At 43.6% G+C, this 72,089-nt stretch overlaps 1 protein-coding gene across 2 annotated transcripts; it reads right to left on the bottom strand.

Annotated features, from left to right (window-relative positions):
- Positions 1 to 43,285: 43,285 nt before the first annotated feature.
- On the bottom strand, positions 43,286 to 67,548 carry YDJC (YdjC chitooligosaccharide deacetylase homolog). Of its 2 annotated transcripts, none has more exons than XM_077293426.1 (6): positions 67,373 to 67,548; positions 58,080 to 58,265; positions 57,060 to 57,219; positions 54,372 to 54,471; positions 52,963 to 53,140; positions 43,286 to 44,069 (listed from the first exon to the last, which is right to left on the bottom strand). In XM_077293426.1, the coding sequence occupies exons 2-6, from the start codon at positions 58,244 to 58,246 to the stop codon at positions 43,733 to 43,735; spliced, it is 942 nt and encodes a 313-aa protein (XP_077149541.1). In that variant the 5' UTR covers positions 58,247 to 58,265; positions 67,373 to 67,548; the 3' UTR covers positions 43,286 to 43,732. The 2 variants fall into 2 exon arrangements, with proteins under 2 accessions (XP_077149541.1, XP_077149542.1); XM_077293427.1 differs by lacking the exon at positions 67,373 to 67,548 and adding an exon at positions 59,449 to 59,600 and having other exon boundaries at positions 43,329 to 44,069.
- Positions 67,549 to 72,089: the final 4,541 nt, after the last annotated feature.

Genomic DNA, 72,089 nt, shown 5'->3' with positions numbered 1-72,089 from the left:
GGAGTATTTTTTTTTTTTACATTCAACACATTAGCCGGAAGATGGGACTACTAAGGTCCCATCATTGGCTAATGTGTCAATCACTGTCATTGTAGCAGGCATCGTCCGATGGGACTTGTAGTCCCATCGGACGATGCCTGCACAGACACAAAGACCCCCGGCAGGCCGCACAGACCCCCCGGCAGGCCGCACAGACCCCCCGGCAGGCCGTACAGACCCCCCGGCAGGCCGTACAGACCCCCCGGCAGGCCGTACAGACCCCGGAGAGGCCGCACAGACCCCCGGCAGGCCGTACAGACCCCGGAGAGGCCGCACAGACCCCCCCGGCAAGCCGCACAGATCCCCCGGCAGGCCGCACAGATCCCCCGGCAGGCCGCACAGACCCCGGAGAGGCCGTACAGACCACCCACGGTCCCTCACAGACCCCGCCCGCACAGAGACACGCAGTCTCCACCCACGCACCGCCCACACTCCATTATAGTGCATTTTTGCACTGTGGGAACTTCCGATTTCCAATATCGGAACTCGGTATCGGAATTCCGATACAGCGAATATCGGCCGATACCCGATATTTGCAGTATCGGAATGCTCAACACTAGTCACAATCATTCGCTACTACAAGACTATGGGAAAATGCAGGATCCTGCACATTTTTTTGCAGGATCCTGCACTCGCAATAAACGACGGATTGTGACAGATTAAAAAAAAACGCAAGTGTGAAAGTAGCCTTATACAACTCTGAGAAAAAAACGAATCTGGCGAATAAACCATCCGTTTTTTTTTCAAAGCTTGCCGGATTGTGCCTGACGGCAAAAACCTGATGTGCGAAAGTAGCCTAACTATCCATATATCTATCTACATCTATCTATCTCTCTCATTCCTTCTGTCTATCTATGTATCTATCTATCTATCCGTCTATCTATGTATGTAATGGAGTGTGGGTTGGACAAATGTAAAAGAGGAGGTTGAACAAGACATGACATCACAAATCTTTTTTTTTTGTTCAATAGATACATCTTTATTTAGCTTTCAAAAACGCATACAAAACTGCATAAAAAACGCACCTGCGTTTTCTGCCAAGACCTGCGGATTTAGTGCAGAAAAATCCGCAGGCAAATCTGCAACGTGTGCACATACCTTTAGTTTATCGCCGCAGCTGAATGATTTACATCTGTTAGCCAGCATAAGTACATGTGAGGATTCCCTAGCAACCAGGCAACCCCCACATGTACTCAGGCTGGCTGGCAGATGTAAATCATTCAGCTGCGGGGATAAACTAAATCTCCGAGCACTAAAAAATGCTCAGCGGTCACCCAAGCGTGCTTGGGAAATCTCGAGTAACGAGTATATTTGCTCATCACTAGTGTTTAACCCCTTTGATACCGCTGTTAATAGCGACCGTGGCATTGATCAACTTATGGATGGAGGGAGCTCCCTCTCTGGTCCGAACAGCACAATGCTATTGTGTAGTGCTGATAGTCTCCATTGTGACTCCCAAACCAAAAGGTCACGCTGGGTAGCTTGCAAGTTCCTGCTGAGAGACAGTACTGACACATCTGCCTCTGTGCCAGTGACAGATCTAATGCACTACAATGCAAAAGCATTGCATTGCAGGGTATAAGATCATGTCAGGGAAAGTGATGTTTCATCCTGGGACTAGGTTAAAAAAAAAATGAACAAAAAAAGTACCAATAAAATAATTTAAAAACAAAAATAAAGTAGACCTTTGGTACTGCTGTGTCTGGAAAGACTAGTCAACCCCTGTCACACTAATTTCATTGAAAACCATAAAAAAAAACCTCATGGCAAATAACTGCTTTTTCATCATACCGCCGAAGAAAAAGTGGAATAAAATGTTATCAAAAAGCCAAATGTAAATAAAAATGGCATTGCTGAAAACGTCATCTGGTCCCGCAAAAAAACAAGCAGTAATACAGCTCTGTCAGACAAGAAATAAAAAATCTATAGTACTCAATATAGCGAAAAGTAAACTTTTTTTAAATAAAAAAACTTGGTTTTGTATAAAACAGCAAAACATAAAAATAAGACATAAATGTGGTATTGCTGTAATTGTACTGACCCAAAAAATAAAGCTGTTCTATCACTTACCACACGGCGAACAGATTAAAATAAAAAAAGAACAATTCCTGAATTGCTGTTTTTTGTTCATTCTGCCTTCCAAAAGTCGGAATTGAGAGCGATCAAAAAATATTGTGCCGAAAAATGATCTTGCAAAAAATAAGCCCTCACATTGCTCTGTTGGCAGAAATATAGAAAAAGTATAGTTCCCAAAATTTGGCAATGCAAAACCTTTTTGGGGGGTAAAAACAGGTATTTTTTTCTGGTATCGCTGTAATTGCACTGACCCAAGAATAAAGTCTTCTAAACACTTAATCCGTTTCTTGTTTGGTATCAAAAATAAAACCAATTCTTGATGTGATGTTGATTTGTTAATACTGCCTCCCAAAGTTCACAGGCTCAGCTCACATTTATTCTTCACATGCGGATAGCTTGCATCAGGGTTTCAGTGTAAATCTCTATGTAAATTGTCTGTTCAGAGAGGAAGAGGACTAGAACTCTAATGCCATCTATTAGAAGTAGCAATCCTAAAAGTCAATATCGACACTAACGAGCCTGGCTACATAACTTGGGATAAAAGACAAACCAAAATCTACATTTGCAGACACCGTGTTTTGGGGTACTGCCCCTCGTCAGTGCAAGGTGTGAGATCTGATTTGGCTGGATGAGAGGCGTCTGACCGTGATCCAAGGGGTAACGTTTTTCCCTTGTGGAGAGTGACAAACCAAGCCTGTCGTGGATCCCGGTCAGACACCTCTTACCCAGCCAAACCAGATCTCACACTTTGCACTGATGAGGGGCAGTACCCTGAAGTGCAGTGTCTGGAAATTGAGATTCTGGTTTGGATTTTATCCCAAGTCGTGACAAGGCTCGTTAACTATATTGACTTTTAGGATTGCTACTTGTAATTGATGGCACTAAAATTCTAGTCCTCTTCCTCTCTGAAGAGATAATTTAAATATTTAATATCCCAGAGGAGCATTGCAAGGCTTAAGTCTCCTCACCTTGGCACGCCAGGCTTGGCTTGTCACTCAACAAAGAGAAATGTTTTGCCTTGGTTCCCGTGTAAATCTTTGAAATATATGATTCAGACAGAACCTCCGACGGAAGATTCCCTATAACGAGGTACTGTGGACTTTAGCCTTACCAACGGTGTCTGTTATTTTAAGTGTGCATAAAAGCGTGGTTGGCCACAGTTTTGTTAATTCTGAAAAGGACACCTCTGAACTGAGGTCAAATGAAGTCCAGAGTAACTACTGCCTCATAGTGAATGGATCCATCGGGGATTCATCTAAAGCACATCATTTGGAGATTTAGATGGAAACCCCAATGTAAGTGCCAAGCGTAGCGTTCACAATAAATGTGATGTAAAATGTTTCCAATAAAAGCGACTCAATCCACAAAAAAGAACAAGTCCCCATTCAGGTCCGTCATCTGTCAACGGAAATGTAAGGGACGTCAACGTCACAGGTAGCACAAAGGCTCTGGAAAAGTGCTATGGCTCCTCGCCTCCCCCCCCCCCCCCCAAATTCTAAGTGCCACCCCTTTCTTCTCAGCCACACAATGTACTTAAACTACGTTCAGCGTCCACATGTTTGCCACTACTGTAGCGATGAGAGCCCGCCTAATTTACAGGATTTGTGTCTGCAGAAGCATGAGCTGGAAACAATGTATGGGCACTACAATCGCAAATTTTCACTCAGTAACATCTATTGCTGTTTTTTTCTGAAAGACACCCATGGAGTCAAAATCATCACTACACCTGTAGATAAATTCCCAAAGGGGTATAATTTCTAAAATGGGGTCACTTGAGGGGCAATTCTGCTCTTCTGACATGTAACGGCTCTGCATATGGAGTCCGCAAACTATTCTAGGAAAATCTGTAAATTGTGGGACAAATTTTGGTGCCATTTTTTACCAATTTCACCTTATGAATATGTAAAATCTGGGGCTTGTGATAATTTTTTTTTTTTCACCACCCAATCATATAAGGTTCTGTGATACACTTGTACTGTCAAAATGATCAATGCACCTTTAGATGAATTAATTGAGGGGTGTAGTTTATACAATGGAGTCACTTACAGGGAATTCTGCTGTTCTGGCACCTCAGAGGCTCGGCCAATGTGACATGGCACCCGCAAACCAAAACAGCAACATCTGCACTATAATATGGTACCTTCCGGGCCCGAGTAGTTTTCCTCCACATTTTGGGTATCGTTGTACTCTGCAGAAATTGCACAACAAATTGTATGGTCCATTTTCTCCTGTTAACCCTGTGAACATTAACAATTTGGGGCTAAAGCAACATTTTTGTGGGAAAAATTTAAAAGTTTCATTTGCTTTTTTGTGCTTCAAGTCCTGTGAAGCACCTACAGGGTTATTAAACTTCTTGATTGTGGTTTTGAGCACTTAGAGGTGTGCAGTTTTTAAAATGGTGTCACTTTTGGTTATTTTCTGTCACATAGATTTTGTAAATTTTGTTGGAAAAATGAACAACTGCTGATACACTTTTAACCCTTTTAACTTCCTAAAAAAAAGTTTAAAAAAGATGTAAAGTAGACATGTGGGAAATATTATTTATTAACAATTTTGGCCGGTATAACTATCTAGTTTAATGGCATAAATGTTCAAAGTTTGAAAAATTGCAACATTTTCAAAAAAAGTTTTGTCAATTTTTGATAATATCTTCATAAATAAATGCATATATTATCGATCTAATTTTACCACTAACATGAAGTACATTGTGTGAAGAAAAAAAAAAACAGTATCAGAATCAGTGGGATCTGTTGACTCATTCCAGAGCTATTACCTCATAAATTTGCACTGGTCAAAATTGAAAAATTTGGCCTGGTCAGGAAGGAGAAAACAGGCTTTGGGGTGAAGGAGTTAAGCGATAGTTCAATATGTGGCTTTACAGATTTTGAGTAATGGCAGCGTGGGAATCCAGATAAAGTTACAATTAAGTTGTTTGGGTCATATAACTAACAGCAGAGATAATAGTAACTAAATAAAATGTTACTGAACTTTACATAAAGTATTAAAGTGTTAAGGGAAATCTGTCAGCAGGATTTAATCTTTTCTACTCCCCAAACTACACAGCTCTGGCAAAAATGAAGAGACCACCACCACATCAAAACCCTGTCATGGGCAGCCCAATCTCCAGACCTGAACCCCATTGAGACCTCTGGAATGTAATCAAGAGGATGATGGATAGTCACAAGCCATCAATCAAAGAAGAACTTCTTAAATTTTTGCACCAGGAGCAGTGTGAAAGACTGGTGGAAAGCATGTCAAGACGCATGAAAGCTGTGATTAAACATCATGGTTATTCCACAAAATATTAATTTCTGAACTCTTCCTCAGTTAAAACATTAGTATTGTTGTTTCTAAATGATTATGAGCTTGTTTTCTTTGAATTATTTGAGGTCTGAAAGCACTGGGTTGGTTTTTTTTTAAAGTTTGACCATTTTTCTTTGTCAGAAAAGGCTGGAAAAAGAGATAATTAATCCAAACATGTGAAGCTCATTGTTCTTTGTGCCTGAACTACTTCTTAATACTTTAGGGGAACCAAACAGAATTCTGGTGGGTTGAGGGGTTGAATAATAAAAAGACTTTTCACAATTTAAAAAAAAAAATAAACAAAGAAATAACATTCTTTTTTGCTGCAGTGCATTTCACACTTCCAGGCTGATCTACAGTCCAAATGTCACAATGCCAAGTTAATTCCAAATGTGTAAACCTGCTAAATCTGCAGGGGGTTGAATACTACTTGTAGGCACTGTATATTGTATATAGACGTGTTGTTACCCGTTATTGTAATCCTGACTAATGATAATGACCACTGCAAAGTGTACAAATTATTAATCTACTATTCGCCTTAATGTTCGGTGTCAAAGTTTGCAAGATTAGATTTATTTTAATATAAAACATATGGAAAATTAAAAAATATATATATATTAAACCTAAAAACCTGATGTAATTTTCTGATGACACATAAGTTAGAGGTGCGATTAGGAAGTGATTGTACAGTTGCTCATATTTAAAAGGAATAGTTATGAAAGTGCTTTGTCAGACCACCACAGTGTGGTGTTTTATGATTTCACATATAGATATGATTAATGTGTAGGAATGTGCACAATAATCTGTTTTCTAAACACATTGCACAGCAGGTTCTGTCTCTAAGTAGCAGCACAGACTTACAATTGTCTGTGCTGCTCACCTCTGAGATACAAAAGTGTATCCTGTTATTCAAGGTCTTTCACGATTCAGATCCACATGGCTTAAAAATGAGGGGTATAGACAGGATCCAGGGTGGCATTAGGGGGACAACATGAAACAAATCCTCTCCCAACATGAGTGTCGATGGATTGTTACCCTCGATATAATAGCTTCAACGAAAAGTTGAGTTTCGCCCCTTTTGTGACCTGATCCACACTGACATGTATCTGGAGGGCGTTTGAAAAACGCCGTGCGCACGTACTATGACGTCATTGCGTTAAAGTTTACCCGACATGTGCACGGCGTGACGATGGCCATTGAGGAAGTGATCATACAGGCATGGAGTCCGGAGCACTGGCACCTCATTATTTAACACCATCTGGCTTCGCACATATATACTTGAGGCAGGACACTTGACATGGCACTCCTTTCAGTAAGCAGCTATGCGAAACAAGTGTCAAGGGCTGCAAGGAGGGCATTTGCGGTGAAGGTACACTATGGGTAAGCAGCAGCTAGCTTCACTTTGGATTTGGTACTCACTTGATCTATGGTCAAGGAACCTTTCTTGGAACTTTTTTCCAGTTGCAGTTTTTCCATTTGTCACTTTTTGCAAAAATGTAATATTTTAGTAGACCATGTGACTTTTTGCACTAAAAAGTCACAAAAGAAGTTAAAAATTAAGAGCATTTATGATTTTGAGCCAAATACATGAACCACATGCACCATTTGGGAGAATTAGGCTTAAAAAAACACCAATCAATACCACAAAACAGACAAAAACTACTTAAAAAAACATAATAACCAGGGATCCGAATACATATTAAATAATCCAGGGAAAAGTACCAGTGTACCTATAATAGTAACCCGGATTTATAGAACCATTGCTCCAACTACTGAATATAAGAGAAAGGAGAACCAGGAGCCGGAAGTAGATAAACATGTAAAAAATCTTTATTATTACAACATTAAAAACAGGACATAAGTAATCATAACCGGTGTTCCACAACACCATATAAATGGGGGAAGAAAACCCCCTAGACCCCAAACACCCCCAATATTAGAAGCGGTGCAGATGTAGCTCATTGTGCATAGTGCATGCCATTAGGCAAATATAACAGGAGGAGATATCCTTAACAGGTAGGCACCGCAGCCCCCATGATTACGGGGCTAATAACAGCAAGGGAAGCAAAACAGGCTAATTGTTGCTCTATACATAGTAACAGAAAAGCTAAGATAAGTGCATACCGCTAGTCATCATAGGTAAATTCATATGTAACGGTGCAACAATGAACAAGAAGCTTACCCGTGCATGGGGGGAGAAGCGGAGAGGGGAATCCTGCCGGTAGATGGGCCCGACGCGCGTTTCGCAGCGTGTACACGCTGCTTCTTCAAGGGGAAGTAGTCTCAGGTGCTACAGGACCTGCCTATAACCCCCTGACCTGAGTCACGTGTGCAGCAGCCGCCAATCCCAGTGGCGCTATCGGCGCATGCGCATTGCGGCAGGCAGACCCCGCACAAGGACCCGGTGCCACCCCGAGCACGCATGTCAGGAAACAAAGTTCCGGACCTGCGCGCAGGGAGCAATAGACGCCCGCCCATGTGCGACAGCCGCCCGCAAGCAGGGCGATGCGCACGGCCACAAGGGGGCGTGCGCTGCAAATTAAATCTAAACCCAGGTAAACCCATGGATACATATAAGGGAAACATGAACTGAACATTGTGGCCATTGAATAATACATACATCAACCTAGCCCAATATGCCAAACAATAGTACCAATTTATAACAAACATAACGCCAATAGCTATCAAAATAGCTGTGGCACCAAGGGGAATGTTGGTATCTTCCAAGTGTTTGGCCAATCCAAATGTTCCAGCAATCCACAGATATGATGATTCCAGGGGAATGAATGGTAAAAATGAAAGGAGGAGGACCAAGGCAGGGCCCAAGGATTACTAATGACAAAAGAGAAAAGAAAAATTGCACAATTTAAAAACAAGTTAAAAACAAGAAAAAAACCCCCCGGAGGGAACATGATAACAATAAACGACGGAATATCCCGTAGAGAGAAACAGGATTAGGGCTAGATGGCAAAAAGTAAGTGGCAAGAAATAGGCGGCAGAAATAAATGAATAAATACATAGAACAGTACAAAGCTACAAAAAAGGGGCGAAACTAAGGGATTCATTGAGACCTTTAGGGGTCATGGTGTCAAGCAAGGTAATCCACTTAGTTTCAATTTGAGCTAACCTTTTCTTATTATCCCCACCCCTGATACCCAGATGGAGGACATCAATCCCCCTCACTTGTAGTAACTTCTCGTTACAGCGATGGTGAAGCTTAAAGTGACGGGGGATTGTTTTGAGTTCCACCCCAGGTGACGCCGTCCTGGCCGCACCAATGTCCCGCACATGCTCCCTAACGCGAACTCTCAGTTCACGCGTAGTGAGGCCAACGTATATCCTGGGGCATGGACAGGTGGCATAATATATCACATTGGTGGTCCCACAGGATATACGTTCTTTAATCTGGAATGTTTTTGCGCCATCACTAGAAATAAAATCGGAGCAGCGCAGGACATTGGTGCAGGCAAGACAGTGCCCACATGGGGTGCATCCCGGGCGAGGGCCACCAGTACCAAAAAAGTTTCTTACTGGAGCTGGCACGTAGTGGCTCCTCACCAACATATTACTAAGATTACTACCTCTTCTGGGAGTCATGAGGGGGGAAGTACCCAGGGTGGCACACAGGGAAGGCTCAGCCTGAAGGATCGGCCAATGCCTTTTCAATATAGACCGCATACTCTCCCATTCGTGATTGTAGGTGGAGATGAATCTGATATGTCCATCACCACCCACAGTACGACGTCGGGCCCTAGAGTGCAAAAGATCACCCCGTTGTGTTGAACGTGCCCGGTCGTATCCGGCTTTAATAGATCTGCGGCTGTATCCACGAGCCGCAAATCTATCCTTTAAATCAAGGGCCTGAGATTCAAACCTGGCATCACTGGAGCAAATCCGCCGCACCGTGAGGAACTGTCTGACCGGGACAGCCCTAATGGTGGCCGGGTAGTGGGCCGAGGATGCATGCAGTAAGGAATTAACAGCGGTCGGCTTCCTATAGACATCCGTCTGGATGCGCCGGTCCGAATCTACCTCCAGACGGATGTCCAGGAAGTCGACCACGACCTCACTACAATGATGTGTGAGCCGTATATTAACTGAATTATCATTGAGACACCTCATAAAATCCTCGAGCTGGCGGGCAGACCCCCCCCACAAAAACAGAATGTCGTCGATATAGCGATACCAGCACAGCACATGGGCAGCAAGCGGTGGGCCCCCGTCGCCAAAAATCTCCCTCTCCCAGGCGCCAAGGAAGAGGTTAGCGTACAAGGGCGCACACGCCGCGCCCATGGCTGTGCCGCGCTTCTGGAGGTAGAAACTGTCTTTGAAGACAAAGAAATTATGGGTGAGGATATACTCCACCAGCTCGAGGATTAGCCCACACATAGGGCCGCCCAGGTCGGAGGCCCCCAGGAAGCGGCGGACAGCTGCCAACCCATGGGAGTGATCTATGCACGTATAAAGGCTCTCGACATCGGCTGTAACAAAAATAGTGCCCGGGTCCACAAGGATGCCGTCGACCCTGGACAGGACGTCCGTCATGTCTTTTACAAAAGATGGCAAGGTCTCCACCAATGGTTTAAGGTAATAATCAATAAAGCGACAGACTGGGTCACATATACCATCAATACCCGACACGATAGGACGACCTGGAGGGTCGAGGGCATCCTTGTGGACCTTGGGCAATAAGTAGAAAGTCGGGACTCTTGGTGACCTCACCAGCAGCCCATCAAGGACCTGCTTGGTGATCACACCGTCATCAAGAGCCCCGATAAGGATGTTTTCCAGCTCCCGTAGGAAGGAGACTGTGGGGTTGGAGGATAACCTGAGGTAAGTATTGGGATCTCTGAGCTGACGGAAGACTTCCCGCTCGTACTTAACACACGGCCAGATCACCACGTTCCCCCCCTTGTCCGCTTGTTTAAAGACCACGTCTTTCAAAGATTTAAGTTGTTGTATAGCTTGGCGTTGTTTAAAGGTCAGATTGTCATATGTTCGCCGTGCTGACAACTTCTTGAAGTCCTCACCCACCAATTTGGTAAATACTTCTATTGCTGGGGACAGGGACAAGGGGGGAAACTTGGTCAATCTGGGACGGGTGAAGGAGGGAAATTTACTTACATCCAATGTCTGTTGTTCCTCAAGTAGATCCTCCAAATCACGAAGAGTCTCCCTCTCTAATTCACTCATCCCCACCGTACAATCTCTGTTGGCATGGAGCTTCCTTAGGATGAGTTTGCGCGAAAATAAATGTAAATCCTTCAACGCTGCAAAATAATTAAAAGAGTTAGTAGGGGAAAAGGTAAGGCCCCTACTAAGAACATAAATCTGATCCTCAGTGAGAGTGTGGGTAGAAAGATTGAGCACTTGTAAATGACCCTGTGTACCAACCTGGGCAGCCCTCCCTCCGGATATCTGGGATTTATTAGTTTGTCTTGTGACTATTCTTTTATCACTGGATCCCAGAGAAACAGTGCCACTAGAATGGGCAGAGGCGATGGAATCTTCCTCACAGGTAGATTTGTTGGATCGAATAGAGGTAGACCTTGATCTGGAGTAAAAACCATTTCTGGATCTATTACGGGAGCGACCCAACCGATTTTGCCACCTATACACTCTCGACTGTTGCTTATCTTGGATATCACGCTGGAATTTTTTAGCTTTGGTGGCCTGTATCTCTTTGGCCCACCTCTGAAGATCCGTATCAATTTCATCATTCAGTTTTTTTAAAGTGTCACCTGTCATGTCTTTATGTAGGGTGGCCTGTAGGCTATCGATCTCAGTCTCAATGAGATCCAGGGATTTTTGATTCATCTGTTTAAGTAGGGTCATGAACCCTAGAGAACAGGTGTTGCTAAGATCCTCCCATTTGCCCCTAAAATCTTCGTCATCAATCGGGAAAGAGGGGAACACTTGAATACGGAGTCCCCTAGGTATGAGGTCTCTTTGAATATATTTATCAAGGAATTCATAGTTCCACCAAATCCTCGTTCTTTTACGAAGGAGGTCTTTAAATCGTATAATGACTGTAACTCTCTGGTAGGTCCGTCGTTACCCCCTTCAATGCCGTCATGGAACACCTCGTTGAGCTGTGCGCGCCATGTACGGTCACGCGCACGAAAGTCCATTGTAAATACGGAAAAAGCTGTGAAACACACAGAAATAGTTAATAATAACCAGGGATCCGAATACATATTAAATAATCCAGGGAAAAGTACCAGTGTACCTATAATAGTAACCCGGATTTATAGAACCATTGCTCCAACTACTGAATATAAGAGAAAGGAGAACCGGGAGCCGGAAGTAGATAAACATGTAAAAAATCTTTATTATTACAACATTAAAAACAGCTCATGGCTTCTTCTTCAGGAAGTTTCCACACAAAGATATGGCACATCGTACTGTTGCCTCGCTTATATACATACAAAATTCAAAAAACGGCGCCAAACAGTCTTCTGACATGTGACAGACAATGTCAAAGTTCAAAAAAGCCATTTTACATTAGAATAAGCTGTTTTTAACATGATTGTAAATCGTTGATATCATGATTACAATTGATGCACAATTTAATACAGTTTCAATTATTTTTCAGAGTCCAAGATGGAAAAAAAATAAAAAATAAAATGTGTGCGAAATGACGGGACAAGAACTTGTTTGGGGGTATAAACAATCCCCATTCTGCTCCCTCCACTATACATCTCGCCACAAGAGAAGTTGTTCCTGACGAATGGAATCGGCCAACACCCTTCTATATAAAATTCATGTATATTTGCAATTATTTATTAAATGATTTTTAAAATGTAAATTTAATAAAATTAATAAAATATAACAATAAAATTCTCCTTTTGGGATTATTTTTTCTTTAACAACTTCTCTTGTGGCGAGATGTATAGTGGAGGGAGCAGAATGGGGATTGTTTATACCCCCAAACAAGTTCTTGTCCCGTCATTTCGCACACATTTTCTTTTTTATTTTTTTTCCATCTTGGACTCTGAAAAATAATTGAAACTGTATTAAATTGTGCATCAATTGTAATCATGATATCAACGATTTACAATCATGTTAAAAACAGCTTATTCTAATGTAAAATGGCTTTTTTGAACTTTGACATTGTCTGTCACATGTCAGAAGACTGTTTGGCGCCGTTTTTTGAATTTTGTATGTATATAAGCGAGGCAACAGTACGATGTGCCATATCTTTGTGTGGAAACTTCCTGAAGAAGAAGCCATGAGCTTCGAAACGCGTTGAATAAACCACCTGAACACCTTACAACTATATCTGGATTCATTATTTGTCACAGCAGCGCAGATTTTATCCACATTCATCTATTATAACGTCTCTAAGAGGTCGCAGCGCCGACCTGTGGATCTGCAGCAGCTGACAAATTACACGTCTTTACTTTGCACCATCAGGTGAGCAGTTCTCTCATAATTCTTTAAGAGCAGTCCTGAGGATAAGACCCTATATGCGCTTTTTTGTCTCCTATTCTTCTATACTAACATTAAAAACAGGACATAGGAAGCGGACCGCTGTTAATTCCTTACTGCATGCATCCTCGGCCCACTACCCGGCCACCATTAGGGCTGTCCCGGTCGGACAGTTCCTCAGGGTGCGGCGGATTTGCTCCAGTGATGCCAGGTTTGAATCTCAGGCCCTTGATTTAAAGGATAGATTTGCGGCTCGTGGATACAGCCGCAGATCTATTAAAGCCGGATACGACCGGGCACGTTCAACACAACGGGGTGATCTTTTGCACTCTAGGGCCCGACGTCGTACTGTGGGTGGTGATGGACATATCAGATTCATCTCCACCTACAATCACGAATGGGAGAGTATGCGGTCTATATTGAAAAGGCATTGGCCGATCCTTCAGGCTGAGCCTTCCCTATGTGCCACCCTGGGTACTTCCCCCCTCATGACTCCCAGAAGAGGTAGTAATCTTAGTAATATGTTGGTGAGGAGCCACTACGTGCCAGCTCCAGTAAGAAACTTTTTTGGTACTGGTGGCCCTCGCCCGGGATGCACCCCATGTGGGCACTGTCTTGCCTGCACCAATGTCCTGCGCTGCTCCGATTTTATTTCTAGTGATGGCGCAAAAACATTCCAGATTAAAGAACATATATCCTGTGGGACCACCAATGTGATATATTATGCCACCTGTCCATGCCCCAGGATATACGTTGGCCTCACCACGCGTGAACTGAGAGTTCGCGTTAGGGAGCATGTGCGGGACATTGGTGCGGCCAGGACGGCGTCACCTGGGGTGGAACTCAAAACAATCCCCCGTCACTTTAAGCTTCACCATCGCTGTAACGAGAAGTTACTACAAGTGAGGGGGATTGATGTCCTCCATCTGGGTATCAGGGGTGGGGATAATAAGAAAAGGTTAGCTCAAATTGAAACTAAGTGGATTACCTTGCTTGACACCATGACCCCTAAAGGTCTCAATGAATCCCTTAGTTTCGCCCCTTTTTTGTAGCTTTGTACTGTTCTATGTATTTATTCATTTATTTCTGCCGCCTATTTCTTGCCACTTACTTTTTGCCATCTAGCCCTAATCCTGTTTCTCTCTACGGGATATTCCGTCGTTTATTGTTATCATGTTCCCTCCGGGGGGTTTTTTTCTTATGTTTTTAACTTGTTTTTAAATTGTGCAATTTTTCTTTTCTCTTTTGTCATTAGTAATCCTTGGGCCCTGCCTTGGTCCTCCTCCTTTCATTTTTACCATTCATTCCCCTGGAATCATCATATCTGTGGATTGCTGGAACATTTGGATTGGCCAAACACTTGGAAGATACCAACATTCCCCTTGGTGCCACAGCTATTTTGATAGCTATTGGCGTTATGTTTGTTATAAATTGGTACTATTGTTTGGCATATTGGGCTAGGTTGATGTATGTATTATTCAATGGCCACAATGTTCAGTTCATGTTTCCCTTATATGTATCCATGGGTTTACCTGGGTTTAGATTTAATTTGCAGCGCACGCCCCCTTGTGGCCGTGCGCATCGCCCTGCTTGCGGGCGGCTGTCGCACATGGGCGGGCGTCTATTGCTCCCTGCGCGCAGGTCCGGAACTTTGTTTCCTGACATGCGTGCTCGGTGTGGCGCCGGGTCCTTGTGCGGGGTCTGCCTGCCGCAATGCGCATGCGCCGATAGCGCCACTGGGATTGGCGGCTGCTGCACACGTGACTCAGGTCAGGGGGTTATAGGCAGGTCCTGTAGCACCTGAGACTACTTCCCCTTGAAGAAGCAGCGTGTACACGCTGCGAAACGCGCATCGGGCCCATCTACCGGCGGGATTCCCCTCTCCGCTTCTCCCCCCATGCACGGGTAAGCTTCTTGTTCATTGTTGCACCGTTACATATGAATTTACCTATGATGACTAGCGGTATGCACTTATCTTAGCTTTTCTGTTACTATGTATAGAGCAACAATTAGCCTGTTTTGCTTCCCTTGCTGTTATTAGCCCCGTAATCATGGGGGCTGTGGTGCCTACCTGTTAAGGATATCTCCTCCTGTTATATTTGCCTAATGGCATGCACTATGGACAATGAGCTACATCTGCACCGCTTCTAATATTGGGGGTGTTTGGGGTCTAGGGGGTTTTCTTCCCCCATTTATATGGTGTTGTGGAACACCGGTTATGATTACTTATGTCCTGTTTTTAATGTTGTAATAATAAATTATTTTTTACATGTTTATCTACTTCCGGCTCCCGGTTCTCCTTTCTCTTTTAAAAAAACATGAGTGTTGAATCAGGCTCTATGTTCTTACCGTTTCTTTGAATAATTTTATTTTCTTAATGTCCTTTGTGCTAGTAGCATCTCCAGCACTTGGCAGATATCTTAAAGGGAATCTGTCACTTGAAAAAAATACTATTAACCTGTAGATATGGGGTTAATGTGCAGGTTAATAGCGTTGAAAACTTGCCCTGTGCCTGCACTTAGACCCTGCTGCCTGGAGGAAGTGAACTTTATTACCCCCGTAGGCGATTGTGTTTCAGTCACAGGGCGGCGCCAGCGCGGGTTCAGTCTTTACTCTGAGTATAGAGAGCGACACCTCTAACTGACTGACAGCCAGCTGTAATGCTTATCTGCAGGTTATGTAGGCTTGTATTGATCTGTTCCACTGTAAAGAGTGGTTGGCTTCCCCTGTAAATTGCTACACATTTTATGCTCAAACTATGTGTAAAATGTATGCCTTTACTAATTACTTATGGTCATAAAGGATGATGGTCGTCTCATTCTGCAGGTACAACATTTATAGTATTACATAAGTTGCTGCACTCATGCATCCATTTGCCTATACTGGAAGGCAAAGATTAGAAGAGTTAAAAGGAAAGGAATGATTAAAATATGCACACATAAATATAAAAATCTAGTTTATAAGGCAATAGATGCACTGCTCAAAAAAATAAATAAAGGGAACACTTAAACAACAGAATAAAACTCCAAGTAAATCAAACTTCTGTGAAATCAAACTGTCCACTTAGGAAGCAACACTGTTTGACAATCAATTTCACATGCTGCTGTGCAAATGGAATTGACAACAGATGGAAATTATTTGCAATTATCAAGACACACTCAATAAAGGAGTGGTTCTGCAGGTGGGGACCACAGACCATATCTCAGTACCAATGCTTTTTGGCTGATGTTTTGGTCACTTTTGAATGTTGGTTGTGCTTTCACACTCGTGGTAACATGAGATGGACTCTACAACCCACACAAGTGGCTCAGGTAATGCAGCTCATCCAGGATGGCACATCAATGCGAGCTGTGGCAAGAAGGTTTGCTGTGTCTATCAGCGTAGTGTCTAGAGGCTGGAGGCACTACCAGGAGACAGGTCAGTACACCAGGAGACATGGAGGAGGCCGTAGGAGGGCAACAACCCAGCAGCAGGACCGCTACCTCAGCCTTTGTGCAAGGAGGAACAGGAGAAGCACTGCCAGAGCCCTGCAAAATGACCTCCAGCAGGCCACAAATGTGCATGTGTCTGCACAAATGGTTAGAAACCGACTCTGAGAATGGTCTGAGTGCTCGACATCCACAGATGGGGATTGTGCTCACAGCCCAACACCGTGCAGGATGCTTGGCATTTGCCACAGAACACCAGGATTGGTAAATTCACCACTGGCGCTCTGTCCTCTTCACAGATGAAAGCAGGTTCACACTGAGCACATGTGACAGATGTGACAGAGTCTGGAGATGCCGTGGAGAGCAATCTGCTGCCTGCAACATCCTTCAGCATGACCAGTTTGGCAGTGAGTCAGTAATGGTGTGGGGAGGCATTTCTTTGGAGGGCCGCACAGCCCTCCATGTGCTCGCCAGAGGTAGCCTGACTGCCATTAGGTACCAAGATGAGATCCTCAGACCCCTTGTGAGGCCATATGCTGGTGCGGTTGGCCCTGGGTTCCTCCTAATGCAGGACAATGCCAGACCTCATGTGGCTGGAGTGTGTCAGCAGTTCCTGCAAGATGAAGGCATTGAAGCTATGGACTGGCCCCCGCGTTCCCCACACCTGAATCCGATTGAACACATCTGGGACATCATGTCTCGCACCATCCACCAACATCACGTTGCACCACAGATTATCCAGGAGTTGGCGGATGCTTTAGTCCAGGTCTGGGAGGAGATCCCTCAGGAGACCATCCACCGCCTCATCAGGAGCATGCCCAGACATTGTAGGGTGGTCATACAGGCACGTGGAGGTCACACACACTACTGAGCGTCATTTCCTTGTCTTGAGGCATTTCCATTGAAGTTGGATCAGCCTGTAACTTCATTTTCCACTTTGTTTTTGAGCATCATTCCAACTCCAGACCCCCCTGGGATATTAGTTTTGATTTACGTTGATAATTTTTAAGTTTTATAGTTCTCCACACATTCCACTATGTAATGAATAAAAATTTACAACTGGAATATTTCATTCAGTGATATCTCGGATGTGGGATTTTAGTGTTCCCTTTTTTTTTGAGCAGTGTATATGGAGCATTATTTGGGGCCCATTCTGTTTGGAGCAATATATAGGGCCCATCATAAACTGGATGGAGCATTATATGGAGCCCATTATACTGGATGGAGCATTATATGGGGCTCATTATTCTGTATGGAGCTATATATGGGGCTCATTATTCTGTATGGAGCAATATATGGAGCTCATTATTCTGTATGGAGCAATATACTGTCTGGTTTGTGACCTATTGTACAATAGATATCACTCATGTAATGTAAGAAGTGAAATCTTTGGCATTGTACTATCCCTATATTTATCTGCTGCATCTGTGCATTATGAATTGTGGTGTGTGTTAAATGGGCCACTGAGACTCTTTCATCCGGGCCCACAAAAACCTAGAGCCGGCCATGTATGCACTGCACAGTACCACTTCTCCTGTCCTGTTGTCGAAGAGGCGACATTGGACTTTGAGAGGGTCAATATTGGTTTAGTATTTTCAATATTACTATGGCAAAATTAAAATAAAATATTGGAAAAGTTGTTTAAATGGATTATCTCAAGTAATCCACTCTCCTCTGGATAGGGGATAACATGCCAACTGCTGGGACCCCTATGATCCTGAAAATCGGAGGTCTGTAGAGCACCATGTAAATGAAGCTGTGGTCGATCATATGCACTGCGGCAACATTCACATGTGGGTCTTCAAATATCTCCTTTTAGGAGAGTGAGGGGCACGACTAAGTAAAGCAAAATTCACTGATCGGGGTGAGGAGTGTTATAGTATGTGGGCTTTGTGTGGCAGGGCTGCTTTTTTGTCTCAGTATGCCTAAGCCACATTTAGTGTCCACTTGTTTGGCATTTTTGTATTTTACAGGTGTATGTCTCTAGAAGCACGAGTTGAGGATAATCTACAGGCATTACAATGACAGATTTGAAATTTTCACTTAGCAAAAATCCATTGCTGCTTGTTTCTGGAAAACACCCATGGAGCCAAAATTATCACTACAACTATATAATTTCCAAAATCGGGTCTTTTGGGAGAGGAAGGAAATGCTCTTCTAGCACTTAGGGGCTCTGTATGTGGAGTCCACAAACTATTATAGTAAAATTCTGTGACACCCTTATGGTGTCAGTATGATCACTGCACCCTTAAATTAATTCATTGACAGCTGTAGTTTGTAAAATGAGATCACTTATGAGGGGTTTTGCTGTTCTGGCACCTCAGGGGCTCGGCAAATATGACTTGGCCCCCCAGTAACCATGGCATAAGCTACACTGTATTTAAAGGGTATATCCAGCACTAACAAGGAAGGTGGTTGCAACCTACCTGCCTGTTCCGCCTAGTGGCATTCTCCGCTGGCACAGTGCGGTCACAGACCGCTCCAGCTGGTGATTCAGCTGCTCTCGGTCAACAGAGCAGTACGTCTTCTTCCAGGATGTTCTGCTGTCAGGGCGAGACTGCTGCCGACATGCTGACTGACAGCTGGCTCTGACAGTTAGGTAGCGGGGATCCATGTGATATCAGCAGAAGTCGCTAAATAAGAGAACGGCACAGTGCACAACAGGCAGGTAGGTAGCAACAACCTGCCGCTTAGTGTTTAGATGCATTTTTTTTCAAAGTCCCTGATATCTCGGTTGCCTGGTCTAAACGTACAGTTACTCTGTGTGGCTGCAGACTTGTGAATACTCACATCTCGCGCACTGTGAGAAGTTTCCATTGTCTGGAGTGGTAAATATGCGATTTACATACTCCTGACCATATTCCGACTAAATGTGCACCACCTAGCGAGACCAGAAACAGTCTAGAATGTGGCCAGGAGTATGCAAATCACATACTTGAGGTCACATGACAACTCACTCCCCACATCAGATAATCCTGACAGAGTGCTGTGCACACATTGTGAGGATTCACAAGTCTGTGGTCACATAGAGTAACTGCAGACTTGTAGCTTAAGAGCAGACAATCACTTTAATAATTGTATAATAAGCAGATTATTATTTGTATGAAGTTATTAAAGGAGTTGTCAGGGCTAAAAGTCTACAGTCACTCTTTGTGACTGCAGACTGCAAAATCATGACATGGTGCGGTGGGCCTGCTGTCATGAGTCCCCAATATCATCAGTGTGATCAGGCGGTCATGTGACCACATTTGCTATTTGCATGCGTCGACTAGATAAGTTTGGCTTCTTTCAATAGAAGAGAATAGAGATAAGCCAAAAGAGTCTAATCGACACATGCAAATAGCAAACGTGGTCACATGACCACTAGATCACACTGATGATATTGGGGACTCATGAGCCATTATTACTGTGCATGGGGGTCATTATTAAACGTTAAGTGGACACTTAAGCTGCATTATTGATATAGGGCAACTCGGCATTAGAGCAGTGGAGCAGTAGGTGCAGTAATAGGGACACATACGGCAGCAGCGGCTCAGCATTGGGGTATTAGCAGGGTGAGGGGATTTTGCAGGTTGTAGATAGATGGGGAGGGTGCTGGAAATGTGAGAAGTCATATATGTCTTTGCTGTTATCTCTGAAGATGAGTCGTGGCTGGAGAAGTTGTCGTGTCAGTCTGGCCCAGATGGAAAAGATGGGAATAGTAAACAATTCCATCAGAAAGAACGTCAGCTGTAAGTTACTATATATAACTATTGTAATCTCTTGTATGTTCTGCAGGACTGGTGCCTGGCACTAAATGGGCACTGTATACTGGTAATATCAGTATGCCAACATAGTTGTAAATCAGGGTTACCGGTTAGGGGCCCACTCAGACTTTTCGCCGCCCTGAGCTGAACCCCTGTCTATGCCTCTGTGGCACCCTCAAACCATTCCAGCATAAACTGAACTCCAATATGGTGCTCCTTCCCTTCTGAGCATTGCATTGTGCCACAAAAGTAGTTTTTGACCACATATGGAGTATTGGCGTACTCAAGAGAAATTGTATTACAAATTGTACCGTTCATTTTCTCCTATTAACCCATTTTGTAAATTAAAAACTTGAGGCCAAAGCAACATTTTAGTGGAAAAAATTTTTAATTTTTAATTTACTCCGCCCAATGTTATACAGTTCTGTGAATGACCGGAGGGTTAAAAATGCTCACAACGCTCCTAAATGAATTCCTTTAGAGGTGTAGTTTCCAAAATGGATTCATTTGTGGGCGTTTCTGCTGTTTTGGCATGTCAGGGGATCTTCAAATGTGACATCAACGATCTATTCCAGCCAAAATGGTGCTCCAAATTTCAAATAGCGCTCCTTCCCTTCCGAGCCAGCAGTTTGCGACCACATGTGGAGTATCGTCGTACTAAGGAGAAATTGCATAACAAATTGTGTGGTCCAATTAGTCCTGCTTCTTTTGAAAAAAATAAAAATTTGAGGCTAAAGTAACATTTTTGTGGAAAAAATGAATATTTCTTTATTTTCACCCCCCAATGTTATAAAGTTACATAAAGCACCTTTGAGACCTAAATGCTCAATGCACCCCTAGTTAAATTCTTTGAGAAGTATAGTTTCCAAAATGGGGTCACTTGTTGGGGATTTCTGCACTTTTGCCATGTCAGGGACTCTTCAAATCTGGTATGGCATCCACAGTCCATTCCATCTAAAATTTCACGGCAGAATTCCAATAGAACTTTTTACCTTCCGGCCAAACAGTAGTTTCCAACCACATATGTGGTATTATGGTACTCAAAAGAAATATCACAAGAAACTGTGTGGTGCATTTTTTCCAGTCACTCGTGAAAATGAAAAATGTGGGGCTACAGTAACATTTTGAGGAAAAAATAATTGTTGTCATTTTCACATCCCAATGTAACAAAAATCTGTGAACCACCTGTGGTTTTAATAGAATATGCTCACCACACTCCTTATTTAATTCCTTGACATGGGTAGTATCCAAAATAGGGATGTGGGAGTTCTTACTGTTTTGGCACATCTAGGGCTTCACAAATGCGACATGGCATCCACAATCTATTCCAGCCAATATTTTGCTCAAAAGTTCAAATAACGCTTCTTCGCTTCTTCCCTTCTGAGCCTTGCTCTGTGCCTGAACAGTAGTTTCTGACATATACAGTACATATAAAAGTTTCATTGTGCTTAGGAAAAATGGCACAACAAATTGTGTGGTCCATTTTCTTTTGTTACCCTTGTGAAAATGAAAAATTTGGGGCTAAAAAAATGGGGCACAAAAATTTTGTGGAAAATTAATTTTTTTTTTCATTTATTGTTTGCACTTTGTATTTTTCCTGTGAAGCACCTGAAGGGTTAAACTTCCTAAATTTGGTTTTGAATACCTTGAATGGTGCAGTTTTTAAAAAGAGGTCACTTTTGGGCCTTTTTTTACATATAGATCCCTAAAAGTCATTTCACATGTGAAGTAGTCCCTAATAAGATATATTTTTTAATTTTGTTGGAAAAATTAAAAATTGTTGCTAAATTTTTAAACATTTCTAACAAAAACAAAGTTTAAAAAATTCTGTTAATGTAAAGTAGACATGTGGCAAATATTATTTATGAATTATTCTTAGTGGTATGACCATCTGTCTAACCCCTTTCCGATGTCTGACTCCCCCTGATTGATGCAGGAATCGGCACTGAGCCTGCACCTTTCCGGGCATATGACAGGTGATATATACAACTGACATGTGCCCGCAACAGCCGTGGGTGGAGTCGTGATTCACCCGTGGCTGTTACCTAGTTAAATGCTGCTGTCAATCTCTGACAGCGGCATTTAACTTACCAGAAACACGTCACTAAACTCGCTCATTGGTGACCCCGTCACATGATCGGGCGTCACCGATGGGTCGGCATGACAAAAAGAGGTCTCCAGCAGACCTCTATGGTTGTCATTGCCAGATTGCTATGAGCGTGGCCCGGTGGTTAGCACTCATAGCAAGTGAGCATTTCTGAAACATAGAGGCAATCTAATCATCGCCTGTATGTAGCAGAGCCAACCAGAGAACTGCAGCTTCTAGTCTACCTGGAGACTATTGAAGCATGCAAAAAAAAAAAAAGGTTTTTAAAAATATTTAAAAAATATAAAAGTTAAAATCACCCCCCTTTCACCCCATTCAAAATAAAACATTAAAAAAATCAAATATGCACATATTTGGTCTCACCGCTTTCAGAATCGCCTGATCCATCAATATAAAAACCCAATCGTTAAATGGCTTAACAAGAAAAAAAGTAAAAACACCAAAATGACATAGTAACATAGTTATTAAGGTTGAAGGAAGACTTTAAGTCCATCTAGTTCAACCCATAGCCTAACCTAACATGCCCTAACATGTTGATCCAGAGGAAGGCAAAAAAAACCCATGTGGCAAAGAGTAAGCTCCACCTTGGGGAAAAAAATTCCTTCCCGACTCCACATACGGCAGTCAGACTAGTTCCCTGGATCAACGCCCTATCAAGGAATCTAGTGTATATACCCTGTAACATTATGCTTTTCAAGAAAGGCATCCAGTCCCCTCTTAAATTTAAGTAATGAATCACTCATTACAACATCATACGGCAGAGAGTTCCATAGTCTCACTGCTCTTACAGTAAAGAATCCGCGTCTGTTATTATGCTTAAACCTTCTTTCCTCCAGACGTAGAGGATGCCTCCTTGTCCCTGTCTCAGGTCTACGATTAAAAAGATCATCAGAAAGGTCTTTGTACTGTCCCCTCATATATTTATACCTTAAAATAAGATCACCCCTTAGCCTTCGTTTTTCCAAACTAAATAGCCCCAAGTGTAATAACCTATCTTGGTATTGCAGACCCCCCAGTCCTCTAATAACCTTGGTCGCTCTCCTCTGCACCCGCTCTAATTATGTTTTTTTGTCGCCGCAACATTGCATTAACGGGTGATCAAAAGATCATATCTGCATTAAAATGGTATTACTAAAAACGTCAGCTCAGCACATAAAAAATAAGCCCTCCCCCAACCCCAGATCACGAAAAATGGAGATGCTACGGGTATTGGAAAATGGCACAATTTTCCAATTTTTTTTTGTTAACAAATTTTGGATTTTTTTTCACCACTTTACTAAAAAAGAACCTAGACATGTTTGATGCCTATGAACTTATAAAGACTTGGAGAATGATAATGGCAGGTCAGTTTTACCATTTAATGAACATGGTAAAAACAAGAAACAAAAAAAAATTAACTGTGAGATTGCACATTTTTTCTGCAATTTCACTGCACTTGGAATTTTTTTCCCGTTTTCCAGTACACTATATGTTAAAACCAATGGTGTTGTTCAAAAGTACAACAAAATAAAAAAAGTTATGGCTCTGAGAAGAAGGGGACCAAAAAAGAAAATGCAAAAACAAAAATACCTCTGGTCGTTTAAGGGGTTAAAGGTTATAAAAATTCAAAGTTCGAAAAGTGCACATTTTTCTAAAGTTTCATCAAATTTCTAATTTTTTCATCAAAACAAATGTAAATCATATCGACCTAAGTTTACCATGAATATTAAGCACAATGTGTCACGAAAAAACGGTCTCAGAATCACTGAAATATGTTGAAGCATTCCAAAGTTATTACCACATAAAGTGACACTAGTCAGAACTGTAAAATTTGGCCAGATCATGAAGGTGAACCCAAGCTTTAGTAAGGAGTTAAAGGGGCTCTGTCAGCACATACAGACTGTTCAAACCAGTGATCGGTGCACTATGGCATGACCAATCATTAAGTACACCTCTCCACATGGTTGTTTGCCATCTATCTCTGCCCTTATCTTGCTCTATGAAGCCAGAGCTGGCAATCAAAGAAGAGGGAGTGTAGAAATTGTGCAATTTTGTCTTTAAAAACATTGTCCTAGCTCTAAATTTATGGAATAAATTGAATTTACACTACACAGTGTCATCAAGGAATGTTTGAGTACTAACCAAAGGTTCTAATGATTGATTGGCAAGGAAATTTAGAGATCAGTCCTCACTTTTGAGCATCCCTTCTCTCTTTCGCCTCCCCATTATCAAATAGTAGTTCTCACCTCTGGCAGACCCAGTACCCCGGTGAATTACAGTCAGAAATTCATCTAGGGTAGACTTGTAATAACAGATGTATAGCCATCAACTGCCTGGAAGCTCGCCAGCTTCAATTTTAAAGAGGGTTTATGTTAACCCCTTTGTAATCCTTTTGGATCAAACTACTGCATTTAACCTTGCTGTATTCCTAAAATACCCTCATCTCGCCAAGAGAAGATGCTTTTATATTATCTGCCTTAGAAAGTCTTCTTGCCAGTGTATGTACTAATTTGCTTAAAAGATATTATAATTAATAGGGGTAATGAAGGGAAAGTAGCAATGGAGAAAAAAAAACCAAATATGTCCCAGTACTGTTATGTCAAAATAGAGATTTATTGAGCTGTGAGAGAGATGAAATAAGGAGAACAAATGTTTCTCTATGTACTAAGTGTGTTGATTCTGACAGGCACAGTTACCCTCTATATTTAAGAATTTTGTAGAGGTTTCACTTATAAAAACTGCAAAGACGGGCAATGTAAGAAAAGATCTTTAGGTGGACATTAATTTTTTATTTCATTTATTATAATTCACAAGGTCCGATAATGAGGGATCCCCATTATCTGGTAGACTGTAAGCCAGCAAGGGCAGGACCCTCTGTACCGTCTGTCAGTTAGTTTGTTCACCAGCAAGAACTCATGACAACCTTTTTATATCTAAGCATTCAGTGCCCCTTAGGCTACTTTCACACTAGCGTCATACGACGCTCGTCGCAATGCATCGCATACTGTGAAAGCGCCGCACAACGGGGCAGCGGATGCAGTTTTTCATCGCATCCGCTGCCCCATTGTGAGCTCTGGGGAGGCGGAGTTCCGGCCGCGCATGCGCGGTCGGAAATGCCGGACACGATGCACCAAAAAGCGTTACATGCAACGTTTTTTGTGCCGACGGTCCGACGCAACACGACGCAATTGTCGCACGATGGTTGCGACGTGTGGCAATGCGTCGCTAATGTTAGTCTATGGAGAAAAAATGCATCCTGCAAGCAATTTTGCAGGATGTGTTTTTTCTCCAAAACGACGCATTGCGACGTGCATCGTACGATGCTAGTGTGAAAGAGGCCTTACCGTCTTACTGTTTTTTCTCACCTATCCCCACACTCCCTTTCCTTGATTGACGGTTCTGGCCTTATGTCAGCTAGAGAAGGACTGAGAAAATAACTAGGTTGGAAGGTGCCCAGATCTTCTCGACCACGTCAAGGACGCACTGAGTACCTGAGCTTGGTTTGAACAGTCATTTTGTCCCGACAGTCTCTTTACAGTGGAGGAGGATACAAATGAAAAACAAAACATTCCATTTGTTGCTGTATTCTGAACCTGGGAAACAGAAAGTGGGCCGATATTGCTGAATGACGAGACCTGCTGTGCCCATAAGCGCTATTAGAGTATGTCCATATGTGGGATGGGGGGGTTCTGTGCAAAAAAAACTTGTGTTTTAAAGAAAAACACACTTTAAAAACAAAGATGGGTGCACTGGCGCCTGGCACTACTATCCCACACAGCTGCCTAGTTTGATTGGTAGCTACTTGTTGCCAAAGGATAAGATGGTGGTAAATGTATGAGTAGTTATCAAACGGCGCGACGGGAGGGATATAAGGTGTACATGTAATATAGATGACTGCGACAGTAGTGTTTGTATTAGAGATAGTGTATATATAGGGTGCGGAAACAATATATAGCTTGTGTATTTGCAGTATGAACTAATTTATAGCAGATGTCCTGTGAAGCCAGTCGCAAACACCTCTGTGGTCCTGCTGATAGCGTGGGCAGTGGGGCAGGATCAGTGCGGCACCCGGTGCGGCACTGTCTGCTGTGATAGTGGACAGAGATTCGTAGTGAAAGAAATGACTGTCCAAAAACTTCCGAGGAAGAAAGCTTTTGTAACGTGTCGGATTTGGCTATATTCTGGACCACAGTGACATCACACAGGATCTTCACAGCACCTCATAATTGTCAACTAACTGTTCACCTTTGACTTTATGAAACTGAAGTTCAACCGGCAGTGATTGTTCCAAAGTGTGCCACCGGCCTGGGCAGCGTTCTTTACCACGATCAGTTTGCATATTCCTGGAAGCAGGTACTTCAGCACCTGTCATTTATCCTCCCTTCGGAGGGTTATAAGATACTTTAGGATTCCACGAGATCTCCGTAAAATATCTCCAACAGACCATAAGACCTCACTAAGGCTCCCGCAAACTATGTCTCTGGTCTAAGCCTTACATTCCGTGCTGTCAGGACCCCGACTAACCATCTAGGTAGTCCGCTGCGGTGTTTTTCTGACAGCATGTAAACTGTGTTTTTGTTTATTCACATCATATTTTGGACAGTAATTTCTTTCATTATGACTCTCTGTCCACTGTGCCAGCAGACAGTTCTGCACACGGCGTAGCATTGATTCTGCCCCACTATCAGCAGGACCACAGATGTGTTTGTGACTGACTTCACAAGACATCTGCAATAAATTAGTTCATACTTGAAAGTAAGGTACAAAAGCTATACATTGAAGGAAATAATTATTTGATCCCTTGCTGATTTTGTAAGTTTGCCCACTGACAAACACATGAACAGTCTATAATTTTAAGGGTAGGTTAATTTTAACATTGAGAGATAGAATATCAAAAATAAAATCCAGAAAATCACATTGTATAAATTTATACGCATTTTGCAGTGAGAAATAAGTACTTGATCCCTCTGGGCAAACAAGACTTAATACTTGGTGACAAAACCCTTATAGTTGATGATGAGGTTTGCGTACGTCAGGAGGAATTTTGGTCCACTCCTCTGCAGATCATCTCTAAATCATTAAGATTTTGAGGCTGTCGCTTGGCAACTCGGAGTTTCAACTCCTTCCATAAGTTTTCTATGGGATTAAGGTCTGGAGACTGGCTAGACCACTCCAAGACCTCAATGTGCTTCTTTTGAGCCACTCCTTTGTTGCCTTGGCTGTATGTTTTGGGTCATTGTCTTGCTGATAGACCCAGCCACGACCCATTTTTAATGTCCTGGCAAGAGGTTGTCCCTCAGGATTTTACGGTACATGGCTCCGTCAATTCTCCCATTGATGCGGTGAAGTAGTCCTGTGCTCTTAGCAGAGAAACACCCACAAAACATAATGTTTCCACCTCCACGCTTGACAGTGGGGACAGTGCTCTTGGGTCATAGACAGCATTTCTCCAAGCACGGCGAGTTAATGCCAAAGACCTCAATTTTTGTCTCATCTGACCACAGCACCTTCTCCCAATCACTCACAGAATCATCCAGGTGTTCATTGGCAAACTTCAGACGGGCCTGCACATGTGCCTTCTTGAGCAGGGGGATCTTGCCGGATTTTAAACCTTTATGGCATAATATGTTACCAATGGTTTTCTTGGTGACTGTAGTCCCAGCTGCCTTCAGATCATTAACAAGTTCCCCGAGGTGAGATTTTGCATGGTGCCCCAGATCGATGTCGATTGACAGTCATTTTGTATTTCTTTTATTTTCTTACTGTTACACCAACAGTTGTCTCCTTCTCACCCAGCATCTTACTTATGGTTTTGTAGCCCATTCCATCTTTGTACAGGTCTATGATCTTATCCCCGACATCCTTATTAAGCTCTTTGGTCTTGCCTGTGTTGTAGAGGTTAGAGTCTGACTGAATAATTCAGTCTTTGGATAGGGATCTTTTATTACCTATCTTTAAACATTGGGTATGCAGGGACATGCCTTGTATGCAGATGCGTCCGCATGCAGCAATTTGACATGTGCAGCAACCGCATGAAAATGCAAAATTTTGCATTTCGGTGTAGTCGACGCACACGTCAAATCGTCGCATGTGGACACAACCGCATACAACGCATGTCCCTGCGTCCCCAATGTTAAAGATAGGTACGCAGGGAAACACAGGACGCATACAGAAGAAGGCGGAGCGTAGGCGGAGCTTCAGGGAGGAGGAAGTACTCAGCCATCCGTGGCCCTCCTGAACGCAAATGTGAAACCAGCCTAAAATAAAGAGTTTATTGTTGGACTCTTGCAATACTGAGGACACATTTTAGATTTATTGTACATTTTTTCCTCTGAACTGTCCAAAAACTATATTTTTTTGGGTGTTCGTGACATACTGCAGCTATTCGACTGTTAGATTTTTGCAAGTCTAGTTATATTTCTTAAATGGCACCATTTAGCTTACCATGTTTTGTTTTTTTTTTAAATATATTTTGGTTTTCTGGTTTAATTAGAGGAAAAGCATTGTTCAAGGCTGATTAGGGTAGCTTTTACAGTCTTAAATGTAGGTTTGCTGGTCAGGGACATAAGGAGAAGTCAATAGGGCACCTTAGCAAAAGAGTCCTATTTGGGGCCTCTACTCCCCACCTTCCCTCAAATAATATGGTTGTGTAGAGCGGGTCATGGTGCATAGGTGCAGTCACAGAAGGCATACCTCTCAACATTTAAAGATTGGGTGGAAGACATTTATGGCGGCACAAACACAGTAATTGTGCCCCTACTGAAGCCCTCCAGTGTTCTCACCCACTAGGAGACCCCATTCACAAAACCCACAAAGTGTAATGCCCCCCCCCGACCCCCCGACAGCCCATGAATTTCCCCACACACAGTATAATGCCACCACAGATACTCTGACAGTGATGTCCCACTAGTGATCCATCAACACAGTATAATAGCCCCACATGCACAGTATGATGACCACACAGATCCCCAGCACATAGTATGATGGGGCCCCCCCCAGTTATCCTATTCTGAATCCAACATATAATGCCCCCCCACAGTATAATTGACCCACAGGTTTTCCACCCACATAATGCACAGGATGAATGATGAAACAGAACCAGTGTAATTGAGAAACAGGGAACGCGGGGCATCTTCCCTCAACTCATGATCCTTATAGCCACATTCACACATTCAATATTTGGTCAGTACTTGACATCAGTATTTCTGAGCCAAAACCAGGAGTGGGTGATAAATACAGAAGTGGTGACGTGTTTCTACTATACTTTTCCTCTGATTTTTGTTTTGCCCATTCTGCGCGCAGATCTGGGTCATCCTCGTTGAGATGGATTTTGTAAGTGTGCCATTTGTGAGTAGCTAATATCCGCTGAAGGGATTTTTGACTGATGCCAGATTGGCACGCTGAATTTGCAGAATAGGCAAAACAAAAATTGGAACAGGACCCTCAGTTTACACAGAACATTATGTTCAGTGTTGAGGCAAACTTTTGGGTGGGCCATTTATATTGATACACCTAAATTAAATGGGAATGGTGACAGTTTTCTTGAGTAGGGTATCTTGCATTAAAATCTGCTGCAGTGACCCAGATACTTCGTTCACCAGACATCAACACAATTTCTATCTGCTCCTCACGTGTTAACTTCTGCGACATGTCAATGGCTGTAAACAAAGAGAAACTTGTAAATAACTCATGAAAGAATAAAGTTACGTTAAAACCAAGCACACCATTGTTTTTCTTGTGAAATTCTCAATCAGTTTAATGTGTCACATGACCCTCTTCCCATTGGAAAAAAAAAAAGTTGGTTCCAAAATGGCTGCCATGGTCACTACCAATCTTGAAAAGTTTTCCCCCTCCCATATACTAACGTGCCACAAAGCGGAAGTTGATATCACCAACCATTGCCATTTCATTTAGGTGTATCCATATACTTGGCCCACCCTATAGTATTATGAACACAGCTCTGAGATAGATTATACATACATACATACATACATACACACACAGTACAGACCAAACGTTTGGACACAACTCATTTAAAGATTTTTCGATTTTTCTGTATTTTCATGACTATGAAAATTGTAAATTCACACTGAAAGCATCAAAAATATGAATTGACACATGTGGAATTATATACTTAAAAAAGTGTGAAACAACTGAAAATAGGTCTCATATTCTAGGTTCTTCAAAGTAGCCACCTTTTACTTTGATGACTGCTTTGCACACTCTTGGCATTCTCTTGATGAGCTTCAAGAGGTAGTCACCGGAAATGGTCTTCCAACAAACTTGAAGGAGTTCCCAGAGATGCTTAGCACTTGTTGGCCCTTTTGCCTTCACTCTGTGGTCCAGCTCACCCCAAACCATCTCGATTGGGTTCAGGTCTGGTGACTGTGGAGGCCAGGTCATCTGGCGTAGCACCCCATCACTCTCCTTCTTGGTCAAATAGCCCTTACACAGCCTGGAGGTGTGGTTGGGGTCATTGTCCTGTTGAAAAATAAATGATGGTCCAACTAAACACAAACCGGATGGAATAGCATGCAGCTGCAACATGCTGTGGTAGCCATGCTGGTTCAGTATGCCTTCAATTTTGAATAAATCCCCAACAGTGTCACTAGCAAAGCACCCCCACACCATCACACCTCCTCCTCCATGCTTCACGGTGGGAACCAGGCATGTAGAGTCCATCCGTTCACCTTTTCTGCGTCGCACAAAGACACGGTGGTTGGAACAAACGATCTCAAATTTGGACTCATCAGACCAAAGCACAGATTTCCACTGGTCTAATGTCCATTCCTTGTGTTCTTTAGCCCAAACAAGTCTCTTCTGCCTGTTGCCTGTCCTTAGCAGTGGTTTCCTAGCAGCTATTTTACCATGAAGGCCTGCTGCACAAAGTCTCCTCTTAACAGTTGTTGTAGAGATGTGTCTGCTGCTAGAACTCTGTGTGGCATTGACCTGGTCTCTAATCTGAGCTGCTGTTAACCTGCGATTTCTGAGGCTGGTGACTCGGATAAACTTATCCTCAGAAGCAGAGGTGACTCTTGGTCTTCCTTTCCTGGGGCGGTCCTCATGTGAGCCAGTTTCTTTGCAGCGCTTGATGGTTTTTGCAACTGCACTTGAGGACACTTTCAAAGTTTTCCCAATTTTTCGGACTGACTGACCTTCATTTCTTTAAGTAATGATAGCCACACATTTTTCTTTACTTAGCTGCTTTTTTCTTGCCATAATACAAATTCTAGCAGTCTATTCAGTAGGACTATCAGCTGTGTATCCACCAGACTTCTGCACAACACAACTGATGGTCCCAACCTCATTTATAAGGCCGGCGTCACGCTGGCGTATTGCATCCGATGCGAGATCATCGGATGCGATATGCTAATGACACTCGGCTCCTGCTCGCAGCAGTGCAGGAGCCGAGTGTCATGCGTCTGTGCTCCGATTCTCTTGCACAGGGAGGATCGACGTACAGCTGCGGAGGAGGCGGATAAATTAATTTCTCCATCTCCTCCATTGCTGGGGTCCGCTTATAACGCACATCACTCGGATGATATTGTTATAGAAGGGTTAATAGTTTGCCTTTAAGTGCCTCTTGCCATTAAGTGTTAGAATTACTATAATCTGTTGACGCAGTAGTCTGATGGTCTCCTCTTCAAGGAGACTATACTTCTTATCATGTATGCTTTCAATAGTCAGCCACAACATGTTCTGGGTTATGGTAAATAAAGTATGACCCTGGGTGATGGTGGGGGCTACATGAGTTACATCCAAATGCATATGTTGTAAATGGTATAAAACATTGCCTTGGTTTTAATATATCAGATAAAAGTGACTTGCTCACAGGATATGTGTGAGGTGTCTTTTTGTCTCCAAGCGCGCTTGTAAAATGACGGGCGTAATTCCACAATTTGGTCTCACCGGTGATCTGTCAGCTGACATGGGTCAGAACGAAAACAGCTACGACAGTTTTGGTGCCCGAATGGGGGCCGTGGTAACCAGCCTTATTCGGAATCCGTAAGTGGGAGCTTCCTGAGAGATTGGACATGCAAACACCAGCTGCAGCAAGGTGAGAAATGTTATTCTTACAATCTGTTTTGCACCTGCAATCTCTCTTCTGGATCTGTCCATACCTCTGGGTGAAAGGCTGCCAACATGGTTCAAAGAATCCACATCACCAGTGAGTTTTGTGTTTTGTCTGTTTATGTCCGTATGAGAGTTGAACAATAGAGTAATAAGATGATAATTGTGATAATTGTTATCTGTGTTATTTGTCAATATCCTAATTGGTTATGTATTTGTTTAGTGTGTGTGTGTAATACAGAGCTGGGATAGGCTCTGTGCAGTGTTGTTATTTTGGTCATTTTGGATTGGCAGTACATTATATGAAGCTGTATTTTGTATAAGGCCGTGGTTTTTGTTGTTTGGCCTTAAAGTGCTTTCAGAGTGTCAGTGGACACTGCTGCAGTTTTATTTATATAGAGTTGTGTTAATTCCAAAGTGCAAAATAGGCAGGCTGTATGTATGTATGTATGCATGTATGTATGTCTATGAGAATCTCTGAATGAGATGAGAGGTGAGTAAATGAGTGTCAGGGATAAATAGATGAATCCCTGATTGATGAGGGGTTCCATTAGGTGTGGTCCTCTGTATGTGACAGAAGACATTATTCAACTCAGTTTGAGCTGAATTAGGTGGAGTGATTGAGATCAGGGATTTTCTTCTTGTAAAATCAACTGAAAAGTGAAAGGTAAAAAAAAGGAAAAAAAAACAATCCCTGAATGAGCACGTATGAATGAGTGATCACATAAGTATCTTTACTTATCTAACTGTTGTTGAGGGTCCAGGATGAATGAGTTATGGATATTTTTAATGTACATTTAATTACATCTGAGATTCAGTGAAACCTGTGTTATATATGGTTTGACATTGGATAGGTTTCTATATGTGTTTTGGCCGGACGCGGTCAGAATCTGCTTATTCAAGTTATGCAGGGATCTGCCTGTATAGAGAAACTGTTTTTAATTCCGAGAGGATGAATGTTTGAATGTTTTGTAGAGATTAAGTCTGAAAACTGCTGCATTCTGTTTCTATGTGTGTGAGGCACCAAGCTCTTATCTCAGTGCTGTGTACCAGATGGGAGGAGGGAGTCGAACCCCTGCGCGACTTGTTTGTGATTTCTCATCTCTGTGCTGTGGCCAGAGGAAGGGGGGCATGTAGCTGCATTCTAAGTTTCTCTGTCCTTGGTTTAGTACACGCTGAGAGATTTGTGTTTAAAGCAATAAGTACTATATGTATTGAAGTTGAAGTTGGACGTCAGAAAGTGAAAAGAACTGTGCCTAGTTTAGAAGGAAACTTGTAAGTGATTGAAAAGATTGGTAAAAGATTCACCTGCTTCAAGTTGAGTGATTTATATAGCAAACTGAGGATCAACAGAGGAGGTAGCCAACTGCACAGCTGATGTAGTAGGTGAGAGGCCTAACACAGCTGGGCCTTCCTTCTACAGTCAACTTACGGGTGAGAGGTGGCATAACCTTCCCATCCATGGAACTGAGCTAGTGGGTCAGAGGCCTAACACAGCTGGGCCTTCCTTTTCTAGCCAGCTGATCTAACGGGTGAGAGGCAGTTTTAGCCTTCCTGTTACATCCTTTAGGTTTACCGGGTGAGAGGTGGCATAACCTTCCCTCTAAATCTTGACACTCACACTGCAGGTGAGTTGTCTGAGCGGATAAGTTCAAGCCACGGGCAACTTATTCTGTGTAAAGTCAGGGCCCCCAATGGGATCCAAAAACCGCTGTATAGATTGGAAAAAGGAAGCAGTGAAAGATGTGAAACCAATATTGAAAAAAGGCAAAAATGCCAGTGTGTGGATGCGTGGATGTTCAAAAAGGCACAGGCAAAGGAGGAAAATAGCAAGTGAATAAATGGCATCTGAGAGAGTGCAGCAGAACGGAAGTAAGGTGTATTATGAATGTTTTGATGAAGTCCGACTATGACTGACACATTACTGCTATGGTCATACCTTTGTATAACCAGAGACCCAGACAAGACAGATGGACTTGTAAACACTGTGGTCAGACAAACCCAGACTGGAGAAATACTTGTATGATCTGTGCTGCAACCCGACCTAAGAGAATTGCACTGAATCCTGTCCAGACAAGATCACATGTAGTGACATAAGAAACTGACACAGGATTGTGGTTGGTGGATAGTGGGGACATTAACTTTGGGGAGTAGGCTGACAGTAATCCTTTTGGGAAGGAGCTGTAGACCAGCATGTCATGTCACCCCCAACCGGTCATCTAGTCACCCCCACCACCAGAGAACCAACCACATCAGGTAGGGTAAAACAGATACAGGAGTATTATCCCTGGAGGCCCTCTGACTAGCTTGCTACGCTAAAACAATTGGCTGATCCTGAGAACCAACCTTTTCCATTTTACAAAGACAATATGATGGACGTATAAGTGCACCTGGGCAGACCTAGGGAGTTAGTGAGCACAAAAGCAGGTGACGTACTAAGATGTACTTTAGACGGTTACAGCTGAAATGGGAAGACATGGGGTACAGTCCAGTGAACCCACTTGATGTTAAAGTATTGGTAAATACATTCATTGACGGTATGACCAAAGACTTACAAGACGCAATACAGAGAGCCAGACCTGAATGGAGAAATGTAGATCCAAAAGATCTCCTGAAAGTCGCTAAAGAGTTGAACAAACTAGGACAAGACGACGTGTCATGTATGCTGGACTACAAGGAAAACAGTAGACATAGTAAGGGACCTAAGGACTTAGAAGCAGTAAAGTGCTGGCATTGTGGAGGAAATGGACACTCAGACCAATTTACCACTTCCTTCACCTTTAGACTGGGAAACTGACAACCCAGTGACAAATGTGTGCCCTGTTCTTGTCCCCTCCGGACCTGGTCCTGCCTTGATGACCACCATACCAATGCTGGGAGGGAAAGAGACAGAATTCTTGATTGACACTGGGGCAGCCGGGACTGTGGTGCACAAAGACTTGATAACGCCAGACATGATTACTAACGAGACTGTGGAATGTGTGGGGGTGGAAGGACAAGTGACAGAAGCCCTAATGACTAAACAAATGAGACTAAAATTACTGGACAGCCAAGAGGTGCTTACAAAACTTATTGTTAGTGACAATACCCCTATGAATTAGCTGGAAGCAGAGTTGAGTGCTGTCTAGGCCACTATACAGTACTCTCCTGAGGGTATTACAGTTACAAGTCCCCTTTCATATAAACACTTGGTGCAGAGGGACGCCAGGGTCATCCACATGCACATTATACCACAGGTAAATCATGCCCAATTATAGTTACACTTAATTCCATTCATTTGCCAGGTTAGTAGTTTTCTTGCACAAGGTGGTATAGTTACTGTGTATTTCTAGGTTGTCTTCATATGATATATAGTTTTGAGCCATTCATTATATTGGCTCAAATCATAGTCACTGTTTATTTGTCTTTTCCACTTCCTATACCTTATTGCAAGCAACTAGTATTGATATTTGGTATTTTTCAAATCCCTTCTTTTGTATTTGGAACTGTTAGTTATGGATTTATATAGGGCTGCTACCTTCTTAAAATAAGCTTGTGCTTTGCTGTGGCCTATGGCATTGTGATCTCCCATTTTATGACTCAGTATCTTTCGTAATTATATATTTTCATATATATATAATTTTCTTTTGGTAACATATTTTGTAAATCAAATTTAGTTCTTAAGAGGTACTCTACCCAATCAAATACGGGTATAAATAATATTTGGACATTAGTGTCTGATTTATATAAACACTTGTGTAATATTTCAAAAATGGCGTATATGGCAAGATTAGTGAAAGTAACACCTGATACCAGAATGTCTGAGGACAGGAAAAAGAATCAGGTACCAGACACCGTTTGGGCAAGGGGAAATTCTGATGTGGGTCGGCTGCCCATTCCCCTTGTTATGATTAAATTAAAAGAAGGAACCACTCCTCTTTGGCTAAAGCAATACCCCGTGAGCCTAATCAAATCAATGGCCCTGAGCAAGGATATTAAAGAGCATGTTAAGGCAGGGGTTCTAGTGCAGAGATCTTCCCCCTGCAACACCCCTTTGTATCCCATTAAGAAAAAGGACCCAAGGGTTCCCCTGACACAGAATAGTTCATGACTTACAGGCCATTAATGATGTTGCAGTGAGTTGATCTCAATTGTCCCTAATACACACACCGTACGGTCACAAAATGTTTCACAGTCATTAATTTGGCAAATGCATTCTTCTCTGTACCCCTGCACTCACGATGGCAGGGATTCTTGAGCAGTGGCAACCACCTCATCCACAGACTGTACTATTGCAATACGTGGATGAACTCTTGCTCTGCTGCCCGGACCAGACTGCAGTTTCCTTGCTGTGTTTTTTGGCAGAGAAGGGTTGCAAGGTCTCACGTGACAAATTACAGTATTACAAACAAAAGGTGACATTTTTGAGCCACGATATTTCTAAAGGTATAAGACTCCTGATTAAAAAAAAACCAAACAGGCAGTGCTGACACAACAGCATGGAGAGAACAGAGAAACAGAGACCAATAGCTTACTACTCAGCACAATTAGACCCAGTGATTAAGAGGGTCTCCTACGTGTGTCCGTGTTGTAAGAGCTGCTGTATTACCGAGAGGCATGTGAGATCACACTGACTTTCTTTTTTACAATTTGTTCCCCACATGACATTAATGTCATACTCGTACAAGTTCAACCAAAACACCTGTCTATGGCTAGACAGATCAGACTTGAATGTGCTCTAATACTAATTTAATGAATACGTCACCCTCAAAAGGTACAATGTTCTGATCCAGCCACTCTTCTGCTTGTGGATTCAGAAAAGGGGGAATTGGTGACAGCATTAGAAAAAAAAAAAAAAAAAAAAGTACACTGGTACGTTGACATGACGCACAAACATGACTGCATAGGAACTGATGAGTATGTTTTACATATGTTCATGAAAAACCTGTTCCTAATGCATATTTTGAGGTTTTTACCTTTGTAGATGGCTCCAGATACCACCAGGATGGGCGATTCTACCCTGGACATGCAGTAGTATCCTCACATGAGGTAATCCGAGTTGAACCACTCCCTCCTCACATGTCGGTGCAGGAGGCAGAATTGAAGGCACTCACTGAGGCGTGTAGAGCTACTGCAGGTAAAGTCGCTAATATTTATACAGATTCGAATTATGCATGGGGAATATCCCATGATTATCGCCCTGTCTGGAGAAGCAGAACGTTTCTTACATCAGCCGGTAAGCCCATTAAAAATGCAGAGCTGGTGAAACAATTAGTGGAGGCATTGACGTTACCAGTCCAGGTTGGCATCGCCAAGGTAACAGCACACACGAACGGTGACTCTGTGGAGGTAGAGGGTAACAGAAGGGCGGACGAGGCTGCTAAAGTAGCAGCAAGGCGGCCTAGGGAGCAGTGGACGGTGGCGGAGAGTCAGCGTATTCCAGCCACACTGAGCCTAGATGTCCTGAAATCCCTCCAGCTGCCCAAACAGAGAAGGAACATGGGAGAGAATGGGAGCTGAGCTGAACTCAAAAAGAGTTTTGGGAGAATAAGGATAAATTGTATATACCGAGGTCCCTGTTCCTAATTATGGCGCAAGCAACAGATGGCCCCAGTCACACCTCAAAATGTCACATGTGTCCATGGTAGATGCCTTCTGGATCGTTCCTGGTTTCAGTTACGCAGCCGCAAAGCTCGTACGGTCATGCCTCATCTGTGCACAGCACAACCCTGGTAAAACAGTAAAAATCCTTAAGAAAGCAACACCCAGACCTCTCTACCCGTTTCAGAGACTGCAGACTGACTACATACAGCTACCCAAGGTAGGAGTGTGTGACAAATGTCCTAGAATGTGTAGATCTCTTCTCTGGTTGGCTGGAAGCCCATCTGGTAAAATGTGCAAATGCTAAAGTGACTGCAGACAAACTGATGAAAGAACTGATCTGCAGGTGTGGTGTGCCAGAAACCATAGAGAGCTATAGGGGAACACACTTCACTGGAGAAATAATGAGGGAAGTCATGCAGGCCCTGGGAGTACAGCAAGGATATCATGCACCATACAGACAACAAAGTAGTGGGAAAGTGGAGAGACTAAATGGGACACTTAAACTGAAAATTCAGAGGCCATGGCAGACACAGGAAAGAGCGGGGTAGAGTGCTTGTCTCTTGCACTCTTGTCAGTCAGACACACTCAAAATAGAAAGACAGGCTTGTCTCCTTCTGAAGTCCTGTTTGGTAGTTTGCCAGAGACTGGTCTGTACTTCCCACAGGTGCTACAAATGCAACACGGTGCTATAACAGCCCATGTCCAGGCCTTGCAGAAAAGACTTAATGTGGTGCATAAACATGTGTTTTCATCCATTCCAGATCTTAATGCCAGTGCGGACGCACATCTGCTGAATCCAGGTGATTGGGTGGTCATACACAGACACGTGAGAAGGAGCCTATATCCACGGTTTGACGGCCCGTTGTGAAGTCCAGCTGACCACATTCACTTGAGGGAACGCCCACCTGGATCCATGCCAGTCACTGCAAAAAGATCTTTTCACTAGCAGAAAGACTGTTGTTCTAATCACCTTGCTGGCAGTGGTAGTATGTTTGCACCGTACAGAGACACTGAATACACTTTTAAATGTCGACAAGGACAAAAACTGCTGGACTGTTGGATCTGTACACACAGCCCAGTATCTGCAAGGACTATGCTGTACTTTGCCATACCCCAGGAGCCAAGGAGGGTATTAACACCACACTGCATACACAATGAGACTTGGACTCAGATTTTCTTGGTTCCTTAAGGTTCTTAATAAGACTAATACAATATAGAGACTTCTTTTTAAATCCAGCCAATTGGCTTAGCGGCCTAGAGGGAGGGATTATTTTTGACTTGACAGACTTGTATGCAAATTTTGTTGCTTTGCTTATTGTTTTATGTAGCCGTAAAAGCGCTAATATATTACCTAAGGCTGAACCTTCTGTAGTATATCATAGGCCCCGTATGGCCACTGCTGACGGTGGAGGTGAGTGTCCACACTGAGGGTGGATGGGCGAAGCAGGTAGAAAGCCCCCTTGTGGGTACTAGACCCATGAGACAGTAGCTCCTTTGTGGACATCAGCTGACCCCGTAGCAAAGGTTATACCATTTACAAAAGGGGGAAATTGTTATAGAAGGGTTAATAGTTTGCCTTTAAGTGCCTCTTGCCTTTAAGTGTTAGAATTACTAGAATCTGTTGACGCAGTAGTCTGATGGTCTCCTCTTCAAGGAGACTATACTTCTTATCATGTATGCTTTCAATAGTCAGCCACAACATGTTCTGGGTTATGGTAAATAAAGTATGACCCTGGGTGATGGTGGGGACTACATGAGTTAAATCCAAATGCATATGTTGTAAATGGTATAAAACATTGCCTTGGTTTTAATATATCAGATAAAAGTGACTTGCTCACAGGATAGGTGCGAGGTGTCTTTTTGTCTCCAAGCGCGCTTGTAAAATGACGGGCGTAATTCCACACTTTGGTCTCACTGGTGATCTGTCAGCTGACATTGGGTCAGAACGAAAACAGCTACAACAATATCCGAATGGTGTGCGCTGTCTCACTCGCACCCATAGGCTTATATGGGTGCGAGTGAGCCGAGAGTTTTCCTCGGTCCGAGACAATCGCAGCATGCTGCGATTGTCTCGGACCGAGGAAAACGGCCGACAAAAAGTCAGCTGGTGGGAGCTGCCCCATAGCTGAACATTGGTCCGAGTGCAATGCGATTTTTTATCGCATTGCACTCCGCCATTTAAAACGCCAGTGTGATGCCGGCCTAAGGCAAGAAATCCCACTTATTAAACCTGACAGGGCACACCTGTGAAGTGAAAACCATTTCCGGTGACTACCTCTTGAAGCTCATCAAGAGAATGCCAAGAGTGTGCAAAGCAGTCAAAGCAAAAGGTGGCTACTTTGAAGAACCTAGAATATAAGACATAATTTCAGTTGTTTCACACTTTTTTGTTAAGTATATAATTCCACATGTGTTAATTCATAGTTTTGATGCCTTCAGTGTCAATTTACAATTTTCATAGTCATGAAAATACAGAAAAATCTTTAAATGAGGTGTGTCCAAACTTTTGATAGATGCATACATACACACACATGTATACGTGTACATATATACACACAAATGTGCAACATATGCATAGACAAACACAGCTCTCCTATATATGCACATTTATATAGACAACACACATCTGCTACATATGCACATACAGCGCATGCACATGGACAGATCCAGCTCTTCTACATATGCACATATAGACATACAGCACATGGACACACACAGTTCTGCTATATATGCACATTTATAAACACGCATTACCACATATTGTTGTGCTTTCCAGGCACGTGACTGATCACATGACCTGAAAGGTCCTGGAGGTAGTCAGGTGGAAGGTCCTTCAGCGGCACAGGATGTGCAGCCTATGTGCAGGTCACAGTGGCTTCCTCTTCTGCTTTGCATATAAATCAGTGTGAAGGAGACCATATCTACAGCGGGCAGGAGGAGTAAGAGCAGTTCTCCGATCAGGAAGGACGCTGTATCAGCGTTTTTGCCAATAAGATGAAGCTCGCTCCGGGCTATAGAACACATACACTTCTTATCAAGAGATTTTCTTGCTAAAAAGTGCGACTTGTAGTCCAAAACATATGGTATGCATTGTGCACCGCTTGTATGACAAGCATAAATGGTATGGGCCCATGCACTACTCCGTAGTCCGTGAAATCTTGGTTAAACTCTCTAGTGTTGCCAAATTGTGTACACCTCTTTTCTTTTATCGCTTGATAAAGGCCCTATGTGACAAATGTTGCATGTTGTTTTATTCCATGTATATTCTAATTAATAAAGTGGTGCCTTGGATCCTGGATTTTTTTTTTACATACCTGACATACTACAGTCAATTTTAAATTCCACATATACAAGGACCTATCTGGAATAGAAAAACCTTTTTTTTTTTAAATTTACTTCTGTGATGTAGATCGATAAATGCAAAACTTCATAGATACTGAATTACACAAGGATAGTTATGGTTTTGAATATTTTGCTTGGCATTTAATATCTAAAATATTTAAGCAAATAATTTAGTTTAAATCATCAGCATTTGCAGTCCATATTAATCATTCACACACTAAGGGCTCCTTTCCACTTGCGAGATAAACGTCTGTGTCTCGCATGTGGAAACCAAGGTCTGGCGCCGGCACTCCAGAGCGGAGAGTGCGGCTGCATAGCAATACATAGAGCCGCACGCTCCGCTCCCAAGTGCCGGCGCCAGAGCTTGGCTTTCACATGCGAGACACGGACGTTTATCTCGCAAGTGGAAAAGAGCCCTAACATGCACAAATGTGGGAATCAAAAATTGTCTTATTTTATTAATTTCTACAATTTTTTTTTTTAGCACTGGGCTCCTAACTCCCTCTTCTGGATCAGCCAGTATGCCTTAAAACGTATTCTCTCATTCTGGCATTTGGCAAATATTAATAATTATGGTAATCCTAAATGACCAAAAATGGGAAAGGTTTATTCAGATATTGAGAAAAACATGAAGATGTGTCTTTTTATATAGTGTATATAAACTTCTGGTTTCAACTGTATATTTAGTGATGAATTGCAAAACTAAGGCTACTTTCACACTAGCGTTAACTGCAATACGTCGCAAATGCGTCGTTTTGCCGAAAATACGCATCCAGCAAAAGTGCTTGCTGGATACGTTTTTTCGTCATAGACTAACATTAGCGACGCATTGCCAAACGTCGCGTCCGTTTTGCGACGCTTGGGCGTGTGGTAGCGGACCGTCGGGAGAAAAAAACGTTACATGTAACGTTTTTTGCTCACGACGGTCCGCTTTTTCCGACCGCGCATGCGCGGCCGGAACTCCGCCCCCACCTCCCCGCACTTCCCCGCACCTCACAATGGGGCAGCGGATGCGTTGGAAAAATACATCCGCTGCCCCCGTTGTGCGGCGGAGACCACGCTAGCGTCGGGAACGTCGGCCCGACGCACAGCGACGGGTCTTTCCCGACGCTAGTGTGAAAGTAGCCTAAGTGCGTATCAGGCATGAAATGGCTATTGTTTGTCTACTTTGAGGCTGTGTGCACACGTTGCGGATTATTCGCGTTTTTTCGCTATAAAAACACTATAAAAAAACGCATACATTATGCATCCCATCATTTAGAATGCATTCCGCAATTTTTGTGCACTTAATGCGCTTTTTTCCGCAAAAAAGCGTATTGCGGTAAAAACGCAGCATATTCATTAATTTTGCGGATTTTTGGTGGATTTTCCACTATATCATTGCATTGGGAAATCTCCGGAAAAATCCTGAATGTACATAGCCTGAATGTTCCACATACCTCCTCTCTGTATTTTAATGCATTTGGAATAAAGTTAGCCGAATTTTAACGTACTGGTGTGTGCTGCCAATTCATCTCGTAACACATGTTCTGCAATGATCCCCTGGACTTTCTATATATCACTGCTGAGCAGCACTGAAGTGTACGGGGGAGCGTCTTCTGTCGAGCGCCGATACGAATCGTCAGGCTTTTATTAAAATTAAATAAGCTGCTTACCCCCCAATTCCCGTCATCTAGGAACATGGAATTTTGCCATGTAATGGTCCCAACTAATTTATTTATTTTTTAATAAGGTGCAAGAGGAAGATGTATCAAAACAGGGGTTTCTGCTGATTCCACCTCTCCATGACATCTATATGTTTTAAAAGGGATGGGCTTTTTGAGTAAGAGTTAGCGACAAATATGTCATATCAACACCATGCCATGATCCATACTGGAATATATAAAATCTATTCCATCATGGAGCCAGATCATTACAGGTTGATGGACTAGTTGGCACAAGGCTTGGCAAATATCAAACTATTGGAACTTTAGTATGATAAGCTACACTGTAGTGACTGGGAAGCATGCTGTTCAGAATATCTGCACTTCTGGCAAAAATTAACAAATTATATCTGCAATGGTGCCTTAAAGGGAACCTGTCACCCCCAAAATCGAAGGTGAGCTAAGCCCACAGGCATCAGGCGCTTATCTACAGCATTCTGTAAATTTTGGGGGTGACAGGTTCCCTTTAAAAGTTCAAAAACTAAGACATTTCTTTTCGATCCCATATTTTTTTTTTTTTACATGATAGCATTCACTGTTCAACAGAAGGCACATCATTAAAGGGGTTTGCCCACTCCTTGGACAACCCGTTTTTATATACAACAATGCCCCATATAAAATAAAAACATGATCTATGAACAGGTGCAGTTCCAGCGATGCCAGAGCTCACATGATGTTATGTCACACAAGCTCTGCAGCCGCTAACGGGCTCTTACTTACCTCAGCCCAAACGGTTTTAGATTATTAAAGTGTGAACGCTGCTACCCATCAGTGATCAACACCATCACGTGAGCACCGGCAGACAACGCCAATATTGCTGGAATGGTGCCGGGTCGGGAGATGAATGAGGTTTTTATTTTACATAGGGCTCTGTTGTATTTAGGAAGAGGATGTCCACATGGTGGACAACCTCTTTAACCTCTATCAAAGATCACGAAATGCACACAATTGTATACCTCTTTCATTGTAATAACTATGCAATAAAGGGTCTTTAAGAATTTTCATTTCATGTACTCTTTCCCAAGACTGAGAAAAGTCATCTGGACCCTCACCGCAGCCCCCTTCAGATAATACACTGGGGTAGCCTGGGTGGGTCATAAGTTCAATACTGGTACTGGAACGTGAAGCTGGACTGTATGGGGAGCGCTGGGGCCTTAGGCAGTTGTGAAGAGACTGAATGCTGTAATCTACTGCTCGCTGAATATTCTTTATGGTCATGTTCTCCCCCATAGTACTCAGACCAATATATACATCAGGCCACCTGTATAAAAAACAAGAATAATAACGATTATAAAAAGCGACCATTTTACAATTAGTCATTGTGTTACTCTTTCACATCAGTATTTGGGAGTGGAACTTATACAGTGAAAGAACGTAATAGAAAGACTGGAACATCTTTCATGTCCTGGACCCACTCCTGATGGAAGATACTACTAAGTCAACGTGGCAGTACATAATTACAATTAACCCCTCTACAGTCAGTGTATACTGTTTTTTTACAGCAGCAGTTGGGGTACTTCTTTATGCACCAGCATTTCTGAAGACTGCAGTGTATGGAGCCACAATCTCAATGTCCTGGCTGCTGTTTGGGCATCAGGCACAGAATGAAGACCAAATTTAGTATCCCGAGATTAATGATCAGAGCCCATCTTCAGGAGAGCACCATTCCCCCCCCACCCACCTCTTGGCTTCCTGCTTGCCCACTCGGATCACTCCTGATGATCAACACTTCCAGCAAGTGGTACAGCCATGCTGCTGGCCCTAGCTATCCACCCTTACATGCTGCTAGCAGAGGCAACATTACCTCTGTAGCTTTGGACTAGGGCAGGCACTCTAAATCTGGACCCGACAGCTTCAGGGCAGCACTTGCAAGCTGTATAGGACTCAGCTTGCAAGCATGTGTTCCTTGTCTAGGAAGTTAGTCAACTCTCAGACTGCAAAGCTGGCCGGTAACCTAGACAATGAGCTGTAAATTATAGAATTAAAAAAAAAACTCCGTTCTTGAGAATAAAGAAGATTTTTGAAAAGCGTTAAAATACAAAGATGCTTGTCTTTGCATGCACTTTGCAATTTGACCCATTTAATAATATATAATAACTAGCTGAAGAGCCCGGCGTTGCCTGGGCATAGTAAATATCTGTGGTTAGTTATAGCACCTCACTTCTCTTATTTTCCCATCACGCCTCTCATTTTCCCCCTCACATCTCTCATTTTCTCCCTCACACCTCTCATTTTCCCCCTAACACTTGTCATTTCGACCTCACATCTGTCATTTTCCGATCACTCTACTATTTTCCCTCACTCCTCATTTTGCACTCATACCTTTTCATTTTCACCTCACACCTCTCATTTTCACCTCAGTATATACGTTTGTCATCTCCCTTATATATAGTATACACCTGTATGTCATCTCCTGTATATAGTATATACCTGTATGTCATCTCCTGTATATAGTATATACCTGTATGTCATCTCCTGTATATAGTATATACCTGTATGTCATCTCCTGTATATAGTATATACCTGTATGTCATCTCCTGTATATAGTATATACCTGTATGTCATCTCCTGTATATAGTATATACCTGTATGGTCATCTCCCCTGTATATAGTATATACCTGCTGTGTGTCATCTCCCCTGTATATAGTATATACCTGTATGTCATCTCCTCCTATATATAGTATATACCTGTGTGTCATCTCACCTATATATAGTATATATCTGTGTGTCATCTCCTCCTGTATAGTATATACCTGTATGTCATCTCCTCCTATACATAGCATATACCTGTATGTCATCTCCTCCTGTATATACTATATACCTGTAGGTAATCTGCTCCTGTATATAGTATATACCTGTGTGTCATCTCCTCCTGTATATAGCTGTATGTCATCTCCTCCTGTATGTAGTATGTACCTGTATGTCATCTCCTTCCCTATATAGTATATACCTGTGTGTCATCTCCTCCTGTATATAGTATATACCTGTGTGTCATCTCCCCTGTAAATAGTATATACCTGTGTGTCATCTCCTCCTGTATATAGTATATATCTGTATGTCATCTCCTCCTGTATTAGACCTCGTTCACACAATATTTGGTCAGTATTTTTACCTCAGTATTTGTAAGCTAAATTGGCAGCCTGATAAATCCCCAGCCAACAGTAAGCCCACCCCCTGGCAGTATATATTAGCTCACACATACACATAATAGACTGGTCATGTGACTGACAGCTGCCGGATTCCTATATGGTACATTTGTTGCTCTTGTAGTTTGTCTGCTTATTAATCAGATTTTTATTTTTGAAGGATAATACCAGACTTGTGTGTGTTTTAGGGCGAGTTTCGTGTGTCAAGTTGTGTGTGTTGAGTTGTGTGTGGCGACATGCGTGTAGCAACTTTTTGTGTGTCGAGTTGCATGTGACAGGTTAGTGTAGCAAGTTGTGTGCAGCAAGTTTTGCGCATGGCGAGTTTTGCGCGTGGCGAGTTTTATGTGTGGTGCCTTTTGAGTATGTGCAAGTTTTGTGTGAGGCAACTTTTGCATGTGTTGCAACTTTTGTGCATGTGGCAATTTTTCCGCGTGTGCAAGTTTTGCGTGTGGCGAGTTTTCCATGATGTGAGTTTTGCACGTGTGGCGAGTTTTGCATGTGGAGAGTTTTGCGCATGGCGAGTTATGAGCGGCGACTTTTGTGTGGCGAGGTTGGTGTATGTGTGGTGAAATGTGCGCTGAGGGTGGTATATGTGTTCGAGCACGTGGTAGTGTGTGGCACATTTTGTGTGTGTGTTCATATCCCCGTGGTGGTGTGGTGATTATCCCATGTCGGGGCCCCACATTAGCAACGGTACAGTATATACTCTTTGGCGCCATCACTCTCATTCTTTAAGTCCCCCTTGTTCACATCTGGCAGCTGTTAATTTGCCTCCAACACTTTTCCTTTCATTTTTTCCCCATTATGTAGATAGGGGCAAAATTGTTTGGTGAATTGGAAAGCGCGGGGTTAAAATTTCACCTCACAACATAGCCTATGACGCTCTCGGGGTCCAGACGTGTGACTGTGCAAAATTTTGTGCCTGTAGCTGCGACGGTTCAGATGCCAATCCCGGACATACACACATACACACATTCAGCTTTATATATTAGCCCCTTCCCGACATGCGCCGTACTAGTACTGCGCTGCCGGCACTGCATTACTGACAGCCGCAGTACTAGTACGGCGCCCCGATCACCGCGGTCTCGCGCTGAGCGCCGCGGTGATCGGGTGCGGGTGTCAGCTGTATATGACAGCTGACACCCCGCAGCAATGCCCACGATCGGCGCTATCGCTGATCGCGGGCATTTAACCCCTCTGATGCCGCTGTCAATAGTGACAGCGGCATAGAGGGGGATCGCGCAGGGACGGGGGCTCCCTGCGCTCTCCCACCGGAGCAACGCGATGAGATCGCGCTGCTCCGGTGACCTGGAAGGAGTCCCCGGATCCAAGATGGCCGCGGGACTCCTTCCGGGTCATGAGATGACCCTGCTTGCCGGCGTCTGCTGAGAATCCTCATAGCAGGCGCCGGCAAGCCTCTGCAATGTGCCTGTCAGATCGGTGATCTGACAGAGTGCTGTGAACACTGTCAGATCACCGATCTGTGATGTCCCCTCCTGGGACAAAGTAAAAAAAAAAAATTTCCACATGTGTAAAAAAAAAAAAAAAAAAAAAATCCTAAATAAAGAGAAAAAAAAAAAAATTCCCATAAATCCATAAATACATTTCTTTATCTAAATACAAAAAAAAAAAAAAAAAAAAAAAAAAATCACACAATAAAAGTACACATATTTAGTATCGCCACGTCCGTAACGACCCCACCTATAAAACTATATCACTAGTTAACCCCTTCAGTGAACACCGTAAAAAAAAAAAAAACGAGGCAAAAGACAACGCTTTATTCTCATACCGCCAAACAAAAAGTGGAATAACACGCGATCAAAAAGACGGATATAAATAAGCATGGTACCGCTGAAAACGTCATCTTGTCCCGCAAAAAAAAAAGCCGCCATACAGCATCATCAGCAGAAAAATAAAAAAGTTATAGCTCTCAGAATAAAGCGATGCAAAAACAATTATTTTTTTATATAAAATAATTTTTATTGTGTAAAAGCGCCAAAACATAAAAATATTACATAAATGAGGTATCGCTGTAATCGTACTGACCCGAAGAATAAAACTGCTTTATTCTTTTTACCAAACGCGGAACGGTATAAACGCCCCCCCTAAAAGAATTTCAGGAATTGCTGATTTTTGTTCATTCCGCCTCCCAAAAATCGGAATAAAAAGCGATCAAAAAATGTCATGTACCCGAAAATGGTACCATTAAAAACGTCAACTCGTCCCGCAAAAAACAAGATCTCACATGACTCTGTGGACCAAAATCTGGAAAAATTATAGCTCTCAAAATGTGGTGATGCAAAAACTATTTTTTGCAATAAAAAGCGTCTTTTAGTGTGTGACGGCTGCCAATCATAAAAATCCGCCCAAAAAACGCTATAAAAGTAAATCAAATCCCCCTTCATCACCCCCTTAGTTAGGGAAAAATAATACAATTTAAAAAAATATATTTATTTCCATTTTCCCGTTAGGCTACTTTCACACTAGCGTCGGTACGGGGCCGTCGCGCTGCGTCGGCCCGACATACCGACCATACTGTGCAAGCGCCGCACAACGGGGGCAGCGGATGCTGTTTTTCCACGCATCCGCTGCCCCATTGTGAGGTGCGGGGAGGTGAGGGCGGAGTTCCAGCCGCGCATGCGCGGTCGGAAATGGTGGACCGTCGGCACAAAAAAAGTTACATGTAACGTTTGTTGCTGCCGGCGGTCCGCCACAACACGACGCAACCGTCGCACGACGCTTGCGACGTGTGTCAATATGTCGCTAATGTTAGTCTATGGGGAAAAAACGCATCCTGCAGATGATTTTGCAGGATGCGTTTTTTCGCCAAAACGACGCATTGCGAAGTATGCAAAAAAACGCTAGTGTGAAAGTAGCGCTAGGGTTAGGACTAGGGTTAGGGTTGGGGTTTCAGTTAGAATTAGGGAGTTTTCACTGTTTAGGCACATCAGGGGCTCTCCAAACGCGACATGGCGTCCGATCAACGCGTTTGTTTGCGTTAAAAACGCATGCGTTTTTATAGAAAAAAAAACAGAACACACACTGAAAAGTCACCCACCACCATCAAGGTGATAAAGGGATCCAAACCCTAACCCTACCCCTAAACTCACCCCTAACCGTTTAATGAACATTTTCTGACAGTCATAGTGCCACGTCATTTCAGTGCCACGTCATTTCAGTGCCACGTCATTTCAGTGCCACGTCATTTCAGTGCCACGTCATGGCACTGAAATAACGTGGCACTGAAATAACGTGGCACTGAAATAACGTGGCACTGAAATAACGTGGCACTCATATACGTGGCACTCATATACGTGGCACTCATATACGTGGCACTCATATACGTGGCACTCATATACGTGGCACTCATATACGTGGCACTCATATACGTGGCACTCATATACGTGGCACTCATATACGTGGCACTCATATACGTATATAAACGTATTTCAGTGCCACGTATTTCAGGTTAGGGTTAGGGGTAGGGTTTTTTGGTTTTTTCTCGTTTTCTTGTGTTTTTCTATAAAAACGCATGCGTCTAAAAAACGCATGCGTTTTACCACGTTTACATGCGTTTTTTTTTTTTTTTTTAACGCATGCAGATAAAAACGCAAGTGTGAAACTAGCCTTACCCTTGGGAAAATAAAAACATGGGGGCTAAAATATAATTTTCGTGGAAAAAAATATATTTTTTATTTTCGCAGCTCTGCGTTATAAACTGTAGTGAAACACTTGGGGGTTCAAAGTTCTCAACACATCTAGATAAGTTCCGTGGGGGGTCTAGTTTCCAATATGGGGTCACTTGTGGGGGGTTTCTACTGTTTAGGTACATCAGGGGCTCTGCAAATGCAACAAGACACCTGCAGACCAATCCATCTAAGTCTGCATTTCAAACGGCGCTCCTTCCCTTCCGAGCTCTGCCGTGCGCCCAAACAGTGGTTCCCCCCAATGTATGGGGTATCAGCGTACTCAGGACAAATTGGACAATAACTTTTGTGGTCCAATTTCTCCTGTTACCCTTGGGGAAAAAAATTGCGGGCTAAAACATCATTTAGTGGAAAGAAAAAATGATTTTTTAATTTTCATAGCGCTACATTCTAAACTTTAGTGAAACAATTGGGGTTAAAAGTGCTCACCACACATCTAGATAAGTTCCTTAGGGGGTCTTCTTTCCAAAATGGTGTCACTTGTGTGGGTTTCCACTGTTTAGGCACGTCAGGGGCTCTCCAAACACGACATGGGTTCCGATCTCAATTCCAGCCAATTTTGCATTGAAAAGTCAAATGGCGCTCCTTCCCTTCCGAGCTCTGCCATGCGCCCAAACAGTGGTTTATCCCCATATATGAAGTATCAGCGTACTCAGGACAAATTGCACAACTTTTGGGGTCCAATTTATCCTGCTACCCTTGGGAAAATAAAAAATTTGGGGCAAAAAGATCATTTTTTTGTGAAAATTAGTATTATTTTTTTTTTTTTACGGCTCTACATTATAAACTTCTGTGAAGCACTTGGAGGTTCAAAGTGCTCACCACACATCTAGATTAGTTCCTTGAAGGGTCTACTTTCCAAAATGGTGTCACTTGTGGGGGTTTCCACTGTTTAGGCACGTCAGGGGCTCTCCAAACACGACATGGGTTAGTTCTCAATTCCAGACAATTTTGCATTGAAAAGTCAAATGGCGCTCCTTCCCTTCCGAGCTCTGCCATGTGCCCAATCAATGGTTTACCCCAACATGTGGGGTATCGGCGTACTCAGGACAAACTGTACAACGACTTTTTTGGTCCAATTTCTCCTGTTACCCTTGGTAAAATAAAACAAATTGGATCTGAACTAAAAATTTTGTGAAAAAAAAGTTAAATGTTCAATTTTTTTTAAACATTCCAAAAATTCCTGTGAAGCACCTGAAGGGTTAATAAACTTTTTTATTGTGGTTTTGAGTACCTTGAGGGGTGCACTTTTTAGAATGGTGTCACTTTTGGGCATTTTCTGTCATATAGACCCCTCAAAGTCACTTCAAGTGTGAGGTGGTCCGTAAAAAAAATGGTTTTGCAAATTTTGTTGCAAAAATGAGAAAATCGCTGGTCAACTTTTAACCCTTATAACTCCCTATCAAAATTGTGCTGATGTAAAGCAGACATGTGGGAAATGTTGTTTATTAACTATATTATGTGATATAACTCTCTAATTTAAGGGCATAAAAACGAAAAATTTGAAAATTGCGAAATTTTCATAATTTTCGACAAATTTCTGTTTTTTTCCACAAATAAATGCAAGTCATATCGAAGAAGTTTTACCACTATCATAAAGTACAATATGTCACGAGAAAATCTCAGAATCACCAAGATCCGTTGAAGCGTTTCAGAGTTATGACCTCAAAGTGACAGTGGTCAGAATTGTAAAAATTGGCCGTGTCAGTTAGGTGAAAACAGGCTTCGGGGTGAAGGGGTTAGATATATAGCAAATACAGCAGATAAGGAATAAAGAAGAGGGGTTTCCCTTTTTGTTATAACAAACTATTTTTTGGACTATAAAATTTAGAGAAGGAAAGAAAAAAAAAAAGAATTTTTTTAATGTGAAAGTGTGTGTCCGGCTCAGTCTAAATTTAGCTTACCAAGGGAAGGTGCTGCAGTGGTGGAGCGGGGTCGCTGCTGCAGGAAGCCAACGGTGGCAAGAGTACAGCAATGCTGCTGGCCCTGGGAGAGAGGTATCCTGGCAGTACAAGGCAGGAACTGAGTCCCTGCTGCGCAGATTGATCTCCCAGCGGTGGGCTATACAGGAAATTGGCACCATCATTGAGCAGAGATCTCAATCTGCCCCGACACCGGTGCTATTTTCCTGTAGTCCACCGCTGGGAGATCAATGTGCATTGTTCCTGCCTATCACCGCCGGACACCCCTCTCCCAGCCCAGGGCCCACAGCTTTGTCCCACTCTTACAATAGCAACCCGGCCTCCTGTGACCCAACCCCCAAACCCTCCCCCGCAGTAAGCTACATAAATGTGCCTTATAATCCGAAAAATATGGAAGGTTCCAAAAAATGCAATCACGGGGGCTTGATGCTTTACTCTGGTAACCAGTGACAAATACAATTACATTTTAAACAGACTTAAAAAAAAAAAAAAAAACCCTCCAAGAATATTAGAAATTAAATCACTTAGAGGTGCATTGTTCTGTGTAAACAGGACTCGACTCCCAAGTTTCTCGGCAGCACATGTGCACTGAACGGTCTATTACACGTCACTAAGGCTACTTTCACACTAGTCCGTCGGTACGGGCCGTCGCAAACCGTCGGCCCGACGGACAGTGTTAAGTAGCACAACGGGGGCAGCAGATGCAGTTTTTCAACGCATCCGCTGCCCCATTGTAATGTCCAGGGAGGAGGGGGCGGAGTTCCGGCCGCCCATGCGCGGTCGGAAATGGCGGACACGACGCACAAAAAAAGTTACATGTAACGTTCTTTTGTGCCGCATGATGGATGCGACGTGTGGCCATACGTCGCTAATGTAAGTCTATGGGGAAAAAACGCATCCTGCAGACAACTTTGCAGGATGCGTTTTTTCTCCTAAACGACGCATGCAAAAAAGACGCTAGTGTGAAAGTAGCCTTAGGCTACTTTCACACATCAGGTTTTTTCCCTCCGGCCCAATCCGGCTCTTTTTTGAAAAACCGAATCCGTCAAAAAAACGGATAAAAAAAAAACAAAACACGGAAGAAACGGATGCAAAACTGATGAAACGGATCCGGTTTTTCACCGATTCCGCTAGTCGGATCCGGTGGAAAACCGGATCCATTTAATCAGTTTTTCACATTTTACGCGGAATCAGCATGACGGCAAAAACCTAATGTGTGAAAGTAGCCTTGGTGTGCATGGCTTACTGCAGCATGCCTGTGTAAAATGATTACACAACTGCCGATCAGTAAATGTTAACTGATTAGCGATTGGTTAGTGCTGCTGGTCAGTCCATGTTAGTGGACCTTTTCTGCGCCCACGAAGTTTAATGAACTCACCGAATCCCATAGCTACTGAAGATTTCCACTGTATTTAAAGCATCTTCCTCCACACTTCTATAAAACTCCATTACTTCCTCCTTGATCCAGGTACATCTGGGCAGTCCTACTTCTATCGGAACACGTGTGTAACGAATACCATGTTCTCTCAGCACTTGTGCAAACTCCTCCCGAATTTCTGATAAGGGAAAAAAAGAGAAAAAAAAAAAAAAGGAAATAAAATAACTAAGCGGCATTTTAAAGCAAGTTGTGCAGTCTAAAGGGAGTCTATCTCCATGTTTTTGTTATGGAATCAGATAAAGACAATGTAGAGGCAGAAATCCAGATTCCAGCAATGTGTCAGTGGACAGCTTGGTGCAGTTTAGATAAAATCCCTGAATTCTCTGTTTTAGATGTTGCAGTGCTATGAATGCTGAGCTGTGTATAACCCCACCCACACTACTGATTATGTACACTGGAAGCTGCCAATCAGTAGTGGGGGCGGGGTGACAGATTAGCAGGACTGTGACACAAGACACCTAGCCTGAAGTGATAATCTCCTGCTGATAAAACACTGATTTTACTGAGCAAGTGACACATCAATGTAATCCAGTTCTCTGCCTCTACATTATGCTACTCTCAGATTGAATAAAACAAATCTGCTCACAGATTCCCTTTAAAAATGCATTGTGATGTCTCCTAAACTACCCCCATCTGTGGCAGAGGAGGCGGTGAGTGGGGTTATACATAGTTTTGCATTATTTAAATCAGTATTTTGTACATAGTGACAACTTTTCCAGTATGGGATTACATACGAAACAGGCTGGCATTCATGTATGAGCTCAGCATCCCCAGCTCCATCTAAAGTTACCCTCAGGGGTTGTATGAGAACTTTACAATATCTATAATTCAATCAGATATCGATTATCCGAATTTTTTTTCTCTCTTCAGTCTTTACCAAAACAACAATTTTTTCATCTCTGCTCCATTAGGACACGTTTCTAATCTGTAACTTGATTTTTCTGTAGAAGTAAGAACAGTGGACCAAATTCAGAATGTCTCGATCTGGTTTCATTTTGGTAGCCGTTCTCCCTGCTTTACACTACAGCTCAGCTTGTTCAGATTGGCTGCTGTGTGTTAGTACTTTTTCCATACCTTAACTATACATCTTTCATAAGCTTTCATATTAGAATAAAGAGGTCAAGATAAATGACAGAGATAGATTAGTGGTTTTCATGGAATATGCCGCTATAATATGTACACTATTATTTCAAGCCTTGTATTCTTCTTATGCAGCATTCACATATTCCACAGCGCTTAATAGGGAATTTAGATTGGAAGCCCCAATCAGTATTTCTCTGGAGTGTGGGAGAAAGCCTGCAAAAACTGAGAAGGACAAAAAAATAAAAAAATAAAAAAAGCAATCTTACTTGGTAGAACATGAACATGCTGATGTCCATCCATGTGTTGGGGGTTCTGTCCAGTCAACTCACGAAACCGCTCAACCTGGGCATTCAATTCTTGCTGAACCTAGTGATCAGATGGGCAATGTTTTGTACATGTTGCTTCAGTCTTTGAATACGGCATAATTAGGGTAAGTTACTAAGCAGAATGAATAGCTCATCTGTATGACTGGTGCTAGGCCGCTCAGGGCGTGTTCACATGATGCATATTTACATGCAGAAACTCCTCAGCATAATATCGCACCAGCTATGTAAATTATAGTTTTACGGCTATGCAGCTGGGCCGAGCGGTCGCACTGGAACAGAGCTCCCGATATTCTGAAAAGAATACAGCCTTAATTGCCGTATCATAAGTTCCCCACCCTGAACGGAACCTGTCATGGGGTGAGAAGAATTTTCTGGTCTCCGTGTGGCTGAAAGACCTGGTCTCCCTTCCCATATTCCCCTCCTGGGCACTTCAGCCAGCCGCATGCTAAGAGGAGAACAGCCTGTCCGGTCTTCCTCCTTACACCTAATTAAAGGGTTCGGCTGGACTTAGACTACAAGTCTGAAGTCACAATGTGACTGCAGACTTGTGAATCCTCAAAGCGTGCGCACTGCATCCTGTGAGGATTCTCTGGTGCTGGCGCCAGGTGGTCATGCAATCGCAAATATTCGATTTTCATACTTCAGGCCACATTCCGAATAGACGTGTCAGGCCTTGCTCAATACTCTTGCATTGAGTGAGGTTGCGCACATCTAGTCAGCACATGACCGCATGTATGCAAATCGCGTACTTGTAGTCATGCGCTGGCACCCAAGAATCCTAACCTGCGCTGTGAGGATTCGCAATTCTGCAGTCAGAGTGACTGTTGACTTGTAGCCGAAGGCCGAACAAACCCTTTAAACACAAAACAACGAAGTTGTAGCTACAAGAATCTCTGAACAGAGGTCACAAGCAGAATATATATGTTATAGAAGAGGACGCCATACACCTGTAGCTCGATAAATAAAAAAGCAGAATCTCCTAATAAACTGCACACTTGGCAGGAAGATCTGCTTAGTTCTTCAATTGGACTTCCCACGTGTTTAAGTCAACAGTAAAATATAGAATTGGCTTCTAGTTCACTTTGCATACGTAATCGCATGTATGCATAATTTACATCTGAGTACAGATATTGCTCCAGGCTAGTGCTACACGGGGACTTTGTTGTGCAATGGAAAACAATTTCACACTGAAACATCAGCTCTTCCTATGAGCAGGTTTGCGGTTATGTCCGTACTCTGCACAATTAATTAGGGGTCATAGATCAACCATGAAGAGAAAAAAAAAATAAAAATCTGCCTTAATAAAGTCAAGTTAAAAAGGTGGTTGACTAAATACTTTCATCAGCTATTAAAAAGGATAGGCGATACAAGTATGCTGGTTAGGGATCTAACTGCTGGGACCTTCAGTGGTCATGATAAGAGGTCCCAAAGCCATGTGAAGAGAGTGGTAGAGTGCATGCAAGATTGCCACTCTATTCACTTCTATGGGTCTACAGACGTGGGAGTGCGCACGCATGGCCTTTGTGCTATTCACTTCTATCGGAGTGCAGAAGCAATATTGCACATGTGCGACCATCGCTCCCATAGACAGTGATCGGAGCCATGCTCACACATGCAGGATACAGTCACTCTCACCTAAAAGCACATGGGAGCAATCAGCCAAACCTAAGTGAGCATGTCTAGGAGGGTGTCCTGGGAAATATCTGGTGGCTAAACAAGCAATCTAAAGAGTGTGCGGCCGCCTTGAATTCAGAGGGCAAAAACTGGTTATATTTCTTCACCACAAATGCAGAAGTAGAAATACTACACCCATATTGTAAAGGGAAATATCAGACTCTAAGGGTACCGTTTCACAGTGGCACTTTTGTCGCTACGACGGCACGATCCGCGACGTTCCAGCGATATACATACGATCTCGCTGTGTCTGACACGCAGCAGCAGTCAGGGACCCCGCTGAGAATCGTACGTTGTAGCAGATCGTTTGGAACTTTCTTTTGTCGCTGGATCTCCCGCTGTCATCGCTGGATCGGTGTGTGAGACACCGATCCAGCGATGCATTCGCTTGTAACCAGGGTAAACATCGGGTTACTAAGCGCGGCCCTGCGCTTAGTAACCCGATGTTTACCTTGGCTACCAGGGGACTTCGGCATCGTTGGTCGCTGGAGAGCTGTCTGTGTGACAGCTCTCCAGCGACCACACAACGACTTACCAACGATCACGGCCAGGTCGTATCGCTGGTCGTGATCCTTGGTAAATCGTTTTGCGTAACGGTACCCTTAGATCTAATTTCCTATCTTGGACACATCTATACACAACAAGCTCCATTTCATTCAAACTTGTTTTTGCTGTATGGGCGGAAACCAGAGTAAACGCATAGAACAATGGGGAGACCTAAGGACAGAATGCAGGGTGCTGTGGTGGACCCTTGTCATCCATACATTACATGGTCGGCCATTCCTTCTAAGCATCCTGTGATGTCATGTGCTTTATAAACATGTATGAGCGTAGAATATATTCATCAATAAAGTACACATTAGTCTAATAAACATGATAATTTGCAGTTGTAAACTATTACTAAATGTTAGGTCTGTAAATCCTGACTGATGTTGCATCCGGTCATGGACTCACCTCCGACATGCTAAGCAGTCCTTGTGCGAGTGCTTTTCGGATACCCATTTTCCCAAGAAACACTCCTCGGTCATTTGTTAGAGTGGAGTTCTGCCAAAGTTCTCTACATACTGGTATTCCTTCTGAGAGGTTCGCATGCAAGCCAATTGGGATATTGTACCTTTCAAACAAAATAAATCCAAAACAGTGAGAACTACTGAGCACATTTCACATTCAGAGCTGTTAAGACGAGCAATATACCAAATTTACACTTCATGCCTTTAAAGGGTTATTCCCTTCTCAGCCATTCGTGGGAATATAAGAATCTAAGCATCTATGTGATGGCCAGAAGAGGTCAGGACTCCAGGAACAGCCACGTGGTCTGCATTGTGTGATTTCTAAAATCCCCATAGTAGTGAATGGCAGTCATGGAGACTGCACAAAATGCAGTTTCCACAATTCAGAACTTGCCCTTCTTTGTCACGAGTATAAATAAGAGAATTCCCATCTCATAAATGGCTGAGAGTAGAATAACCCCTAAAGCAGAGCCCACACAGCAGAGTATAAAGCCCATATAGCCCCCAGGTACTGCCGCACAGGCTCCAGGTGTAGAGGGCCGTTCTCCACTAGAAGGTATACGGGGGAGCATTTCTCTGAACACTGGAGGCATGTGAAGGCACAGTAATGGCTCCATGCAGTAGAATAGGAGTCTTGTTATGGCTCCATACAGCATAGATACACAATATGGCAGTGTGAATGAAGCCTTACAGTCAGAAATGATGTCACACGTAGCAATGACAGAAAACTAGATCACATTTTGGCTCCATTAACAAATAAAGGACTCAAAACATGCAGTTATGGTCGAATACGACGCTGGAAACTATGATGAGCTGGGCGTGGGATCACTGCGAGCATACAAGTATCGTCACCAGTGGCACACATGTTTGCTGATGACAAAGTGACCTGCAGACGTGTAAACATATGAACTCGTTGGCCTCTAAGGGTGTGCCTCCCATCACACTTCGCGTCCAGGTCTCTTACCTACGAGCTAGTTCTGCCGCACAAGCTGCCGAGACGCCATTCACCAGCAGAGAAACATTAGTTATGGCGCCAGCGTGGAAACATTCGACAATGCCAACATCTCTGCGAGGGCAGTAGCCAAAGTCATCTCCTGTCACCACCAGCTTGATCCTGGTGTTCACAGACATTGCCTGCAGCCCGGCGTGACTGCAAAGAGGAGAGAAAAGTGGAGACTGTGCATTAACATCACTTCAGGTGCATCCTTATCTTTACCCTGCGGCAGGTTGTGTCAGGTGCCCGCTCCACAATATAACCTGCTGACAGACCATCAATGGAGCCCACAAACATAAGTCACCAGGTTTAGGTCCTACCGCAGATGGGGTTAATGGGAAAGACGAAGGGTAAAGTCACTGCAGATATGTTACAGACACTATGTTGATTGTCCCCTTTATCTCAAGCTGCAGACTTAAGGTACCTTCACACTAAACGACTTTGCAACGAGAACGACAACGATCAGTGACGTTGCAGCGTCCTGGATAGCGATATCGTTGTGTTTGACACGCAGCAGCGATCTGGATCCCGCTGTGATATTGCTGGTCGTTGCTGAAAGTCCAGAACTTTATTTGATCCTCAGATCGGCGTGTATCGTCGTGTTTGACAGCAAAAGCAACGATGCCAGCGATGTTTTACAATGGTAACCAGGGTAAATATCGGGTTACTAAGCGCAGGGCTGCGCTTAGTAACCCGATATTTACCCTGGTTGCCATTGTAAAAGTAAAAAAAAAACAAAAAAAAAAAAAAACACTACATACTCACCCTCTGATGTCTGTCACGTCCCCCGGCGTCCGCGCTGCTGCCCAGAGCTTCCTGCACTGAATGTGTCAGTGCCGGCCATAAAGCAAAGCACAGCGGTGACGTCACCGCTGTGTTTTCCGGCTGGCGCTTACACAGTGCAGAGAAGCACAGCGCCGGGGGTCGCGGCAGACACCGGAATGTAAGTATGTACTGTTTGTTTGTTTTTTTACTTTTACACTGGTAACCAGGGTAAACATCGGGTTACTAAGCGTGGCCCTGTGCTTAGTAACCCGATGTTTACCCTGGTTACCCGGGGACTTCGGCATCGTTGGTCGCTGGAGAGCTGTCTGTGTGACAGCTCTCCAGCGACCACACAGCGATCGGCATCGTTGTCTATATCGCTGCAGCGTCGCTTAATGTGACGGTACCTTAAGTCCCAGGACCCTATACAGTTAGTGTGAGTCATCAGACCCACGGGTACAGCAGGGTTTGTGGGAATTAATATGATCAAAAGACATACATTTAGCTCCAGGAACAACCCTCCTAAGCCGTCTATATGGGCATGTAGGTCATAGGAAGCGGAATAAAATGATACCTGGATATCTGTGATCCGATGTCTTATTCCAGATAAATCCACGGGTTTCTTATATGTAAATGAGCAGTTAAGATGTATGGGCGACACGGATCGGCATGGGAATCTGCCTCCAGAACTTATTTTAAATGAAAGGGGAGTCACCAGTGTCAGTCCTGTAGATCAGGAGAGCAGACTGTCAGTCATTACATGTCTCACACTGGCTATATATATATATATATATATATATATATATATATATATATATATATATATATATATACATACATACGATATATATATATAGCATCGTGATTACTCGCTAATCCCACCCCCTGCACAGTAGCTCCCCCACCACATTACCACACACAATTCCGTCCCCCCACCACATTACCACACACAATTCCGTCCCCCCACCACATTACCACACACAATTCCGTCCCCCCACCACATTACCACACACAATTCCGTCCCCCCACCACATTACCACACACAATTCCGTCCCCCCACCACATTACCACACACAATTCCGTCCCCCCACCACATTACCACACACAATTCCGTCCCCCCACCACATTACCACACACAATTCCGTCCCCCCACCACATTACCACACACAATTCCGTCCCCCCACCACATTACCACACACAATTCCGTCCCCCCACCACATTACCACACACAATTCCGTCCCCCCACCACATTACCACACACAATTCCGTCCCCCCACCACATTACCACACACAATTCCGTCCCCCCACCACATTACCACACACAATTCCGTCCCCCCACCACATTACCACACATAATCCCGCCCTCCCACCACATTACCACACGAGGCTCCGTCCTCACACATTACCACACGAGGCTCCGTCCCCACACATTACCACACGAGGCACTGTCCCCCCACATTACCACACGAGGCTCTGTCCCCACACATTACCACACAAATCCAGTTTGCTTTTGATTTTACACTCTGAATAAAATGTATTAGTATTATTCTGATTTTTAATTATTATTGTTATTAACTTCATTTTAAGTTAATTTACCACCTGCGTAAGCGCTATTGAATGTTGTCATTATTTACTTTAGTTTTATGACTAGCAGCATTAATTTGATAGCAATGAGCATGCCGAGCGTTAGCTGGCTGGAAACAGCTAGTATAAAATAAGCTCTGGAGGAAGAGTCTCAGGGAAATCTATGTCGAGCCAACAGAGCTTAACAGATCATTTACATATTAAGAAAAATGTGGATTTCTCTAGGATCAGACATTGCATAGCAGTTATCAAGGTATCATGTTATTCCGCTTCCTATGACCTACATGCCCATACAGACCACTTATAAGGGTTGATCCTCCTGACAGATTCCCTTTAAATCACTATTTGTCCCATAAAAGAGATATCAGAATTATGACAAAATCAGGACAGAGGTGACAGGAGAAGATTTTAATAGGGCAGATACCAGTCGTGAGGCACCAGGGCAGAAGTGACAAGAGACAACATTAATGGGGCAGAAACAGTAGTTACACACGTAGATATGACAGAGCTTTCTCAACAGGTAAAAGGAAGCAGGTGGATTTTGAGCTCTATAAAATAGAAATAAAGATCCAAGTTGTTCAGCAGTTTTTCAGGATCAAATAAGTAATGGTTTTCACACAGTTTACTGAAGGTTAAATGCAAATACCTGTATATGTGGTGGCCAGGACTATGGGAACAGCCGAGTGGACGGTGATCAAGAGCTACAGAAAGGACCGATTATGGAAACATCTTAACTCACTTGAAATATTTACCGTACTCTTCTTGGAGTTATGGAAACAATGAAGCCTGATCTGCTGGTTTCTGCAATCCCACCCACCTCAGGCTGTAGGGAGACTGTCCTACCTCAGTCATGCATGGCCGGGATGGAAAGACCTTATACACAAGAAAATTAATGTGGATTCTGGTTTGCAAAGTTTTTGCAAGGAATATCGCTAACTCTGGAGTGCTCCCTTCCCTCTGGCTGTAGAAGGTTCCTCCTGGGACACTACAGCAAAACCAACCAAGTTCGGCAGGACCAGCTGGCCATCTGTATGGGGGCTTCACAACTCTTAAAGGGACTCTGTCACCTGAATTTGGAGGGAACAATTTTCAGCCATAGGGGCGAGGTTTTCAGGTGTTTGATTCACCCTTTCCTTACCCGCTGGCTGCATGCTGGCTGCAATATTGGATTGAAGTTCATTCTCTGTTCTCTATAGTACACGCCTGCGTAAGGCAATATTGCCTTGTGCAGGCATGTACTACGGAGGACAGAGAATGAACTTATTATTATTATTATTATTTATTGTTATAGCGCCATTTATTCCATGGCGCTTTACAAGTGAGGAGGGGTATACATAATAAAAACAAGTACAATAATCTTGAACAATACAAGTCATAACTGGTACAGGAGGAGTGAGGATCCTGCCCGCGAGGGCTCACAATCTACAAGGGATGGGTGAGAATACAGTAGGTGAGGATAGAGCTGATCGTGCAGCGGTTGGTTGATCGGTGGTTACTGCAGGTTGTAGGCTTGTCGGAAGAGGTGGGTCTTCAGATTCTTTTTGAAGGTTTCGATGGTGGGCGAGAGTCTGATGTGTTGTGGTAGAGGGTTCCAGAGTAGGGGTGATACGCGAGAGAAATCTTGTATACGATTGTGGGAAGAGGAGATAAGAGGGGAGTAGAGAAGGAGATCTTGTGAGGATCGGAGGTTGCGTGTAGGAAAGTACCGGGAGATGAGGTCACAGATGTAAGGAGGAGACAGGTTGTGGATGGCTTTGTACGTCATGGTTAGGGTTTTGTACTGGAGTCTCTGGGCAATGGGGAGCCAGTGAAGGGATTGACAGAGGGGAGAGGCCGGAGAATAGCGGGGGGACAGGTGGATTAGTCGGGCAGCAGAGTTTAGAATAGATTGGAGGGGTGCGAGAGTGTTTGAGGGGAGGCCACAGAGCAGGAGGTTGCAGTAGTCAAGACGAGAGATGATGAGGGCATGGACTAGGGTTTTTGCAGATTCTTGGTTGAGGAATGAACGGATTCGTGCAATATTTTTGAGTTGAAGTCGGCAGGAAGTGGAAAGGGCTTGGATATGTGGTTTGAAGGAGAGATCAGCGTCAAGGATAACCCCGAGGCAGCGAGCTTGTGGGACTGGGGAGAGTGGGCAGCCATTTACTGTAATGGATAGGTTCGTTGGGGGGGTCACGTGAGATGGGGGAAAGATGATGAATTCTGTTTTGTCCATGTTAAGTTTCAGAAATTTAGCGGAGAAGAAGGATGAAATAGTGGACAGACATTGAGGGATTCTGGTTAGTAGGGAGGTGATATCTGGTCCAGAGATGTAGATCTGTGTGTCATCAGCATAGAGGTGATACTGAAAGCCATGAGATTCTATGAGCTGTCCCAGGCCAAAGGTGTAAATGGAGAAGAGCAGGGGCCCAAGGACTGAACCTTGTGGGACTCCGACAGAGAGGGGGCGAGGTGAGGAGGTGGTGTGTGAGTGGGAGACGCTGAATGTCCGGTCTGTTAGGTATGATGAGATCCAGGATAGGGCCAAGTCTGTGATGCCAAGGGATGAGAGGGTCTGTAATAATAGGGAATGGTCCACTGTGTCAAAGGCAGCCGACAGGTCGAGGAGGAGGAGAACAGAGTAGTGTCGCTTGCTCTTGGCGGTTAAAAGGTCAGTGGTGACCTTAGTTAGGGCAGTTTCAGTGGAATGGTGTGGCCGGAAGCCAGATTGTAAGCGGTCAAAGAGGGAGCAAGAAGAGAGATGGGAGGACAGTTCAAGGTAGACGTGGTGTTCCAGTAGTTTTGAGGCATAGGGGAGAAGTGATATAGGGCGATAGCTAGATACAGAGGATGGGTCAAGAGAGGGCTTTTTGAGGATAGGTGTGATGGAGGCATGTTTAAAGCTTGAGGGGAAAACACCATTTGTTAGTGATAGGTTGAAGAGATGGGTTAGGGTTGGGATGAAGATTGTGGTGAGGTTTGGGATGAGGTGGGTTGGGAGCGGGTCAAGTGCACAGGTGGTGAGATGCGATCTTGAGAGTAGAGTGGCGAGTTGATCTTCTGTAATGGTGGAGTAGTTGGTTTTGGAGGTGGAGGGTAGGGAAGTTGGGAGGAAGGGCTCTGGGGCTTGTTGACCAAAACTGTCTCTGATGTTATCAATCTTCTGCTTGAAGAATGAGGCAAAGTCTTCAGCAGAGATAAGTGAGGAGGGAGGAGGTGCTGGGGGACGGAGGAGAGAATTGAAGGTGTTGAATAACTGTTTAGGGTTGTGAGACAGGGAGGATATGAGAGATGAGAAGTAGGTTTGTTTAGCTGTGGCGAGTGCGGTCTTGAAAGTAGTGAGGGACTGTTTGAATGCGATTAAGTGGTCGTTGGAGTGGGATCTTTTCCATCTGCGCTCAGCAGCCCTGGAAGCTCGCCTCAGTTCTTTGGTCAGGCTGGTGTGCCAGGGCTGTCTGTTGATTTTGCGAGCTTTGGTATGTGTAAGTGGGGCAGCAGATTCCAAAGCTACAGCTATTGTGGTGTTATATAGAGCGGCAGCGTCATCCGCATTGTGTATGGAAATTATGTCTGTGAGAGGGAGGAGGGATTCAGAGAATGAATGTAGGTCAAGATGTTTAAGATTTCTGCGAGGGTGTGAAAGTTTGTGGGGTGGGGACTCTAGACATGGAGTGGAGAGAGATGAGAATGTGAGAAGGTTGTGGTCAGAGAGAGGAAGAGGCGAGTTAGAGAGGTTAGATAGGGAGCAGAGGCGGGTGAAGATGAGGTCCAGTGTGTGACCATCTTTGTGAGTGGCTGCAGAAGACCATTGAGTGAGGCCGAAGGAGGAAGAGAGAGATAGAAGTTTAGTGGCAGCTGAGAGGGAAGTGTCAATGGGTATGTTGAAATCGCCCATGATGATAGTGGGGATGTCCGCAGAAAGGAAATGAAGTAGCCAGGTGGTGAAGTGGTCAAAGAAGGTGGTGGCTGGCCCTGGGGGGCGGTAAATGACAGCCAGTTGGAGGTTGGAGGGGGAGTATTGCAGCCAGCGGGTAAGGAAAGGGTGAATCAAACACCTGAAAACCCCGCCCCTATGGCTGAAAATTGTTCCCTCCAAATTCAGGTGACAGAGTCCCTTCAGCTGTCAGATGATATTGGGGGATACAAGGATAAGAATTAGAATTTATCTGCCTGATCCTTTTGTACTCTGAGAATATATTCCAGCTTTCTATCCATTAAGGTCAAGTTTAGCATTCATATGTAAAAAAAATAAAAATAAAAAATGAAAATTAGCACCAAACATAAAGGCCATATCTCTGACATTGTGGAGCAGATTTAAAAAAACACAAACAAACAAGAAAAAAAACAGATTAAAAAAAGGAACACTCAGGGGACCAGAAGACCTAAAGTGAGAGCAAAACCGGTGGCATTTCCCCTTTAAAAGACTATCTAGAGCGTGAGAGCGGTGAACCAAATATCAAACTGAATTTTTTTTTTTTTTTTTTTACACTAATGTTGTGGCTAAAACAGTAGAGTACGGCATGTTTATTCGCCTTTACAGCTCCCTGTCTAGTGCTTGACCCCGGAAAGCTGCAGATAGATCGCCTTATAATTATCACATTAAACTACACAGAATTTACCCATTTAGAAAGGCAGGAAAAAATTTAAAAAATAACGACACTGTGCTGTAACCAGCGGCAGACCTGTCTGGATCTGGCAGCCTCCCTATACTTTACATTACACAGTGTATTGGCAGGGACAACGCTCACATACTGGGCAGTGTGTAACCCGCTGTTACGCATCATTCACGTGCTCTGCATCACACGGGTTCTTCTCTGCCAGCTGATTACACACAACAGCAGATTAAGTAACTGTGGGAAATCTGAGCCCAGACGTGTCCTTCTTGTGCGCTCTCCATCAGTGCGACATTACACCAGCAGTCACCACTGGCGTATGCTCAGGACGTCTGAGGACAGTTATCCCCTGAAATCGGAGGACAATAGCAAGATCTAAAATGATATTCTACATTTTACTTAAAGGGGGTTTTCAAGTTATTCCCTTTCCATAGGGTCAACGGGACTGCCGGAAATAGCCAGGAACTCTACTTGGTCAATCTCCCCGCAATCAGCAAGTTATTTCTGAATTGGGAAAACTGTAAGGCTAAGTTCACACGATGCGGTTTTTGCTGCGGATCCGCATCCTTTTTCCCATGCAGGGTACAGTACAATGTAACCCAATGGAAAAAAAGAAACCGCTGTTCCCACGTTCCTTTTTTCCGCTGGAAAATCCGCGCTGATTTTCTGCGGAAAAAAAGAAGTACCATGTCAATTCTTTCTGCGGATTCCGCTGCTGTTTTACACCTGCACCAATAGGAAAAAGCAGCTGGAAACCCGCAGTGGAATCCGCAGTAGAAAAAGGACTGAAAACCGCAGGGAAAACCACCGCAGGTTTTGCACTGCGGTTTTCAGAAATCAGGACCTGAAAAAGCCGCAGGGAAAAAAGGATCATGTGAACAAGGCCTAAGTCAATATTCAAAGTTAAGGCGGTTCTATAGTATAGCAGTTCTATATTATACAGGGCGGATTTATTAATCCTCTTATAGGCACACAATGTTACACGGCTGGTAATAGACTGATCGTACAGGGCGGTTCTATAGTATAGCGGTTGTATATTACACAGGGCGGTTCTATAGTATAGCGGTTGTATATTACACAGGGCGGTTCTATAGTATAGCGGTTGTATATTATACAGGGCAGTTCTATAGTATAGCGGTTGTATATTACACAGGGCGGTTCTATAGTATAGCGGTTGTATATTACACAGGGCGGTTCTATAGTATAGCGGTTGTATATTACACAGGGCGGTTCTATAGTATAGCGGTTGTATATTACACAGGGCGGTTCTATAGTATAGCGGTTGTATATTACACAGGGCAGTTCTATAGTATAGCGGTTGTATATTACACAGGGCGGTTCTATAGTATAGCGGTTGTATATTATACAGGGCAGTTCTATAGTATAGCGGTTGTATATTACACAGGGCGGTTCTATAGTATAGCGGTTGTATATTACACAGGGCGGTTCTATAGTATAGCGGTTGTATATTACACAGGGCGGTTCTATAGTTTTGCGGTTGTATATTACACAGGGCGGTTCTATAGTATAGCGGTTGTATATTACACAGGGCGGTTCTATAGTATAGCGGTTGTATATTACACAGGGCGGTTCTATAGTATAGCGGTTGTATATTACACAGGGCGGTTCTATAGTATAGCGGTTGTATATTACACAGGGCGGTTCTATAGTATAGCGGTTGTATATTACACAGGGCGGTTCTATAGTATAGCGGTTGTATATTACACAGGGCGGTTCTATAGTACAGCGGTTGTATATTACACAGGGCAGTTCTATAGTATAGCGGTTGTATATTATACAGGGCAGTTCTATAGTATAGCGGTTGTATATTACACAGGGCAGTTCTATAGTATAGCGGTTGTATATTACACAGGGCGGTTGTATAGTATAGCGGTTGTATATTATACAGGGCAGTTCTATAGTATAGCGGTTGTATATTATACAGGGCAGTTGTATAGTACACAGGGTGGATTTATTAATCCTCTCACAGGCACAGTGTTACATGGCTGGTAAATAAGGTGGTACCTAGCAGCTGGGCCCCCTATAACAAGTTACATAACAGCCTGCACATGTATCCATGCCAGAGAGCAATGTTCATGGTGAAGTTTCACACCCAGCAGGGCAGTGGCACACAGCATGCCAGCAATATAAGCCCCTGTACGGGCGCACAGTAACACTGGTGCAACGTAGCACAGAGCTGCTATAGGGAGATAGCGTCATGTAATGTAGTGAGGGTGGAAGATACCATTACACCAGGGGGAGATCAGGGAGTGAGTTAGGAGCCGCCCGCCCTGCTGTCGCCCTGTCCCCGCCGCTGCTCACCTCCCGGTGCACTACCGCGCTGCCGGCACTTCGTCCGCTCTCCTCGAATCCTTCATTTCCTTCACGACAGGACTGTATCTGTATAGGGCCCGCCCCTGTCGCTGACGTCACCCGTTGCCCCGCCCTCGGCACGCTGACGTTCTGTGCTGGGTCCCGGGCGGCGCAGTGAGCTCCTTGCTGAGGTCTGTACCCGGCCTTATAACCTATAGATAACAGTGGGTGAACGTTTAGCATATGTAATGCGAGTCTGATGGGAGAGGTCGGTGTCAGCGCTCCGAAAACAGGCGCCTTGTCACAGCAAGAGCGCACGCTGGAGTTATACAGTAGTCTAATTGAGATCATGACTGTTGGGTTTCATTGGCTGGAAGCCATAATCAACATTAACAGAAATAAACACTTAAAATAGATCACTCTGTAATGACTCTATATAATATAGGAGTTTTACTTTTTGAATTGAAGAACTGAAATAAATTAACTTTTTGATGATATTCTAATTTTGTGCGTTGCACCTGTATGTGGGGGCATGATTCTGCCATTGCTCTCTGAGTTAGGCCGGGGTCACACATGCGAGTTTTACGGACGTAAGAGCGCAGAAATTACGTCAGTAAAACTCGCAAAATAAACAGCACAATTATTCTCACTGGGGCTGCTCCTATTAGCCGTATATTACGGTTCAGTATTATACGGCTTTCTACGGCCGTACAAAATCGCAGCATGCTGCGTTTGTCAGCGTATTGCGCAAAAAAATCGCTAATGAAAGTCTATGGGGGCGAGAAAAATACGGATTCCACACGGACCAGCAGTGTGACTTGCGAGAAATACGCAGCGGTTTTAGTGAAAAGCCGGTAATTCAATTGCCGGCTTTTCGTTTCTCCTGCACAATCCCGACAGGATATGAGACATGGTTTACATACAGTAAACCATCTCATATCCCCTTTTTTTTTGCATATTCCACACTACTAATGTTAGTAGTGTGTATGTGCAAAATTTCAGCGCTGTAGCTGCTGAAATAAAGGGTTAAATGGCGGAAAAAAATTGGCGTGGGCTCCCGCGCAATTTTCTCCGCCAGAGTGGTAAAGCCAGTGACTGAGGGCAGATATTAATAGCCAGGAGAGGGTCCATGGTTATTGCCCCCCCCCTGGCTAAAAACATCTGCCCCCAGCCACCCCAGAAAAGGCACATCTGGAAGATGCGCCTATTCTGGCACTTGGCCACTCTCTTCCCACTCCCTGTAGCGGTGGGATATGGGGTAATGAAGGGTTAATGCCACCTTGCTATTGGAAGGTGACATTAAGCCAGATTAATAATGGAGAGGCGTCAATTATGACACCTATCCATTATTAATCCAATTGTTGGAAAGGGTTAAAAAACACACACACACATGATTTAAAAGTATTTTAATGAAATAAACACAGCGGTTGTTGTAATAATTTATTGTTCTCTCAATCCATCAGGAACACCCTCGCTTGGAAAAATAATAAACGCACAAGATACATACCTTCTGGTGAACCGTCTCGTCCCACGATGTAATCCATCTGAAGGGGTTAACTAATATTACAGGCAGGAGCCCTGCTAAATGCAGCGGTGCTCCGTGCCTGTAATCCCCGGCGAATGAATGAAATGTAGGTCATTGACCTACATTTCCTTCAGTCGCGGTGATGCGCCCCCTGGTGGATGTCCTCATATGACCTGGAGCGTGGGAAAAAGTTCCCAGGCTGCAGTTCATGAGAACATCCACCAGGGGGCGCCTCACCGCGACTCAATGTAAGTACAGATCACTGCTTTCCTTTCAGCACCCGGGGATTACAGGCACGAGCGAGTGGTTTATCGCAGCTCGTGCCTGTAATATTAGTTAACCCCTTCAGATGGATTACTTCGTGGGACGAGACGGTTCACCAGAAGGTATGTATCTTGTGCGTTTATTATTTTTCCAAGCGAGGGTGTTCCTGATGGATTGCGAGAACAATAAATTATTACAACAACCGCTGTGTTTATTTCATTAAAATACTTTTAAATCATGTGTGTGTGTGTTTTTTAACCCTTTCCAACAATTGGATTAATAATGGATAGGTGTCATAATTGACGCCTCTCCATTATTAATCTGGCTTAATGTCACCTTCCAATAGCAAGGTGACATTAACCCTTCATTACCCCATATCCCACCGCTACAGGGAGTGGGAAGAGAGTGGCCAAGTGCCAGAATAGGCGCATCTTCCAGATGTGCCTTTTCTGGGGTGGCTGGGGGCAGATGTTTTTAGCCACGGGGGGCCAATAACCATGGACCCTCTCCTGGCTATTAATATCTGCCCTCAGTCACTGGCTTTACCATTCTGGCGGAGAAAATTGCGCGGGAGCCCACGCCAATTTTTTCTGCCATTTAACCCTTTATTTTAGCAGCTACAGCGCTGAAATTTTGCACATACACACTACTAACATTAGTAGTGTGGAATATGCAAAAAAAAAGGGGATATGAGATGGTTTACTGTATGAAAACCATGTCTCATATCCTGTCGGGTTTGTGCAGGAGAAATGAAAAGCCGGTAATTGAATTACCGGCTGTTCACAGATATCGCGCTGAATGAAATCTAAATACAGAATATATATATATGTGTCTCAATGACATATATATATATATACTGTATACATGTTTTCCCGAACATTTGAGCACATAAATCCATTAGATGTCGGTTTTGCAAGCCTGCGCGAAAATCTCGCAGTACGGATGCCATACGGATTACATACGGAGGATGCCATGCGCAAAATACGCTGACACACCCTGACTACGGATCACTATTTTGGGAACATTTCTCCGTATTACGGCCGTAGTACGGACGTAAAAAATGGACCGTATTGTCTTACGCCGAGTGTGACGCCGGCCTAAGGCCGGGGTCACACATGCGAGTTTTACGGACGTAAGAGCGCAGAAATTACGTCCGTAAAACTCGCAAAATAAACGGCACAATTATTCTCAATGGGGCTGCTCCTATTAGCCGTATATTACGGTTCAGTATTATACGGCTTTCTACGGCCGTACAAAATCGCAGCATGCTGCGTTTGTCAGCGTATTGCGCAAAAAAATCGCTAATGAAAGTCTATGGGGGCGAGAAAAATACGGATTCCACACGGACCAGCAGTGTGACTTGCGAGAAATATGCAGCGGTTTTAGTGAAAAGCCGGTAATTCAATTGCCGGCTTTTCATTTCTCCTGCACAAACCCGACAGGATATGAGACATGGTTTACATACAGTAAACCATCTCATATCCCCTTTTTTTTTGCATATTCCACACTACTAATGTTAGTAGTGTGTATGTGCAAAATTTCAGCGCTGTAGCTGCTAAAATAAAGGGTTAAATGGCGGAAAAAAATTGGCGTGGGCTCCCGCGCAATTTTCGCCGCCAGAGTGGTAAAGCCAGTGACTGAGGGCAGATATTAATAGCCAGGAGAGGGTCCATGGTTATTGGCGCCCCCGTGGCTAAAAACATCTGCCCCCAGCCACCCCAGAAAAGGCACATCTGGAAGATGCGCCTATTCTGGCACTTGGCCACTCTCTTCCCACTCCCTGTAGCGGTGGGCTATGGGGTAATGAAGGGTTAATGTCACCTTGCTATTGGAAGGTGACATTAAGCCAGATTAATAATGGAGAGGCGTCAATTATGACACCTATCCATTATTAATCCAATTGTTGGAAAGGGTTAAAAAACACACACACACATGATTTAAAAGTATTTTAATGAAATAAACACAGCGGTTGTTGTAATAATTTATTGTTCTCTCAATCCATCAGGAACATCCTCGCTTGGAAAAATAATAAACGCACAAGATACATACCTTCTGGTGAACCGTCTCGTCCCACGAAGTAATCCATCTGAAGGGGTTAACTAATATTACAGGCACGAGCTGCGATAAACCACTCGCTCGTGCCTGTAATCCCCGGGTGCTGAAAGGAAAGCAGGATCTGTACTTACATTGAGTCGCGGTGAGGCGCCCTCTGGTGGATGTTCTCATGAACTGCAGCCTGGGAACTTTTTCCCACGCTCCAGGTCATATGAGGACATCCACCAGGGGGCGCATCACCGCGACTGAAGGAAATGTAGGTCAATGACCTACATTTCATTCATTCGCCGGGAATTACAAGCACGAGCACCGCTGCATTTAGCAGGGCTCGTGCCTGTAATATTAGTTAACCCCTTCAGATGGATTACTTCGTGGGACGAGACGGTTCACCAGAAGGTATGTATCTTGTGCGTTTATTATTTTTCCAAGCGAGGGTGTTCCTGATGGATTGAGAGAACAATAAATTATTACAACAACCGCTGTGTTTATTTCATTAAACTACTTTTAAATCATGTGTGTGTGTGTTTTTTAACCCTTTCCAACAATTGGATTAATAATGGATAGGTGACATAATTGACGCCTCTCCATTATTAATCTGGCTTAATGTCACCTTCCAATAGCAAGGTGGCATTAACCCTTCATTACCCCATATCCCACTGCTACAGGGAGTGGGAAGAGAGTGGCCAAGTGCCAGAATAGGCGCATCTTCCAGATGTGCCTTTTCTGGGGTGGCTGGGGGCAGATGTTTTTAGCCACGGGGGGGCCAATAACCCATGGACCCTCTCCTGGCTATTAATATCTGCCGTCAGTCACTGGCTTTACCACTCTGGCGGAGAAAATTGTGCGGGAGCCCACGCCAATTTTTTCCGCCATTTAACCCTT

Source organism: Ranitomeya variabilis, chromosome 1, assembly GCF_051348905.1.
Source record: "Ranitomeya variabilis isolate aRanVar5 chromosome 1, aRanVar5.hap1, whole genome shotgun sequence".
NCBI lineage: Eukaryota > Metazoa > Chordata > Amphibia > Anura > Dendrobatidae > Ranitomeya > Ranitomeya variabilis.
Note: the sequence above shows the minus strand (reverse complement) of the source record. Positions and strands in the feature narration are given on the sequence as shown.

Bases quoted from the DNA above. Each gene is read 5' to 3' on its own strand.
- YDJC (XM_077293426.1), bottom strand. From the start codon at position 58,246: ATGTCTGTGAACACCAGGATCAAGCTGGTGGTGACAGGAGATGACTTT. The intron at 53,141-54,371 runs GTAAGATTGCTT...TTCCCTTATCAG, and splicing joins GCATGTTCATGTTCTACCAA to AAATTCGGGAGGAGTTTGCA. The intron at 44,070-52,962 runs GTGAGTTCATTA...TTTTTTATACAG, and splicing joins TTCAGTAGCTATGGGATTCG to GTGGCCTGATGTATATATTG.